General features: G+C 37.4%; 3 protein-coding genes across 3 annotated transcripts in view; 2 read left to right on the top strand and 1 right to left on the bottom strand.

Moving 5' to 3' along the window:
* edil3a (EGF like and discoidin domains 3a) overlaps positions 1-2,148 on the top strand; it is a 119,840-nt gene extending 117,692 nt beyond the window's left edge. The window contains exon 10 of the mRNA XM_086173687.1: positions 1-2,148. This exon is cut by the window's left edge and continues 753 nt beyond it. The gene's annotated coding sequence lies outside the window, so the exon portion shown is untranslated.
* A 48,454-nt stretch (positions 2,149-50,602) lies between these two features.
* LOC147218492 (hyaluronan and proteoglycan link protein 1-like) lies at positions 50,603-58,929 on the top strand. The gene is made up of 4 exons (XM_086174278.1): positions 50,603-50,903; positions 54,754-55,095; positions 55,992-56,294; positions 56,776-58,929. Exons 1-4 carry the CDS (start codon positions 50,813-50,815, stop codon positions 57,063-57,065), a joined length of 1,026 nt encoding a protein of 341 aa, XP_086030404.1. The 5' UTR covers positions 50,603-50,812; the 3' UTR covers positions 57,066-58,929.
* A 1,176-nt stretch (positions 58,930-60,105) lies between these two features.
* Positions 60,106-71,226, bottom strand: LOC147218491 (uncharacterized). Its single transcript, XM_086173612.1, has 8 exons — positions 67,710-71,226; positions 67,508-67,621; positions 66,300-66,413; positions 65,173-65,331; positions 64,873-64,955; positions 62,431-62,575; positions 62,130-62,312; positions 60,106-62,032 (listed from the first exon to the last, which is right to left on the bottom strand). Exons 1-8 carry the CDS (start codon positions 71,119-71,121, stop codon positions 61,875-61,877), a joined length of 4,368 nt encoding a protein of 1,455 aa, XP_086029738.1. The 5' UTR covers positions 71,122-71,226; the 3' UTR covers positions 60,106-61,874.
* Positions 71,227-72,089: the final 863 nt, after the last annotated feature.

The following is a 72,089-nucleotide window of genomic DNA, read 5'->3' as shown; positions in this document are numbered from 1 at the left end:
GAAATTGCATGGTGCGTGAATTATAACTGTATATTATGACAAATCATTTTAAGACCTCCAGCCCTGAAAGCAATGGCTTTGTTTTAGGGAGCTATTTTTACGTGCATTTTTAATAATTTTGAAACATTAAAATACACTGCAGAAGCTTGATGAAGATGACTGAAATGACGGTTAACAAACACTTCAAGTAAAGTGGTACCGCCACACTGACACTGAGGCTTATATAGGATGTCTCTAGTTGAAATGTCTTAACCCCCCCATTTTTCATTTACTGTACATCTCTTTTATATTTTGTTAATTTGTTTAGACATATGGTAGTGTTTTTTTTTTTTTATTTATTTGCATTTACATGTCTTAACTGTCACTTTTTTATTAAGCAAAATAATGCATTTGTGTTCTCTTGGAGAACGTAGTTGAATTAAATAAAAAGCTCAGGATAGATGTCATTCATAAACACAGAGTATAATTTGGGCAACCTATTTAAGATATGTTTAATTATTTAAATTAACTATCAAATGGATGAGAGCAGTTACTTCATTCGTTGTTGCATGTTCATGATTGAAATGTTAAAGAATTGCATTGCTTTTTAATCACTTTGATATAGGTGATTACTTCTGATGGATTTTATCATTTTCAAAAGAGGGCTGAAGTGCAGTATGAATTATATACCAATATATGTAATCATCTCAAAAGTGATGATTTCCCGGGGTTACAGTTTCTGGTTCATTCTGAATATAAGATGAAGAGAAGTCCAACCTTTAATACAAAATTAGACATTTTCAGGGGATGTGAAACAGAGCATAGAAATGGCTTGGAAGTGGTAAAATATTAAAAAAAAACAGGACTTTGAGAAAGATAAAGATTCAGATTTTTGTATGACTCAGATCAATGCCATCTCTAATACAACAGGGGTGGGTTCTGCTCTAGACTGCAGTCTGTAGTAAATGAGCAATGAAACCTGATTACATAAATAAATGGAAGTTCAGCCAAATATTGCCACCCTTCCTAATGGTTGATTGGATTGATATTGTGGTCTCAAGGTTTGGCTAGTTTTCACAAATCGAATGCACATTAGACTCAGCGACTTACGTTACTTAATTAAACAAGTATTCCGAATTGCAAATACAATGACGATGTTCTGAGATCGCATCAGAACTAAAAAAAAGAGAATTAAAAAAGGATGGAAAATGATGTGTTTCACTCTTCAACCATCTGAATTAATAGATCCACAATATGCCTGCCACTGCTTTATTCCCTTTATATTAAACACTATGCATTGAAAGGTTTTAAAAATTATTTTTTTGTCCAATTTCTCGTTATCTTTGCTCAAATAGTAGCAATAATCACATGGTATCCCAGAGCCCTTGTCATACAGAGATATTGTCATACTCAAAAAACAAAATATACAAAGTTTTAACAGAGCAGTTATCCAAATCTGAAACTTATTCAGTGGTTTTCTGGATTGTCAGGTTTCAGTACACATCGGTCTAAGAATAGAAATGCGTTGACTTTCGTGCAAGTTACACTAATTCCTTCACGTAACAGCGTAAAATTGTTCTAAGATTGAATCAGTGGCTGGTAATACTTTAATTTATCTGCACATGATAAAGAATTAATATAATTATTTCTCCCAGATTTTTTTTTTCTCAATAACAAACATGTTTACTTTGATTACTTATTGTGAAATGGTTTTTCAAGGTTGACAACTGCTGTTGCTGGTTTTACTGCCTGTGAGCACTTATCACACAGCAGGTTAGCTTCAAAACTTTGAGGGAATTTGCACGATATTATTTAGAATTGTATAGTATTACAATGTCCACAGGCACATTATGTTCATGCATATCATAATGATCAAATAGCGTCTATTTTGCACTCACCACTGAATTTATTGTGCATTGCAAAAGTTATTCTCACGGATTGAAATAGGGGAAGTGGAAATTCATCTTGTCTTTGTATATCTTGATCAGCTGTTAACATTGTACCTGCTCAGCCAGAGTGTCAAACACTATCTAGAAAAAGTACCTATTAATAATGCTGGTTAAGTTCAAGCAGAAGAAAGTGGAAATATATGTACAGACAAAAAAAAAAATATGATGCTTCAACACAAAATTCCTTTCAAGTTTGACGAATAAAACATATCTGTGAAAATGTTGTCAGTTTGCTTCATTCACCTGTCTCATCACCCAAAGCCCTTTTTTATTTGCAATATATATACTTGACTAAATAGGCACATGTCATTCATCCCAATGAGTTTAAAAGTCTACATGTATTTGTCCGAAGTGGTCACGTATCCTGATCAGACGTTGCTTGAGGATACACTGAATGTAAGAAGTGATCAGTATTACAGTTAATGGTGTTTACGTTTACAGTTTTAAAGTTAGTCATTTTTGTCTTGAATATCTGTCTACAGTAACAATAATTTCAGGTGCATCTATGTTAGCTACAATGCACACAATTATGCTTTGCGCCCTTATAATTGCTTAGAATTCAGATTTGCAGTCATTGTAGTGTTTAGACATCATGAGTATATTCAATACTAGCCGGGCTTTTTTACCGAAATTGTCATACCATTTAGACAATTTTGTAAAAGAAATACAGAAAGCTAAAACAGTAGCTCAGTTTCCACACCTGAAATTCTTTATTACCGACAGTGATCAGTAAGATGAGTGAACATTTTATGCCCATTCAATTTCATGACTATAGAGTGGTTCTCATCTCTTTTATGAAATGCCAATCAGAATGTCCACGGATTTCAATCTCTCACCCGCCGTTTAACTGTCATGTCATATTTTTGAAGGAGTGTACTACATTTTGTAGGAGGCCAGAAGCAATGTCTTCACGCAAAGGTTAGATCCAACCACCACTGGGAGGAACATGAAAAGCAAGAAATCAGCTCATTGAACAATATAATAAATTGAATGCATTGGATAAAAATATGCAAAAAATACCGACAAAGCAGCATATTTGAATGAAGTGTGATGTTACTGTACAATTTCAGCTCAAGAGTTGTGATGGCTCTCAAGTCACTCTAGACCCTTTGCTCAGCAGAAGCCCCTCAATTAGCTTTCTCTTCAAGAATGGTTAGAAACAACAATGGATTTAGAATAATGTTGCTATCAAAAAGGGTTGATAATTCTGTTTTGGCTGAGGTAAATTCACACATATTTTCTTGAACTTCTATAGAGTCTATAGAAATATTTCAGCAAATAAAAAGCACTGCTTCTTTACCACATGATCTCAACAATGTCTATGCATCTGATGTACAGTAAAATACTCAGACAATCATTTATGCACTAAAGCATTCATTGCCAAAACTAATATGAATAGAAATCCAAAGCACTATGTCAACTTGCAAGTGAGTGCCTGGTGTTTTGTCCAGCCTTCCTATCCAATTGTATCAACAAAAAATAAAATAATTGCATTGGCCAAGTGATCTATGTTTATGGCCACTGCAGCTAGTTTTATGAATGATTTGACCAATTTTAAGAAGCCAGTTGACATTTGTTCTGGGATTCATCAAAAACATTGCTGAAAATGAGTACACGGGTTGCAGAAATGAAATTGTCTGTTTGTCTTTTGCATTGAAGATTAAGATCCCGTTTAAATAGAGAGTATATAGTTTTGGGGTTGGTTTAAAGAGGAGTAATCAATCTTTCGGAGAAGTAGTTCATCCCCTCTGAGCTCTATTTTCTGACCACTTTCTCGCACAGTAAAACAATTCACATGGATGTTTAACATAGGAGGACTTAAGGCTGACAGTGAACATTATCTAGTCCCGGGTTTACAGTTATCGGAATGATCTTGCGATCGATCACAAGCAAATCATTATCACGCACTCACATGATTCTGATGAAATGTAGAAATTTACCTAAAGTTCTGAGCTGAAGGAACTTGTTTATTTTGAAGTTACAGTTCTTTCTCCCTTTTGCTTGCTTGACTAAGTTTTCCAATAACAGTGTTTTATCTACTCTTTTATAAGGAATCTAACTGTGTGATGGCAATCAAAAGGCATATTATATCTTTTTTTTTTGAGACTATAATCATAACGAGCTCTGCAAAATGACTCACTCACTGGATAAAAACTTCACCGATGTGTACAGCTCAGTGGGATGTATGAACAGAGAATCCCGTGTGAAACATTATCATCTTATAAAAGCTGTTTCCATCAGAGTTCACAGCATCATATGATTGCAATTGAAAGGGAATGTGGCAACATTCTTAGCCAAAGTGATCATCCATCACCGGGCATTCAAGTGGATAGAATCAGCACTGAGCATGAATGTGTGATTTTCACTGATACGTCTTCATGAATTTCACTCCAAAATGAAATTTTGTATTTTTTTGCCCTTGCTATGCTCATTTTTAACCATTATCCCTCTGTCTATTCACCAGAAAGGTTATTTTAAAAGACCAGGTGAAAGAATTTTTTTTTTTTTCTCTTTTTCTGAAAAATGTAATCGGGAGACTTCCCAACCCGCGCAAAGCTATTTGTAGAGGCATGTCGAGATTAGAGGTCTTGTTCTCATCAGGAATGTGTCCACACCTAAAACGTTTCATTATCAAGTGAATAGAAATTACAGGGCTTCTGTCCCATTAAATGTTCTCCTGCCGTTCTCATGTGGGACTGACAGGATTGGCAAAGGAGCACATAATTTATCTATATATTCTACTTTTCTACTACTTTTAATTTCTGTTTTCTCTATTTTTTTTCAAGCTTAATACACTGTACCCGCTTTTCTTCATCACTTTCCAGGAAAATGTGTGTCATCCATTGCTCCGACATTGTTGAAGGTACCATGGTTCATTTTTTCTCCTTACCTTTGTCATGAGTTCTTCAAGGTGAATCTCTACCAAATCTCCGTGGATACTGTACTAAGCTTACACACAATAGACAGGTTTCTGTCATCGGTATTAGTATGATGTGAAATAGTCGAGGATTATCGCTGCAAACGCCACCCAAAGAATGATGGATAACATTATGGATTTAGGGTGATGTTTATAATGGATGCTCCTGAGCTTGTATTAAAGGCTCTTCTTGGTAGCTCACATACTGCTATATTAATCATTATCTGTGTGGCTATTTTACCAAGATTTTCTGCATATCAACAGTTAGCAGTGTTAAAGCTTGAAAAGGCAGCGGGTGTTAAACATAAAATGATTTATGTCTTAGATGTGGATTTATCATTTCGACAGGAGCGTGGGGAGGAAATACACACAGTTTGAAAGTGTAAGGATAAATGGCTGTCTGAGCTGGAGATGGAGAAATTGTGATTATTTTCAAAAAAAAAAAAAGGAATAAATACATTTGAGTAAGGCGCTCCCTGTCACACAAACCTGAAAGTGTTGCTTCTTTACACTTTCTCATGCTGTCCTTAAATTGAATGATTATCTATGCAACATAAGTGATGTCTGGATTAATAAAGCATTTGGTTATGACCTATAAGCTTGATCGGGAGATTAATGTACCAACCAAAATAACTGCATAGTTTAAATTGATACTATGAAATGATCTAAATAACATGCCACAAAATTGAGAAAGATGTATTTTGATGCAGATAACACCAAAGAGACATGAAACACATACATTATTAATTCAAAAAAATGAAAATATCCACAACGGAGGCGAAATACATCAATGTTCTTCCTTTCTCACATTGCAATTGGCATTTATCATCTAAATATATGAGCAAGCTAAAAGAAAAAAAAAAAAAAATCACGTTTTGTGTCTAATAACCCTATAAAATCTGTTCTCAGTATTTGTAAGCAGGATTGTGGGTGCCAATCATCACATTGGGTCTAAGTTTTGTACCAGAGCCATTAAAACAATACTGACGGTGTAGTGGCAGCTCCTAAAAAATGATTTTCTGTATGTTCAGACAAAAGTTAAATGTATGTTACTAGATTGAGAATTTTAGTCAAACCATGTAGCTTACAAAGTACAGTTGTAATACTAAGGTGAAGGGAGAAGAACAAATAAAAAAATCTTATTAATCACCCATGCAACCAGTAATGCTTTCCCTGTAAAACATAGGGACACATTGTCTTATATGAATAAGTATCCTTCTGAGAAACAAGGGTAACCATACTATCTGTTTTAAGATGATATTATATGATTTTGACTTTTTACCCTATTAAATGAATAAGGTGACACTTTCCATTGTGCCTCAGGCTAAGCATTTTATATCTAGAACTTTGCTGTGGCACCAAATGTTTGAGCTATATTTAGTGCCACATATCATATGGGCTAAATTCATCTTCATGCCATGTTTGTCACAATGAATATTGAGGGCAACCGAGTTTCTAGCGCCTCGTGATATCTCTGGTTATATTGTTTGTGTGGTCTTCGGGATTCTTTTTTCTTCAGAATTGGGCCAAACACGTGAAGTCCACTGTTAACCTCACTAAAGAAAATGCTGTATATCTGTGATTCCATTTATAATATTTAAATGGAACACACAGTAACCCAAAAACTAAACATAACTTAAGAAACGATTCTCAGAGTGTCAAACTTCCTTCATTTTTTCACGATCGTGTCATCTTGAAAGCTTTTTAATTCTGCAATAAACAAAAGGTAATCAAATGAAGTGAACACAGTTCAACTGAGCATGTAAGGGTAACACTTGTCCTGCCAAAGTAGAAGTCAGCTTCAGTAATTATCAAGGGCATCTTGGGAAAAGACGGTACATTGAGGGTACTTATGTATCATTAAATATAACCTTTACATGATGATGAATGTCTGAGAGAAGACATGGTTCCCAAGATAAATAATAATTTACAGTCTGATTGTATTTGCATATCCTCCACAAATATTTTTATGGTCACAAATGCATAATTCAAAAGTATTAGCTGTCTTTGATAAATTATTTAAAATAATTATTTTGATCTAATAACCAAAATTCTCTATTGATTAATATTCATCTCATCAAAGTTATTTCTCACTTATTCTACATTTTTCATTTTCAGAGCTGTGGTATATTCACAACCAGCAATCGTGGTATATTTATCTGCTGAAGTGGCTTATATTTGATATTTGCAAAACCTGTTTATTTTCTTGTCTTGTCTTGAAAGAGAAAAAACTTTAAATTGGCTTATGGCAACATCTGACATTTCGGTGACAGTAAAGTTTCAGGTCCCTCTAGAGAAACACTAAATAAATAGACTAGAATCCCATGCTGCCTCTCAAATGATAATTTATATTTAAGTTATTCATAGTATGATATCAAAGAATTGTTCCCTGTGATCAAATTACATTTCACATACATTCTCCTCCCCATGGTGCAGTCAAGGTCAAGCATATTGGTCCCTATCCTATCCTATCCTTTGACACTACGAACATTCTCCATGACCAATTTTGGTCTCTTATCTTTTGTCGGTGCTGTGCGACTGTGAAAACTGACCACCATGTTTACAATTCATCCTTGGCCTGTAATGTAATTATGCATGTTTATTTATAATCTCTGTGGACTCTAATAAAATCAAATAACACAAATAAAGTCCCTCAGGGTAATGGCAGAGTGGCGTAGCTATTTGAATCTGCTGTGAATTGTAATTTGCTTTAAACATCTCACGGCAAAACAATCTGCAGAAACATTCTGGCTTTGCATCGTTTAGGTTTTGGACCTGACCTTCATTGGATTGTATTTAAAAAAATACAAAAAGAAAAAAGAAAATCACTTAGTAAAGCGTAAAACTGGTATTTGTTATACAAGCACTGTCCCAAAATTGACTAGCTACAAGAACATATTAAATAAAAGTCATTATAGGTGTGTCTAGCTACAGGTTTTGCAGGTTTTTGTAAAAGATAAAGTCATCATCGGACCAATAAGACATGAGTAGAGTTTAGTTAAGGTGATTCACTGTGAACAACCTACAACTGGCCTGTTATTACAAGCACCACAATTCAGACACAATGTGTTGGGGATTGTTTTTGTCAGTGTACACACAAATATCCTGTAAAATGATTATCAACAAATATCTTAAACCTCATATTAAAAAAAAACAAAAACATTTATTCCTGGTCCATTTATTGGCCCTCTGTATCATGATTGTGACACTTCAAATGCCCAAAAGGTAACAGTAAATATTATATATTGTTCCACTCTGCATTATACTGCAAAGTTCGCATCAGTTTATTTTCTAGCCAATGCAATAATTCAAGCTGTTGCAATGTACATTACAGTGAATTGGCCCCTAACAAACTGGGCTCTGAGCTAGCAGTGAAAATTTACAGAAGACGCTCTTGTCTTTAAATCTGTCATGTTTAGCTTGTCCTCTAACATCAGTGCTGAATAAATGCTATTTGGTAGGACATCTAAAGGGTTATATTGTTATCTGGAAGCTAAACATACTATCTCATTCATGATCAGAACCACAAGGACATTTGAACCAGACAAGAATAAAATCGGGAGGTCACAGTGATGAATGCAGGCTTATTTGGTGATAACACGGTTCCACAGTGAACTTCCAGTGTTTTTACAATTTTACTTTATGATGAATTTTTAAATCAAAAGATACTTACCTTTTTAATGGATGTTTTATCTTACCTGAACATGGTTGGATGGGAATTACATTATTTTATTTATCTGTTGGTGGGGGAAGTAATAAGGAAAATAAACATTACGTTGTATCCCATTTCATTTGCTTTCATTACAAATGCCTGTGTGCAGTCAAAAGTCTGTAAAGAAAAAATATAATATGTGATTCCTCTCAGTTGACTTCAGACTAGCTCTTGTTTGATGTCCAAACAGATAATCAAAACATGATATCAGATGCAAAAGTAAGCCAACCCTAATTGCATTTGTTTTACCAAGAGTTTCTTATAAATAACAAATATCCGAGTCCTATGAGTAAACAAACATTTAAATACTTGCAGAAATATAAATTCATTTTCATTTGCATAAGCTTTTTTATTTACATTTTAAGATGGTAGAGATCATACAAATTGGCATGAAAGCCCAATGAGCCATTTGGTGCAGCGTTACACTTCAGAGAGCCTTTCAAACCAGCCGCCCTCTCATCTCTGCCAATGAATGTTGCATCTCATTAAAAGTTAATGCAAAAACAGCAGGACGAACCCAGTAGTTTTACCAAGAGCAAAGAATTGTGAAGAGAAATTCTCATCCAAAAGGAGAAAAAGATATGGAGAGGAAGTGAATAAGAACCCTCCTTGATCTTTCTCTCCACTTATAGAAGTTTCATCACACAAAATATATTCCACACTGTAACTGAATGTAGAAATACCAAGTGGCGCTTCAGCATGCTTACAGGATATATTATCATCATTCTGTGAAATTTCAGGTTTACTCTTTCTTTATTTTAGTAGACATCAGGCAGATTACAAATATCAAAATATTAAAAGAGGCAGTGGTATTTACAGTTGTTTTACTTAAAATTGTGTAATTTCATAGACCAGCTGGGTTCGCAGTCTATTTTGCTCAGCATATACCAAATTTGTTTGTTAGGAAGAAATTCACCTATGTGTAAGATCTTATATTCATCAATCTTTCTTCAATCTTTAGTGAGAACGCCGGCTATACGTTTGAAAAAAAAAAAAAAAAAAAAGATTGTAAGAGCTTCTCATTGATGCTCATTCTCTGGGAGTCTGAAATCAATTGAGGGACACCTGATCAATATGCCATGACTTGGCATCTTCGGATAAAACTGCCAGCCTACTATATTGGAATATTCTGTGCTTAAACGGCTATAAAATGTGGTTATATAATACCAAACTCTTCAAATGCTAGGCTAATAGAAGTTTACTGTGACTAAATCCCCGAATGCTAGAATATTACAAAGTCACACATCTTTTCACAAATGCTACAATGGTTAATATTTGCCAACAACTAGGATATTTAGGTTGAAGATAAAGCAAAAACAGGTCATGTCTGAATCCATATTGTTTCTAATTATTACAACATAACATGACTAATGTTATGACTAACATGACTAACACAATTTGTTATTTTTTTTTTGTTTATACCAGATGCCACATTATCATAGACAACATAACTGAAAAATTGCACTGCTCCTCGTGCATACTGCTGGTATTTGTGAACGTAAGCCCCAAAAAATTGCAATATCAATTGGGTCTCAGTTTTTATATCGTCTAGCTGCCATAAATGGCCAGTTAAAAAAAAAAAAAAACAAAGGACCAAATTTTAATCCACAATCATTGTTGATCTGTGTTATTATTGACATTATTGCTCTCACATCCAACACATTAATGAAGAAAGCAGAGCAGAAAAAAGAGAAATCAGGTATGAGGTCAATCGCATCGACAAAACTCAAAGATAGGAAAGGATAATGAAAGAAATATAGAACAGGATGTGACTTGGAAGAGGAAATAGCTTTGATGCCTGCAATCTCAGTCTGGTCAATCAGCAATCAGAGCACAGTGAAACGCTAATGAGGGGTTTCAACACAGGATTCAGCATGGCTGCTACTGACGCAGATGTGATATGACACTTAAATCAACCACGGGATGAGGTTTCGTTTGGCCTGTGCAATGCTCTTGTGGGGTGCGCTGCAGAGTAACACTGAGTTCATGAGTTGTTGAAGAAAAAGAAAATGTCGCATTGCTCGAGGTATCTGAAAATCATCGAAAGGGAGTAGTCATACATTTCAGGGGATTGTACTGGGTTAGACATTCAAAGGCACTCTGCTAAAAGTGTCTCTGCAGAAAATGTAAAGAAAAAAAGCTATTTTGGACTCCTGTTGCTGGCCAGTTCACCAGTGAGAAATATTGCAATTTCATTTATAGTTTTTGGATATCTATTTGAGAGATGAGATGAGATGAGAACAACTTTATTAATCCCGAAGGAAATTGTTGTGCCAGAGTTTCAAGTAAAAACATAACAGTGATAGATAATAGTGGAAAGGAGGAATAATAAGAAATATAATGAAATATAAATTGTCTTAGCTGTTAGCAGTAACTACAAAGATTGAAAGATTTAAACAAGTATGTGTACCGCACATTCAACCCAAGCTGTGAGCTTTCATGTATGTGCATATTACTGTGCAGATATTATGGCTAAAACACCCATGCACATGCACACCCATACTCATCATAAGCACAAAAGTAACCAGCACAACAATAGTCTTCCTCTGCGTCAGTGCACAGAGGGCTTTTAATGACATTAGCCCATTGAGTTCACAACAAAGGAGTGTGAATTTGAAAACAGTGTATAGTTATTCCCTGAACAGGGTTTCCTGTCTCAGTGCTTCTGCAAACACCACCGCATAATAGCACACCCATTGGAAATACTCAATCACTGTTCAAATAATGGCACCTGTTCCATGCAGCTGTGCTCACTTGCTCTGTCATCTGCTCTGGTCAGGACACCTATCACGAGCCCTTTCGGTTGGCTTGGCTGATGCTCCGGGCTATGACAGGTGAATTGTCCGCATTCAGTCGAACCATAGCCCCTAACTGGTGTGCATTCAGGGTTCCTTGTCTAACAAAGCAAATTTGGCCGGCTCTGTTTAGGTGTGGGCCTCAGTTCAAGTATGAGCTGCCAAAAAATTACAGAGATTAAATGGAAGTGGGTGGGTGATATATCAAAGAAAAATACTTGCTTGTTTGCCTTTTTTTTTGTAAGCTTTAACCATCCCCAATTTATATGTTTGAATTTATACATGAAAAGAGCGGTATACATAACTATAGTTTAATATATGAATGTGACAGTGTCTATCACTTTATTTGTCAATATTGTGCATAAACATCAACTATTACCCTTGCGCTTACTCAGTTTGTGGTGTTACTCTATGCTTCATAAGTTTGCGAAGAGGTTTTGAGACTAATTTGAAATTTATGATGAAGTTTTACGAGGGATACATTCAATTGAGTGAGTAAGCGTCCTTTGAGTTTTGACAGTCAATGTTGGCTGATACAGAATCCCACATATCAGGTCTATGAGCATTTTGAAATTGCAAAGCCTAGAGGGGGAGTGATGTTAGAACATATCCATGTTTTTCTTGCACGGGTAAATAAACTGTTACATCCTTCAAAAAAAAAAAAAAAAGGCTGAAAAAATGCAAGGGTAACAGGTTTGGTTCAAATAATCTTCGACTCAAGAAATCAATAACTGGATGCAATGTCTCAAGATGCTGTGAAAATAAACAATTAGCATGCCCAAAAGGTCAGTTGTTTCAAAAATTGTAATGCATCCTATATTATGTATTCATAGATCTTCAGAGTATTTGAAGGTCAGCTATACATTATCAAAAATGTCAAAAGAAAAAAAATGGAGTGCCATTCGAGGGGGAATAATCTTGTCTTGGACTGAGTAAATTCTCTTGCTCACAACTGGGCTGAACCACAGTCAAATTTGAGAAAAATCTCATCTTGGAAGCTTGAGTTTAACTAAGCATGAGACTGAGGTTTAAAAGTAAGCATCGGATTTGGAAGACTTTGCTGTCACTGTCAAGCCCTGGCTTATCATAATATTGGTATTGAGTTAAAAGGACAAATGTAAATCTGCAAAGAAACAAAACCAGAGAGAAATCCAATGCTTTCTTTGACTGGAATTCTGAAAATATTGTAAAACTGAAGGGAAATTTACATATTAGGGAAATTGGACAACATGGTAAAAACCCACACTGCAACACATATACCTAAACAGCAGAGGGATGAAATTAGCCACCAAGGTGAAAAGAGGAAAATTAATTTGCTGAAGGAGACTTAATGGTGTACCAACTTCCTCCAGTGCCTAGTTATTGATAAAAATCTACATAGAACATGTTTCCTTACTGGACATATGACAGACGTTGTAAATATTTCACATCCCTCCCTTTGCATTTAACATAATATTGATCAATACAAGACATCTCTTTATTTAAATATCGATAAACTGGGCTTAACATTAATACCAGCAGAAAATATCAACTACAGTGCAATCCATTTTATGCCATGCCCCAATGTGAACTCTGACAAAGAATTCTGGTTTGTGAAAAGAATGCCTACTCTTCATACTTCAGGTGAGCTAGGAAGGTACTGATTGCTGTCCAGGGAATTCTTTACATTTTCAATCTCTTGCATGCTTTCCATGTCAGTTGACATGTCAGTCAAACATAATCATGGTAAGACATAAAAACCGTAGGTAATGGTTTGTATCAGATCAAAAAGAAAGGGAAATGAAAGGTGAGATGATAAAGAGAAGGGAGTGAATTGGTTGTCCAGATTAAATGTAAACCTGATTAGAGATTACAGGTTTGGTTGTGTAAAGGTCCTGCCATCAGTAATAACTTTGCTTGATTCAGCTTGCAAGGCCCACATAACAAAAATGTATAGTTTTAAAGTGCATTTGCCACGTCATGATATTTCATGTTGTCGAAAATTCAAAGGCATTATATTATACTTGAAGTCCAGTTCTATTCTCTCTGTCTGGCACTCAAATACAGCCTTTTTTGATTAATCACAGTGTGTTAGATATTTAGGGTTCTCCTTTGTTTGATATTGGGGTTATAGATCATTGAGATCAGTCAGCAAAAAAATACTTGTCAGACACTAGTGTTCTCATCCAGCGCTGAAGTTTTCACGGCACATTTCAGTCTGCACAGACGTTCCACCTTCTGATATTATGAGGGTGCAGAAGGTTACTTCCATGGGGCAGTTGGACCAAATTGGTAGTTTTTCTTCATTAATATGTCTTTTGTTTTTGTTTTTTAGACCAACAATGATAAACTACTTTTAAGGTAAAAACCTTAATATAATAACTAAATAATAATGATAGCTTTGAATTGCTTCTGGTTTTGAGTTTAAAATCAACCATTTAAAAGGAGCAAAATATAGAGATAATACAGAGATAAGAATATTGAAGAAAAGAAAGTGACCTACATGGATGAGATTTGAAACAGCCTTATGGTGTGTTTTCTTTTTTCCTTTTTTTCAAGAAAGCCAGACTAAGCTACAGATATTAGATGAAAGATGATGATGTTGGTGTATTGCTTGACATAATTTGGACAGAATAAGACTATTAACTGCACATGGAGAGTAATAATACCATCTTAACCTGATTAAGACCAAACTGAGATTAAGACTCTGCCATGTGCAAAAGCATGTCCATATTTATTTAAAGCAAATAAGAACTTGCTTAATTCTAATCAACAAGCAAATTAAGAAATGCGCATGATTCTACTCTCTGTCACATTGTTTTAGACAGCTCAATTCTCTATGACCCTCTATGAAGAATTCAAAGCAACCTATTTCAGTCAAAGTGCTTGACTGATGACCTTCAGCTTGTTTACAAACTGAATTACAATAAAAACAATGAGGGTTATTGTCAAAAATAAGTCTCAGCATTTTTGATTAGAGACAGAAACTCCCATCATGTGGTGTGGTTTGAGGCAATCAGCTGTCTAGCATCTTGTGGCATTCAAGACTGTCTCTGATTATTCTATGCAACAAGAAAATGCCACAATAAATTCTAAGAAAGTTTTCTTAGTCTGGGAGGTTGGTGGCTGTAAGTGGAATGCTCAGTATCTCTTGGCTGACTTATGTCAATGATTGATATAAGACGTTGCGCTAAATCTACTTAATTACTTCTCACAATCCTTGGCACATTGTTTAAGAGATGGGACAAGAGCAACGGAATGATGTAGCTGAGTGGTGGGACAGCGCTGCAATGGCAAGAGTGTAATTAGGAAGTCTGTTTTGAAAGAGAAAACAAATGTTGAGCAGAAAAGGGGAGTGAAGGAAAGGATAGAATCCTGTCCTGACTTTATATAACCTTTAATCCTGACCTTAGCACATTTCAATACACAAAGTATAACTACAGAAGCTGTCATTCAAGTTTGTGCTGGGTGCCTCTTTTTTAACTAAAGATGAGGCATTTTGTTTTGGAGCAATGGAAAAAGTAAATCAAATCAAATTAAATTGCACAAAGTTCATTGTTTGGATTTGATGCTGCAAAATGAATCCTTCATGATTTTTATCTGCTCATGATTCAATCTCTGACATCGGGTGAGAAACGACACAGACAGAGTCACCAATCAGTCACTAAGACTTGCACACTGAGATACATATCTACATTTACATGCAATTTTTCCAATTACCGTAATCTCCATGTTTGTGGTGTTTGGGAGGGAAAGCCAAAAGAATAACTCCTGGCCACAGGGAACACATGCAAACACTGAGCAGACCACCATGAAGAAGAGGCTTACACTGAACATTGTTGCAGTGAAGGGAAGCCACTGTACCGCTAAGCTACATACTTGTTCCTGTGATTCATCTTATTCATGCACATTGTGTATTCCGTTTGCGTTTTCCATGCCAATTTTATGCAATATTCCTTTGCAGCATGTAGAAAACTGGCAACCTGAGACCTTAGTAGGTTGTTGGGAATGACAATCTATAAATTTACCCAGAGAAATTAGCACCGCTGACCCAATTATTATGTCGGGATCTGATTGAGGAACTTTTACATGTCACTCTGACCTTCGTGATATGTATCTGATCGGCGATGCATGTGTATGTGATATGTAAACGTTGGTGTTCATGCGCGTTGTTCATGAGCGAGTGCACATCTGTGATGTGAAAGGAAATGGCTATGATGCATCAAAGCCAGAAATCATGAAACCTAATTTACTTTTTAATGAGATATTTCAGGCAGGCATTTCTGCAAACCAATCGCCGTATTACACAGACGAAATGTCACTGGCTAATTGTCAAAACAGGATGCAGTCTGTTGCAGCCACATATCCCATTATTGAAAAAGCCGATGTTGGAGTAGCAGCATGTGGTGCCATCCACAAGAGTCTGTCTTCCAAGCAGGCCCGCATTAAGAGCTGTCTGTGGGGTCTGATAAGACCTCACAAATTGATGACATTTTAATTACCAAGCCATTTGGATTTGCTGTCTTTCTTTCAAATAGAGGGCAGTAAAAACCCCATAAGATGCTTGCAATTCATCTAATGTTTGTACCCCCACTGTTCTGAAACAGAACAATGTTGGACACATTGTTGACATATCCTATTTTAATATAAATCAAAAGGTTAATGTTAAAATGAATATATGGCATTTTTATATTCACAGCCCTTGTTTGTGTGTCAATACTAGTATTGTCAGTAATCCACAATTGCCCTCCTTATTTTCCTGTAGACATTCCCAGGCTTCTGCTAACCAAATCCTATTCAAGTTTGTTCTGAGGCCTGCAGATCAAATTTAACCTGCAGTCCAAATTGAAGTTGAACCTTTCTTTATTTAAGGATAACCATATTTACTTTTTAAATGGAACACTTTTGAATTGTAGGGGTTTTATTTCCATGTTTTTGGCTTTTTTTCCATTATGAATGTGAGCATCATGATTTGTTCTTTTTTCACAAGCACGGATTACCCAGATGACTTTAATTCTACCCCTTAAATGAGTGTGTAAGTTCAAAATACCCCTCGTGTGGAGTGTATGAATGTGTTTTCTTGCTGTATTTATGTACAATCCTTGATGTTTGGCACCAAATGTGCTCTTAGCAGCACTATTCAGATTGCAGAGAGCATTGAAAATTGAGATCTTATTTACAAGCCATGTCATTTAGCTTTGTTTCGAAGGAGGCCCTTCATGGCATTGGATCAGTTTTCAATACAAAGTGAAATACTTAAATTTATTAAATATGAGTTAGCCCCCACATAGCTCCTTTAAAGAGAGCAATTTGTGGCTCATAATGTAAGTGCAATATCATTTCCAACTGAGCCCTTGAAATGAAATTGCTATCTGATTAATTTCTCTATCATGCCAATGTTGTAATGTCTGAATGTTAATATTTGCAAGTAGATGGGAAAATGCAACTGGTTCTTTTTCATTCTATTATGACAATTGTGTTATTCTGAAAATGTCTGGCTCATCTTCTCCGCGGCATCACAAGAAAAAAAGCAATGCTTTGTAGCGAAATGTATATATCAGGTGATGTGAAGCAAGGGAGGATAAGTCAGCAAAGAAGGCATTTCATTTGGACATGAAAAACAAATTGAGAGAAAAACACATTTGCATGAAAATAACATTAGTGAAATCACATTCAGATGTGCAGGACAATGCTGAATATGTCACCCCCCTGAGAGGTTATCAGACCTGGATTTTTAATAGAAAAGAGAAAAGGGAATTATACCTTTTACAGATAAGACACACAGTCACTTATATCATTGATCATTCACTTTTCAACATTGTCTTTCATACTTTGAGCCATTTTCCCTCTCTGCTTATTTCTTCATTACTTATTCATATCTTGTTTTTACCATACCTTGTTTTGGGATTTACAGTGTTTTTTGTGTATTGACAATGAGCTGCTATGTAACAGTCAGATTTTAATAAAAATGCTTCAGGCTAGTTTTGTGTGACATATGATATGTCACTGGAAAAGAAATACATCAACCTCTGCATGCTTGCAGAGGGATGGTATATATGGACTTTATCTGAATGTTTTTTTGGAAGTTCTCGATGTAAATTACAATGCGGAAGCTGACAGACAAACATAATTTTGAGTCATGTAAAAGTAAAAAAATGTCATTATTCAAACACGGATCCCTACGTTAGGTTTTTCGGGAGTGTGGACAAGAAAACAAGCCCCATGTTTATGTTTTTCACAATCCATGCACCTATGTTTGCATGCTTATATTTGCCCATTGTGTGCATTGTTCATGACCACTCGAAGTTAACAGTCAAGTGCTATTCAGCCGTGATTTAAAGGAATTTTTTGGAAAATCAATGTTCGCAGTATCTCAATGCCAAAGTCAGTCCTTTATCAGGCTAAGCAGGGCTAACAAACCAGTGGTCTTCTAGGGTGTCATGTGGGGCCATATGGCCCTCTGATGCCATAATGAGGAGAAATGGCAGAGACATGATGAGGAGCCAAGTGCTGGTATAGAGGTCTCTAATTCCCCTCATCTGGAACTATAGATAAGAACCAGATTAGGATTAACAATGCCCAGCCTGTTGAAAGACTAATTATTAGCATCTGCAGGTAGGAGCTCAGTGGCAGTCAAGAGCAAGTCCTCTTGTGTTTTCGATGTGTGTAAGTGTGCATGTGTTCATTTGTGCCCTCTGGTTCCGCTTTGCTCCTCTGTTCTGTTCAGCGTATTAGAAGTCTTTTTCTAAGCCTCTCTCTCTTCATAGGTTTCACATGTCAGCCATTTCTACTCTGCTTGGCTTCACACACTCAATTCCTCTCATGCCCTATTAGAGGCAATGTATGACTTTTCAGCTGACACCCTGCTATCATCATCATTTCATATCTCTCCTTATCTGATGGGGTTTCGGTTGAGTTTCGCTCGTCCATGTCCTATTTTGTGGTTCATAATTACTGAGAAAAAGCATGGTCTTCCTTTTACGTGTGCTTTATTGAAACCCACTTCAATCCAGATTGATTCATTGAAGGAATTAATGATATCATGATGAGATGTCTTATGCTTAAAGTTAAATGTTTAATTGTCTTCTTTATTTATGCCATGTTGCTGCTTTCACAGCCCTTTAAATGGCAGAAGCTCTTTTATTCAGATTTTGTGGGATCCCTGGACCCTGAGCTGACAAAATAATACATCAGATGCACTCAGTACAGAGAACCCTATACTGCATGCATTCTGCCAGCCATTTAATCTTCATCATTAATCTTCTATGCCTAATTGGATACATAATCAACACCTGTACCAAGTGATGACAATTAACGCTATGATTCTGCGGTATCCTTTGCAAAAACAAATGGGGACAAATGTGATCCGGCAAGTTCCTTGCAGGAGTCTGGGTGTTGAAGTCAACTGACTGTTGACTATATCGTGCTCCCGCTGACACCATGTTTTTTTTAGTTTTTGATCAGTGAAACTACTTTACTGTAGCTGGTTTTGCCTGGCCTAGAAAAGAACAGATAGAGGGACCAAGCTTTTTCTTTTAACGCTGTTCTAAGCCATTGCGTAGTAAAGTGCAGTCTCATCATCTGTTGTTGAATGTTGGCAATGGGCTTGTTTGCGGATTTTATGAACAAATATGTTCTCTTATGTAAATGTGTTTCAAATAATATTCACAGTGTTCCACTATTGTCCATGTTGATTTAATAAAGTTTCAAAAGAAGTGCAGTGTGCCTGTACTTACATGAATGTGTAATGGGGAATATTTTTCTGTGATAATATTTATCTGTTATAAGCCTTTCCTTCCCCTCTCATGCATGATTCATATCGATCACCTGTGCTCTGTCTGGGCTTCTGACTTCCTCAGTATCGAATATTTTTCTTACCTTCAGAGGACTTCCCTTCAAATGAATGACATAAACAAAAAAGTACAAAAGACATCTTATGATGCTGACACAACAGTGTGTTGTCACACTCTTCAGTTGTAATTATAATTATTTCTCATGTTTGTTTTCATTTTTTCCCTTCATTTCTATTTTCAGTTTAATTCTTCCAAGGGAGGTGCCTCCAGCTATTATTAATTTTTATTCAGGTTTATTTGACTGGTGGAAAAAGAGATATTCACATCTTTGGCTTTAATAAGCCTGCTAGTGTTCTTGCGAGCAGCACACTAACTGAAAACCATTGCTGTACAATGTGAGCAGTCCATATGTGTTGATTCTTCATTTCCCCTGAGCCTTTTGTAGTACAAGAAATGAGGGCATTACAATTACTGATCAATTTTGTAGTCAAGTAGAGTATTGTGTTCGTTCCATTTAGCAAAATGCTTTTGAAGCCTCAGTTCTACCTGGAAGACAATCGATACATAAGTGGTAATTTAACTAAGCCTGATGATTGCCCCATAAAATCATTCTGGAGAGATTCATCATAGAAAGATAATCCAAAGTTCTATTTCACATGGTGAAAAGAAACTGCCACGTCACATTAAATCCGAACTTACAAGTATCACTGTCACTAAAATTTAATATTAAACAATTCTTTTAACATTTAAAGAATGTGGATGATAATGGTTGGAGTAATAAAATGACCTCTTTTGACTGTTTGAATGCAAGTGATGCTTTAACAATGCATCATGAATGTCACAAGTATGTTAGCAGGCGTGATCCATCTAAATCCACATAAAGGTTGAGCTAAACAAGCTGACATTTTGCAGGGTTATTTCCATTTTCTTTTTTGACATGGTGTCATAGATCTGCCACGGAGACCAAGCACACCAACAGTTGTTCATGTATGTCACGTAGGGACCAACCAATTGAAGATAGGGTGACCACAGAATCTAAGTGATGGCTCATTGACTAGTGCATAACAGTTAAAGCACACTTAACACACTTAACCCTTGGAATGGAAGTCAAAGTACAAACTTGTTGACCATTTAAATGTTAATTAATAATTACTCTACCTCAGATCTTGAAAGACTTGGAAAAGCACGCATTAAGTCTGATCTGTGCTGATGAGCGACATTTTGCCTGTAAGAGATCTACATTCCTATCACAATTTTTGTAGGAATATGAAGCTGAGCAGCAACAAGAGTTATTGTACATATGTGTTGCTTTGGAGTCTCCAGTCCCCAGTCTTTTAGTCATTTTGACAGCTGTGCCTAGCAACAATTTTCAGTTTTGCTGATAAGAACCACTTTAAAAAATGACAAAATCTTCAAGAAAGGAATCATTCTAGTCACCTTCCACCTCATGTGGAAGTGACCTTTAACTGAGGGATTTTCAGAGTAAGGCCATCTATTTGTAGATGCTCTATGTTGTTGTAGTGCACAGGGGCCTGTTCCATAACTTAATCATAAGTATATGAAATTATTCATGTGCAATGTGGTATTTTATTTGAGGCAATTACATTCTCTTCCTTCAGTCCTCTGTAACAAACTCTGCCATGGCATCAGGCTGGAAAGTCTGTTCCTGTTTAGAATTATCAAAATGATTCATTTAGAGAGAAAATAGCATTTCATCTTACATAAATTCTTTAGGGAGAAACAATGGATCACAAAGTCTTTATTTGTAATCAATCATTTTTAGGGTTCCTTCTGTCATGCTGTACAGAATGAACAAAGAAAAGCATTAAGATCAGTGTACTCGTGTCTGCAATGGATTGCCAGTTTATCAGGTACATACTGATTTATATCATAGGGTCCCGCTGGCTATAACGCAGACTGAATTGTCTGTGTTCCCTTTGCAGTTGGTGCAGCTGAACCAAACATATGCATTATATCCAGTTCAGACAGTGCTACTCGATGCCACACACGGATAATTTATCAATTCGTACTGCCCCTGGCAATGATTCCGTGTGTCAACAAATGGAGACACTGTTTGATCAGGGGTCTCCGCATCTGTAACCAAAAAATTCAGTTTTGGTTTCAAATTGTTTCTCAAACTGCATTTGGAAATAACATGTTCAACCGTATCCTGGAGGTGATAATGCTATAAAAATACATCTGAAAACACACCTTAATGAAAACAATCTATTTAACCGTGATATTCACGGTTACTCGTGTCGCCATGTGCAGACACACCTGCTTACTTAACACAGTGCCTTTACAATTGAGCATCATCCAGTGCCTTCTACAAAAACCCTCACCTTCAAGGCATCTGTGTGTGGCAGTGATTGGATGATGGTTGATATGTACTAAATTCTTAAATATTTCAGCTAAAGATTTGAAAGATACCACACTGCCTTCCTTAAGATTTGAGTTTCCATTTATCATGTTTGCTATTGCTCTTGAACACAAGCCAGGGATCTGAGGTCTCTTGATGGTATATTTTTATTAAGTTCTTTGCAGGGTTGAAAGGAACAAACGATGGAGAGTAAACCAAAAATAGTTCAATCCTGTATTAAAAAAATACTAAGGTCTCTTTTGATCATTTAAGTAATGTTGCTGAAATTTGTGAGAAATCATCATGGAATTGTATTTTCAGTTTTAACAGCAATACAAATAATGATGACTATCAAATCATAGTCATTTCAAAACATAATTACATAATTTAATTCAACAATTCAATTTTTTCGTTTTGAACAGTTATGTTTTTCCTCTACAATTCAAATTATGAAATGCAAATAAGCCAACAACCAACAAATGATTGATTAATATATAACAAATGATTGGGTAATATATTAATGGTGTCTGATGTGTTTGTATGTGGGGGGGGGTGCTGAAGGCGTTCTGGGAATAATATTGAGAAAAGGTGGTTTATTCGGTGACAACAGTTTTAAACTCATGCCTTTGTTCACTGCTACCAGTCATGAAGCGAGCAGGCAAATTAACTGCAAAAAGGATCTTTTTTTAACTAAAAAATTAGTTTTGCACAAATAATCCAGGCCCCATCAACAATCTTAAGCTGTTTAGGCTATGTCCTTATTCACTTAAGTGTTGTCAGGTTTCATGCCTAAAGCTACAATAAAATCCGACGGATTAATTTGAGGTCAGATTCAATGTCATCATCCAACTAAACTAGATATGGTTCTGCTGATTTTAATAGTTTATTTATCCATTTTGTTATATCCGCTATTTAATCCACTTAACCATTCTAGATCTGTGGATTTCCATTCAACTTCATTCCAGCAGATTTATCTGGCTCCTTTCCCATTCAGTCTTACTAAAACTGGCTTCCCGCTGTTGAGCCAATCACAACTATTTATCTCATTTGAGAGTCGTTTGTAATGAGAACCATCCAGTAGCCACTCAGACACAAACGCAATCACCGTGAATGCTAAATGTAGCATCCTTGTGACCTCAGACACCATTTGATAGAAGTGTATTCCAGGTGACACCTGTTCCACCACACCTTTCATATATTCAGTTCCTCTGATTTGTTTTTGGGTCATGTTTTTCTGTACTTTTTGGTTTTTTGATTCTTGGTGTATCTTGTGAATTTAGTCATCATTAGTATTTGTTTACGGTCATCGTTAATGTCCTCGGGAAATCTCACCTAAATTAAAGGGGGCCCTCTCACCTGGACAATTTGGTCTGCAAATATCAAGTTATGTTTTGCACACTAAAGTGATGGAACACGAATTGTTTTGTCTTTTGTCTGTTTCACTGTTGGCAATAGCCTTCATGCAGTAGTTTTTCACCACACCAACAAAACATTTCAACAGACTGATTTTACTTATTGATGGAGAGGGTGCACATCCTTGAAAAAACAAACAAAAAGATTCTATAAGAAAGAAAGCAATTCTGCGATCATACAACTGTGCATTAATGTAGGTGCTCTTGAAAAAGAAACCGGTAGCGGCTGGCTTCTTTCTATTTTCCAAAAAAAGATGACTTAAAGACTTTTCATTGTTTTTTCTTTTCGTTCTTGTCTCTCGATGACCTCAGCAGGTCATGGGATTAATTGCCTTGGCATTCCCAGTGATCCTTTTTCCGCTCTTTAGGTTCTTTAAGTATGAGCATCACACACTCCACTTGACCAGTCATGGTCTGGAAAGACTGAAATCCTGAATAAAATAGTCAGATGGAAGAAAGAGCACAGAGAAATTAAACATCAGTAAAGCAACAGTATGACATTCGATGACCTGTGCAGCTCACATACTTCAGAATTCTGCCCTTTGCTGGATATTGGAGGTTTCGCCAACTCATGTGTGAAAGTATTAGGGAGCTCCAGGGGGGTTAGGAGGAAATGCTTGATGATCCCCATCATATGGCCCTATAGTTTAGCCAGGCACCAACACTGTTCAAATTGTCGGTGACCTCTACTTGAAGTCATATCTGACCCAAAATAGAAGATAAAAAGAAAAAAATCAATCGGCTAGTTTGAATTATGTATTTTGAAGAAGAGAACAAACTGCCCATAGAGTGATAGTACAGGTTCTCCAAAATCTTGTTTTTTTTTTAATTCCATGTTCATGATTTACGCAACTGTGAAAATAGAGTGAGATGTCTGGTTTGATTTTTTTTTAGAGTCATTAAGTCTTTTTCAAAGGAATTAAGGACAATTATTTCAACATCAATTACATTTAAAGTCCCAGATGATCCACTCAAAAAGTATTCGAATAGACAGATTCCTGATTTGAGAACTGTTCCGATCCTCGTTCAAAAATCGGTTGTCCACCATATCTGATGCTGATTCTGTCACTCTGACATGGCCTCTCGCCTTCTGGCCGTGCTGCAGAATGTTCAATAATGCAGGGATAGGTTACATCGAGGGGGTAAGTTATTACTTCACTGCCTACTCAGCAACTGGAGCAAGAGTTGAGGAGGTCGGGCCTCTAAAGGGATGTGTTAACAAACTACAAAGTAAACACAAAAGTAGGAGTTATAGTCTATAGAGGGTGTTAAAACTGTTTCCTTTAATCAACTAAACTTTCTTTCATATTTACCAAATATTGTACTAGAATCTGAAATGGTGCAACTAAAACAAAAATCAATATTTTAAATATGATGATCAAAATGGGATTTACTGAATACTTTTCAAGCTGACTAAAAGACCAGCTGGGCTCAATACCCAGGAGGCTGCATTTCCACAGTGAAAGATCACTTACATGTATCCATAATAACCTGGTTTGAATCCTACCACAGGAGAGGGCTGTTGTTTTGAATGCCTTCCAAGCTGATCGGTGAGAAGTTCTTTTCTCAGCAAGTCCTATTAACTTGAAGTTGTTTTTTTTCGAGACATTTGCATGGTTTTGGTTTTCCACTAATGAAGAGGCTTATTTGTTTGAAGCGTAGACACCCCTGCTCCTCTCATCCTCAACAAGCCCCCTTCTTCAATGAATCTATCTCCTGAGAAGAAAAAGTCTAGGCTATAAAAGTTTGAATTAAGTCATTGTACCTGTCTGAGACTTTAGAATCGCATTTCCCTTGGAAGAGGACTTTACTTTGAAGCACCCCGAATTTGTATCTAAAGCTACTGCATTCATGGCCATTTGCCCATTTATCCGATCACTATTATTAAGTCTGAAGTTGAATTTCCATTCAATTAACTTCCTTTTCATATAATCTCATTAACCGTATCTTTTGTCATGAGGGTCTCCTGAGAGAGAACATAAAAGCACGAATATGGTTCCAGATGGCACAGTAGCAATTTTAGGACTGCACAGTGAACAACACTTCACCATCAATCATGCATAGACTCCCCAAAGCATATCCAAATAATCAAAATGGAAGAACGTCTTCACTCTCATATTGACTGTATACAATATGAGGGTCCCCTCCTCCAAATGAAGTCAATTTAGGTTTTCTCAAGTGAGTTCACTTTTAGGAAAGACGAAATGGATTTAAAATATGATTTGGTTGTTAGTGTGTCTGGGTCTTGTCTTTGGCGATTCCATCTATCCAATGCTTGCAATTGAATCTGCCCTTTTATGTTGTAGAATCAAGTGCACAGTCTAGCAATTAAAAATTACTACTGTTTTTCTTTTAATAAAAGCATAATTTAACAAGCAAGATTTTATCACTGCAGATATTTAACAAGACAATTTTTGTTTTTAGTCTTTTTTCCAATACAGAAATGTTGAATTTGGAAATTTAAAAACTCAACATCACATACAATCCTGCATACATCCTGCATCCAGCTTCTCAACTCACGAACCATATTCTGGATATTATAGATGTAGCATTTGCCATTTTAAAGATCTATGAGGAATAAATATATTCATGTACTTTTGTATGAAAACAATTTCTCAGGTATTTCCAGTCCGTATCAAGTTAGACACAAAATTTCTTGTCTGCCGTAAAACATGTAGACTGGATTTCAAGTATTATAAGTAGTGTGATTGTAAAATTTTAAAGTAAAACTGTTCTTATTCCATGTCATACTAAGTACCATGTACTCTTTATATATGCTTATAAATTTTAATACTTTTACATTCCATCATTGCCTCATACATTATATCGTCACATTGACATTTTAGTAACTGTTCAGCGAAGTAAACTGATTTAGATCTTGCATCATGTTTAAGAGGTCACCAGAGTTACATCACTGCAAAAGTTCCCCCAGAATTTATCTATGAATTAAACGTGGTCTGAGATTAGATTAAAATGCTGTTTGGCAGCTCATTGTTGACTTTGTTACACTACATCGCTTCTCCCGACTGCCTTTATCTCTAAACAATATTTTTTTTTTTCTGGGAAAAAAAATAAAGAGTAAAATATTCATTCTTTTTCACAATTGAAAACACTGAGTCTGTTAAAAGAAGAATCTGTTTGGGTACATCTTCAATGTTTGCTGTCACACTTATACTTTCTTGCACCATTGTTACAACACATATTTATTTGTATTATGAGTCACCCCAGTGAAATATTATGCAATGTTTACATCCCATTCCCCATGCAACCCTCTTGTGTGTTCATGCTCCTTTTGATGTACTGTACACAGCAGTCCTGGGAGAGAAGGCATGAACTGTACGCATCACAAGAGCAAGTCACATGTTGTATTTAGAATCCTCAAACAAAACTCAATCTTTATACAACATATTTGGTGATGTGGAGTAAAATATCAAGGGGGAAATAAAGTAAATGATCACTCACAGAGGCATGACTTAATCCAACCATCCTACCTGGAACACCTCTTTCTCTGCGCTCATATTGGTCAAGTGAAGAATGACGTGTCCAATGCTGCCATCTGGTGTTCAAAAGTATGTCCTGCGTTTAAACTCACTTTGCATTTGGGTGCTATTAATGTATTCAATCATGCATATTCCAGCAATGTCTAGTTTTAAATTGGTATTCCATTCAATGTGAACTTATATTTTACACTGCAACAGCAGCATAACTAGCCTTTTCTGCTGTATTTTCATTTAAGTCTTAATCACTGACCATAACTTTTGTCTCCAGATTTGGATTTAATTTAATTTTACAAACAATCTTCCATTAATTAGAAACATGTATGTGTGTGATATTTTTTAGCATATAGAATTAATATATTTATTTTCCTAATGGAAAAGTAAGTTCGTGTAATCAGTTTAAGTTGTCATATGAACCTGAGAGTAAAAATACATGAGCCCTTTAGTTTTACTTACAGCCCCACCTGCTGTTTCCACATTTTTATTATCCACATCTCTGTTAAGCTGTGGATTGAGCTTGTAATACACCTGAATAGGTAGAACTTTCTTTTCCTTTAAAGGGGAATTCTTACCGCTGACAAAAAATGCTGAACACAATGTTCTTCAACACAGCAGTAGTTCAAAATGTTTAACTTCTCTCTTTTCCTTTCATGTTTTCAACATGTTTCTTATGTTCACTCTGTCTCCTCAGCTGTGTGCCTAAATGGTGCGGGTGGTCCCACACCATTACCAGCCCCCAGAGAGATAAATGATATCCTTATGGTGATATTCATCATTGTATTGGCCCTTCAGAGACTAATATGAGGAGAAAAAACTAGGGCACCTGGAGGCAACAGTGATGGATGATATGCCGAGGTTAGTGTGACCAGCCAATCACAGCTCAATAAAGCCCACACTACACAGAGACGCATCATAAATGTGTGTATATCAAACACACCAAGAGTTTACCATGGTGCAACAGATGAATTTGTCTCTTTTTAATTGTAATCGGAAAGGCGGTGGGAAAATTAGAAAAATGAAATGTGCTCATTCAGTAAATAGACTAATGGTCAATGTACCATTATGTATAAATATGCAAAAAAAATGTCCGTATCTTCTCTTGAGATTCTTTGAGAATGTGGTGCCATGAACAGATTGGAGGACAGGATGAAACACGGTTACTTGCATCTCCACAGCTGTATGATTACTGCGTTTCTCAAGCTTGAAGCCAACAGTATGTGTGATTTACTGTTGCTGTCATTTGCCTGTACAAACACAGCTATTTCACCAAATAAGAAAAGAACCTAGTATTTGGAGGACAAGTGTCTGCACTAATGAATTGCATCAACAGAAGTGACAGCTACCTTTTAAAAATGGAATTTAAGGAGCACCCACATGCCTTAAATCACTTACCTTTCATTTGCTTTTGTCAAAGCACTTATTTTTTTATATCATATTTCCCTTTTTTCATTCTATTATTTTTCATCTCTTTTCTCTCTTTGACAAGAACAATCCCCACTTTTAAATGTGAAAACACCAACTAATTCATTGCCTTTCCTTTGCTTTGCCACGCATCGTAACTACCTCACCCCAAAATAATTGTCAACACTCAAGACAGTCACACAGGCTACTTATCCTCTGAAAAAAAAAAATCTTGGGTGGTGGAATAAGTTGGTTTATGTTTTGCTTCAAAAGTCGACCACAGGCTTTTGTTCATACTGTTGGTAGTATGCTGGGAGACGAAAGGTCAAGAGAGATGTGCTGTCCTTGTATTGTCAGCATCCGGTCTCCCAGTAGGAGGAATGTAGGTACACAGCGAGAGTCAATATTGAGACAAGTCCCTCGCTTTGTCACGTATACTGAGAATCTTTGGCCTTTGACCTCACCCCTAGCTTGTTAGTATGGTCACAATCTCACACAGCTGTTGAATTCTAACATTTTCTCATTTTGTCCTGCAGACATAATAAACAAATTGAACAAATACTGGGCATCAAGGAGAGGAAAAAAAAGACCATGCAATTACTTTAATGTTTGTAAATAACGTGACAATTAAGCATAGTAAAATGATAAAACGTGTTGATTTATGAGACAAAGTGTTAATCTACAATGAGGAATTGTTGTCATGACTGACAAAAGTTCCTTGACAATGTCAGTTATGTCTGTTAACTTAGTTAACACTGTTAACTAAGTAAACTATCTGCATTGTCTGGTTAGAATATTGCAGCACTGTTAGTGAAGGTTTTTGTAATTCTGTATGATTTTCAGATTGTGTCACTACCCAAAACTATGACTAAATATATTTCCTTTCTTTTTTCAAAAAGCTATAACTTTTATCTAAATTAGCTTGTTAGAGTGATTTGATTGTCAACTAATTATTTCAAAAGTTAAACACATAAACAACATTAATTCATCCATTATCCATACTGTTTATTCTGCACTCAGGGTGTCAGAGTGTCTGGAGGCTATCCCAGCTGTTGTGAGAGGCATGGCTTGGGGTTTAAATCAATTCTTCCCTGGTCGTAAAAAAATGATTTGTAATTGTCATGAACGCTTGACCCTCACAAACAACTTAATGCGTGTACTCAATGCATATGAGCGAGAACATGTTGGTCCCATTGGGTCATTCAGTGACTGCTTCTTACATCATATGGCCGATATTTCTTATTTGCTTCATCACTTCACACACTGACAAATACGAATTAATGTTGGACCACATACACCAACTTGTAGACAGAAGGCAGTTTATAGGACTTCTTTCAGCACATTCTCTTCCATATAAGGGAGGCTGTGAATTGAGGGAATCTCCGAAGGGCTTTGTTACATTTTACAATCTGCAATTTTCTTTGATCAGAATAGACAGTGTTTTTCCTGTTGTGAAATCTATAGGGCTTTGATCATATTGTGACTTGTCACATATATGTGGTAAAAGTATATCTGCCAAAAGCATGGACAGCAAAGCACCAAATTTTGTCAACATTAACATTCTTTTTCTGTTGTGTTTTTCCCTTTGTATTCATCTCTTGTCCGCTGACTCTCGCTTTCATTTGATCGCAGTTGTATGTATTTCAGCACCAGGGATTATTGTGGCCTGTGATGATAGCAGGCAGAGTACTTTCAATTGCTCTGGGCCGTATCTTTGGAGGGAAAACAAACTGTTACTGTTCAATCGATCTGTCAAAAAACTGAAATGCAACCACAGATAATCCTTGTAAGAATTCACCCTCAGAAAATAAGGTTGGTGTTGTCCCTGTATCAGAGGCCCCTGTTGTGTATTCCACCATTACTCTTTGCTATTCCCAGCCACTCCCCCAGGGAAAAGCGGGAAGAGGAAAAAAAAAGGTGCAAAAACAATGGAAATGCTTTTGAGATTTCTTTTCGAAACCAACAGACCAGATGTACTTTAAGTCTGTCTTTACTCAAAGAAAAAGTACTTTTAACTTTGTGAAGCGGTTTTAGAATACTCCCAATTTTTACAATGCATGAAACTTTTTCAAAACTGGACCCATCATCAGTTGCACACAAGGGAAATGTACTGCTGCCACCTATTCAAGCTACTGCCATCCTGCATTTGGAAAATTTTGTTCAGGAGCTTCTCAAAAGTGTGAAATTACTCCCTGTGGTGGACAGAGAAAAGGCAGTCAGCCAAAGAACATCACCTGGATTCAACTCAATTCCCCTCATTTGTCATGACTGCTGCACAGCACAGGCACAAGTGCACAGGGATGTAATTTGATGTGGCGTCATATAAATGGTTGTTGTTAATTCTGTAATTCCCTGTCATACTGAGAACTTATTTTATAGCCTCTGAGATTTTTTTTGCCTTGTCTGAGTACACACTTTGAGTAATAACGAGTGGAAAATAACTCCTTTAAATCACTTATCTTTCAAGTGAATTTGAAACATTATTTAGAAGACTCTGTGTAACCAAATAGTAAAATGCAATCCAAAATAATAGCTCTGGGGCTTTTCCCTCTACCATGAAGGTTATATTTTTCCAGCCAACTGTCTGTCCTGCTCACTGTAATATCATGAAATTTGTGCCAGACAAGCTCTTGTGAAACGTGCTAGAAGGAAACATGCAAGGATGGGCTTGGAATGAATACTTATTCTATGCTGCAGATCTACACCTTTGCAAATTTAATTTCAGTAGATTTTTTCACAACAGGACATTTGCAAACAGAAATGCAAGACAGACGTGGGTGAAATTACTCACAGAGAAGAAGTTGTTGATGAGATGTTTGATATTTGTCCTTATGGCCAATATTTTGAACTATTAAGGTATTTTGATCAGAATACATGCAAACTTTTATTCAATACTTGCAAGCACAGAGCTACTTCAATTTCATAGCCACAAAATAACAGCAGAACCTGTTACACAGTAAAGCCAAATGATTTAAGACATTAAACACACAGAGTCTATAGTGTATAAACTTGAGATGTATGTATTCATGTGTGTGTGTGTGTGTGTGTGTGTGTGTGTGTGTGTGTGTGTGTGTGTGTGTGTGTGTGTGTGTGTGTGTGTGTGTGTATGTATACCAAAACCTTAATAAAAAGAAATGATAATAATTATACTGGCTTGATGCTAGCCTTTTAACTCAGTCAGCTGTCTTACTGTTTGTCTGAGTAACTTTGCTGGATTTTTTTCTCCCTTTTTTCTTCTTAGTGGAGAACAGTTGGTAACAACATTTCCTTATTCTGGGAGCCTCCTTCCTTTCGTGACCAGACAACAAGAGAAATAACATTTAACATGTCAAATAAAGCCTTTAAATAAAAAGTCTGGGTCACAAGTCTGTGCGCAGCCTCCAGAAAAGGCTGGGAGGCTTCAAAAGAGAAAGCAATTTAAAAGGGTGAAGGATGAAATGTTGAGAATATTCGCAAAGTCAGCTGATTTTGGCTTAGATTGGATCAGTGGCAATCGGGCGTTCCAAATATGGAGCGTTCAGCACCTTTTTGTCTCTCTCAGGTAAAGGAGAGAGGTGATAGTAATGTCAAAAACTATGTCAGTAGTAACGAGGCAGCTGGCAACAACCCCCCGACAACATTTAGGTGTAGTTGAGTTCTCCATGCCAATGTGGATACTTTTCTGATTTTTCAAATCTGTTTATTGAACCTGCGACTGTCTGTTACATTTCTGTGTTTTATCATCTAATGCCTTGAACAACCGCAGGAGAACTCTTGTTCATGTCATTCATGACCTAGTACACTTAAAACAAATGTCACAATAAAATAGTCTGTTATGATGTCTCTTGTCCCTGGACAGTTTCATTGATTTCTCTTGAAGTATTTGGAAGGTCACTGAAAGAAGTACACTCTTGAAGCATTGACTTTATATGCACACATCCTCAGTAATCACTTTTGAAAAATCTGAAATTCAATTTCAAAAAATGCTACGCAGCATTTGTTTTTGGGTCAGCCTGTTTTGAATTGGTATGAATGTCCCATTGTGCCTGGGAGTGTGAAGGAGGGTCATTACATCAACAGAGGAAGCAGGGGAGGGTCTGTTTGAACTCTATGTGTCTGTTTTGAAGTTTGCCTCCAATTATCATGACAAAGTCATTCCCTCGGGGTAACATTTGGCGTTTATTGTTAACATGTCACACACACACATTTAAAGGTGGTTCTCATTTGTTCCAGATTATATCTTGTCGCATTTTTGTATGTTTTTAATTAATCTGCTCCACCTTTTAATAAGAAGGATGACTTTACATGATGTTTTATCAACAACAAACAATGATATTCAGCGCATGATGAACAGGTATGTAACAACTGTATTTTAACGTGTGTTTTTTTGTTTTTTTTTTTTTCTCGAGGGAGGCATGTTTTGATAGTTTACCATATTAACTACAAGGACTGTACATGAACCACTTGCCCTCCATGGGGTAGCTACTGTGGTGTCATGCTCTTTCACCTCCAACAAAACTGTCTGTTCATTTGATTTTGAACACAACTGGAAATAGAAAATATGAATATATGAGTATATGAAAATACTGCTTTTCAGTCAAAAAAGAATTACTTTTTCCCCTCATTCTTCTTCCTCTGAACTGTTGAATTTCTTTTTGGCATAAGGATAGAAGTTTAAAAGGAATAAACAAAATGTGTATTACTGAGTTTATGATTGCAGCTTTGATTTCAGCACCTAGGGACGTCATTGTGTTGTTTCTTCAACTGATCTCATCGTTAGTATTATATTTTGATTTGGTCAAGGCTAAAGCGTTCAGGTGCAATATGTGACCTAAACAAGCCAGCATTGTAATGATATGATCAGTACTGTGAAGAGAGAGAGAAACTAAGACGAGACATGAATAAGATGTAGTTTTGCAGTTTGAAAATAGATAGATGGTATCCATCCATCCAGCCATTAATTCATCCATCACAAAGCCAAACTGCTCTGCTTATAATACAAAAAAATCCATTCATAAAGTTATCAAGTTATGTTTTCATTTTTCTTTAAAGATCAGGTTAAGGTAAGAACATTTGGATACACAATGAAATATGTCAACAGCTGTGCGGAAAAAGTGAGCATGTATTTGTTGGACATTGTTTTCTGTCTCAAGTACACATGCTTCACATCTGCGCTATAGGTTTTGGTCTGCCGCCAGTCCTGCAAAAGCCCTCGCTGAGAAAGTCTTTGGCTGTTTTACTGCAGCAATCCATCAGCTCTCCTTAGCCGGTTAGATTGCTGTAAGTCAACAATAAGTTTCAAACAAGAACTTTAATATAAGCACTGAATGTTTTTGCCTTTAAAATACATGTTAAATGACACTGTGTTTAAGATCCTCATGTAAACTCTGAAATGTGTTGTTCTGGACAAAAGAAAGCTGGCACTTAGTTTGACAAGCTGTATTGCACTTTAACAGAAGATGACAATTCTCAAAGTACCCCGTCCCCCCATCCCCCCAAAAAAAACAAAACAAAACCATAATGCAGATTAAAAATCCAGGCCAAATAGCAGCTGCAGAGAAGTGTCAGTGTTCCCAAATTTCATTGTTGAATGGCAGTATTGCTCTCACAACATTGTATCTGATGCATTTTCCAAACTACAGGAACACTAAAATGCCCGGCACAGTTTTAGCAACAGTTAAAACAATATTATTGACTTTAATCTGCCACTTTATACATCGTTTTTTATTAATATTCTATTATCTGTTTGTTCAAAATCAGGGCACGGAAAAGGTGTGATCTTCTACTCTAAAGCACAACATAAAAGCTACATTGATAATGCACCACCACTGTTAATGATATCCTTCTTATTAACTGACGAAATGCATCAGATAAAACAAACTTACTCAGTGATATTATGGTCTGAGTACAAAATGGTCTGTATATTTTGCATTCTGTCTTTTTTCCCTTTTCCAATCCTAAGGACATTGAGTTTCATTGTGGCCACAAACTGGAATCACATGGCTTCTAATACTAAGTTAAGTCATTCTGCTTTCAAGTAACATAGAGAGATAAAATGACATCAGCTATTTCACAGAGTTGCACCATCTGCATTGTGTTTTTTATATAAATGTGTGCAGTTCTTTATCAGCATGATATAGAAGTTGTTCAGCTCATAGTGTTTGTTTAATGACATCAGCCATTACAACACTATTAAGTCATTAACTAGGGTTAGAAGCCACTGGAGCAGAGAACTAAGAAGGAAGTTGGAAATGGGTTTATTTACCTTGTCAACTTGTCAACATAATACCAATACAAAGTCTAGTTTCAGCTCAGTAACAAATAAACAGTCCACTAAACTGTTAAAAAACTATTTCATAATTAAAAACACTAGTTTTAGTGTTGAAATTTTTTCTGAGCGTCCTGCCATAGATCCGGTGGACCATTTGGAGAAATATAATAAACACTGTAGTAATATGACATTATTACCCCTCATTCAAATTGCAAACCGGATCACTACCAACAGAATACTGGGAGGCTGACTAAATAAATGTGTTGTGGCAGGAAATGATGTTTGAAGATAGAAAGAAATGATTCCATAAGGTAATGAAATAAGGCACATTCTCTTAAACAAATTACATGTATTATATAATTCTAAATATATTATCCAGCTCTGTCGAATTCTGCTGATCACTCTGAATGGACTGTAAAAAGCAAGCAAACCTGTCTGTCCTGGACAGTTTCTCGGACCATCTAGCATTTTCATATGGGTTGTTTTCAATCAAACTGCTGTTATTGGTGTATGATTAATAATATATAATAATGACTATTTGTTAGTGAAACCATTCATATATTATGCATGGATGGCACAACAATGGTAATTATATTGTGCAGCCTGTGGATTAAACTGGAAGTCCCTTGGTTAATTGAGTGTGGTGCAGCAACTGAGCCAGCAAACTCCATGGCATTTTGGCTGAATTGAGAAGAAGCACTCTGGCAGATCTAATTGTGTTTATGATGGATTAACCTGTTATTGCAGTTTTTGTTGGTGCCTTTTGGAATGAAGTGTTCTTCTATACCTTTGTATCACATGCACTTCAGCTTTTCTGTCTCGCAATTAACTTTTAATTAATATTTATTACGGTGTTGTGGACTGATAATTGCTGTAACCTAACAAGAAAATGTCCTATACCTGAACCGTTTAAAAGAAACATTGCGTCCTCTCACAGTAATACAGGAAAGCGTAGTATGTCAATTAATGGTAAATCAACAGGGAATCACCTTGCGTCCTTATCAAATGATTTGATTTTAATCGGCCTAGACAACTGAACAACAGATGCAATGTCACAATATATCTAGTAAAACTATCTACCAATGCTTCTGTTTGACATTAGAGAAAGATGTATATAATTTTCAAGCCTCCTGCATGGAGCTGCAGCAAAAGCGGATTGTAATATCCTGCAGAGTCAGTACTAAGCGGGGTTTGAGTTTCCAGTGTGTCTTCCATGCTGTGTCATCACAGCACGAAAGTGTGTATGAGATGTTCGGAATGAATGCAAGAAAAATTGAATAAATGGAAGCCAGATCAGAAAGCCAAACCTAGTTATAATTTCCATAGTACTGGTTATTCAAGCATGTATGTTGCAATATACTGTCACCGCTAAAGAAAGATGCCAAATACAAATACAAACAAACAATGGGCAGCGTTCCTACAACCAGTTGCATTACATATGAGGAGGGGCCATTACTCTTGTGAAAACAGAGGCCTGACCTAAGAAAAGATGCAATGAGCCAGGAAGTGGTGTTCCACTTGGATTGCAAGGTCCATTCACCATGTCAGCCTACGAATGTGTCAGACCTAAGAAAATGAAAGTTTACTACCATTTTCCTGTTCTAAAAAGCTAAATATTCCCACAGAACATGATTAGATAAAGACAAATCTAAGCTCCCCTGATCTTACAGTCCTTAAATCTTGAGGCAACATATGGAACCCCTCAGAAATAAGTAGTGCCAAATGTTTTTTCTTTTTTAAAACAATTGGTCAGTGTTGGCAGTAGAGTTGCAGTTTTGTCTGAGGCAGTAAATCTTAAAGCACTTGTATAATTTGAGTTCTTTAGGATCCATTTCCTCTTTTGAGTTAAACGGTTCCTTCCTACGAAGGGTCGAAAAATTTGCATCTGGGGTTTATTTTCATACATATATATTGGTACCTCAGAAAATGCAGATGTGCATGGTAGCTCACATGTTTTAATATATGGTGAGACCACAATTTCATCTACTCCATAAACTCACTGAGCCCTACTTGTAACCCATTATTTCTGGAAGCACATGAGGGCGTCTCCCAAAACTTGGGCTCGCAATTATGGGAATACTCCATCGTGATAACGGTTTATCAAATTGCTCACTGCTGATTGAGCACTAAATCCAATATATGATAGCATGATCAAGATCCTGCTGCCAAATGCTGGGACGCCACCCTTACTGCGCAAGATACATAAATTTAACGCATGTGGTCCAAGCAGAGCTCATCTGTTTGACTTGTAGAATGAAAATATTACAAAAGATTGAAGATGATAAAGAAGTTAATGACATTAGGATGAAACTGGGGGTGAACATGTGTAATGTTATAATGGTTTTCACAAGGGAAATATTTACTGAACACAGATGCTAAGTTTACAGTAGGCTTCTTTGCATTTGCAAGAGGAACATAGATGCAGAGGGAAAAATTTATGACCAAAGAAGAAACATGACTGTTTCCCATGGCAAGTTTTCTATGGAGAGAGATACATCAGGCTCCTGCTGTTTGAGTGATGGGAACCTGATGAGAAATGGAAGCTTATGTGGACACATACATGATTATTAAAAGCAGGCATGAGATCAATTGAAAGCAGGTTGGCTGAAAAGATAATACTGATGACTTTATATAAAAAATATCTCCGCTTTCACAGGCAACTTCACATTCGCTATCATGCTGCCGTTAGGGAATTGCTAACCGTGAAAACGGAAATATTACCTTACATTTACAGTATTGTATTTTTTCACTGGGGTTAAAATTGGATAATTGTGCAAGATTGATAGCTATACTAAAGAAACATAATACCATACTACTACACTCAATTCGTCCACATTCTAAAAAATACATTTTAAGTTGTGAATATAACCAACATAACTTCTTGTGTGGAGTTTAGCACCACATCTTCCTCATTTTGGCCTTGTGCAGTTCTCTTGTGCATTATTTATAAGTTAAAGGCCCATCATGACTTGTCAGCAAGAGCCTTAATTTAAAGTAGAAGTGCCCTACTATTTCATATTAAACAATGTATATTTAAATGGGCCGTGCTGCCCCCAGTCATACTTATTATTACCCGAAAAGGGACAAATGCCATTAGCCTGACCAAAAAAGAGTGCCGGTCACCTCATGTTTCCTTTCGAGACAATGATTCCTTTCTTTCCCAAATTGAATTTTACATTTTCACGTTTGATCTGGCTTTCACTCAATAACAATGACCATTTCAAGCTTGCAAAGCTAACCACAAAGAAAACCAAAACAACTGCAGTGTTTCATTGTGAAATATTGTCACTTTTTAAGATTAGTTTGTGTTTTATAGGCAGTGTACTAATTCGCCAGAAGTGATTTGCTGTTAGAGCTGTGATAATGAGCCTCTACCCTGTTGCCATGTTAGTAAATAAAAGGAAATCGGGTATAAATCATGTGAGAAGAGAGTCGTAGCAAGATGTATATTATCACATTATAGCACTGTTTTTTGTAAACACATGGTAAATGATCTCCACTTTTATTGTGTTTCACACCTTACTGTTTCAATTTGCTTTACACTAGATTGCATTCACTCTGCAAGGCGCGGACCAAGTCTTTGGGTTAACGCAACTTGAGGTTCTGTATCTTGAATAAGGACACTTTGACATACAGAGCTGGGGATCAAACTGCTAACCCTCTGATTAGAGGGAAGTCTGTTCTAACAACTGAGCCACAGCCTCTCTCATTATTCTCAGCATCTCAGCTTGTAAGTCCTCTGTAGCATTACTCAAATTAACGAATTAAAAAAAAATGGAACATATACCCATTAATAACTTAAGGTGTTAAATGAATAATGGCCAGATTTTATAGACGGACTGTTGAAGGTTTGGGCTTGGAGCAGAGGAACATACTAAGATATATTCTTTATGTGCATCTTGTTGTAGTTCGCTTGTGTAAGTCAAGAATACAGAGCTTTTGAATATGGAATATGCATAATTTAAATGCTGACATAAGTATGGTAGTGGGAGGAAAGAAAATAATTTGTTTAGCCAAATCCAAGCGATGGAGAAGACTGCAGGCACTATGGTGTCAGCTTTTAACCCAGTATATGAAGATACTAGTGTGGAAAAAGTGCTGAACAACAATGGCGCATAATACCTTCCTTTCCTATGTTCCTTCACTGTGCCTTGCACCTATGCAAATTAATCATTAAAATGATCGTAAGAATATATGGTGTTGTCAAAATTGCTTGCTTCTGAGGGAGGCAGATTGAAAACAGTTATATGCTTATTTTTTCAAAGAATTTGCCTTGTGTGGGAGTCATAATCCTGTGATGGCAAACTTTAAGTATGATTTACACCAAGGGCATTTTGAAAAAAGTTTTTAGATAAACTTTTCCCATAGCCACCACTGCTATAAAAAATCCCCAATATTTCACGAAACTGTATTGTGTTTTGAAGAGCCATAATTGTGGTCTACTGATGTAAGCTTTAACAGCATTTATCACATGCAGCCAACTGAAGCTGCCAATAAAAGCACTTCTTTTTCCCTTATTTGGAGAAACTTGCGGTGGCCTGAATGAACTGATCATAGCTGAAAGAGGACAGAAAAGTGGATTATAGTGCAATAAAAGAAGAAGGTTATAATGCATGCCTAATTCATTCCAAAATATAAAACCCTAACCGGCATATTAGTAACTGACAGAAATGTACTCATCCCAGTTATTGTTCCTTATGAAGGTACTATTCAGTTTGGCTGCCTTTTTGATGAAAACTAAGGAAAAATAAATGTGGGATAAGTCAAAGGTTGACATAACATACAAAATCAACAAATTCAGTTAAGTCACATTTCAGATCTCTATTTATTGACACTACAACATTGTTTGTCCACATTCAACCAAGAACAGATTTTCAATGACATAGAATATTAGCAAGTGGCCTGTCTAACTTGTCGTACTATATTTTTTTTTCCCGAAACTTTTGAATGCAACCAAAATCTTCAGCGCTATTTTGTATGATACGAGACTCTCAGTTTTGTTGTTAGTTCCCCCTCCTCTCTTCTAAATTGTTTGCAGTGCCATCATTGGCAAAGAACACGTGGAAACCATTCAAATGATGTAGTATAGACCCCAGGACAGGGAAACAGCTACAGGGAGCTGCACATCACAATTAAAATGGCAGTGTTGTTACCGTGTGGATTTCGAACAGACATCCAACAGAGGAAGTTATCAAGATAGATGATAAAACAAATTTTCAGGCATTTCAAGACATTTCCAGCTTAATTTGCATCGTTTTTCCTGTCAGTAGTATTCTTCAACATGTAAAAAGTAGGTGGGCCAAGATGAGGGAGGGGTGTTGCTTATTGTGTGTCAACAAATGAAGTGTAAGGGAAAAATGCATTAAATGAACAGCAGTAGGTATGAGGGGTGCAGTACTTACTACGGTGTAGCCTACCCCAAAATATGTCTTTGATCGCAGTTGCGGGAATTCAAACCGACCTCGATCTGACCGCATAGTGCATGTTTTGCAGATCCTCGTCATTACTAATCTTTAGAAAAAATCATTTTCATCGGAGTTCCACGAGAGGGATCAATCTGTCATTTATTATCCACAAAACAATAGTCTTATGTAAAATTATATAATTTGGATTTGTTGCGGAAACAAATGACCCCTTTGCGGGACAGTATGAAAAGTCCCTGTTATAAAACGGCAGGCGGACACGGTTCTTCAATTGCTACAACATTAGGGAATATGAACAGCTGGGCACTGTTCTATAACACTGTCCCTGAAGTCATGGGTCTTGTCTGTAGTGGTGTTTTAGAACCATAGGGTGGTCTCTCGACCCTCAGAGCTCTTGCCCTGCTGACAGGCATTGCTATTGAAACTTTGTTTACATAGCAGCATGGAGAGAAAGCAAAGGGAATATATGTCTTGTCCTGTAAATGTGCAGATAGATGGTTTATGGTTTACACCCAAACACAAAGTCTGAAATGTAGGGGTTGATGAGTACAGTTACTCAGTTCCCAAGTCTGTTTATTTGGCCGGTGGGTGGGGTGGGATGAGCCAGTCTTATAAAAGTTGAATCATTTTGTTCTTGTTCAGAATGCTGTGTAATTTTAATATATAAGTGACCTAAGACTTTTTTACTTAAACAGCAAATGCGATCACTGCCACCTCTCCTTTGGAGGTAATGTGTGACTCTTTTGATGGTAGAATCCAACATTCCTAAAAAAATGAAAAGAAAAATGTTGGTTTGAACTAAATTATCAGCACCTATGAGTATTATCCGTTTTGACAGTTACATATTGTGTGCGTGCGCATGCATGTGTGTGGGTGTGGTTGTGGCTTTGTGTGTCTGCACCTTTCTACACCATGTTTCTTCCTTTTTTTTTCCCAGCAGAAAAGAAGCAGAGTTTGCAAGTGATTTCAACTCAGAAGGGCAAAGTAATCCTGGTTGCCTTGTGGGCTTTTGCACAAGAATGTAAATCACCATCAAGTTGAAGTCAGAGTAAAAACAAGAGACCATGAGAGATGAAAAAAGAATATAACATTTCTCCATCTACATTTTATTTTCTGTCAAACAGGGGTCTTTTTAGCAGAGAGAAGGATGTAAAAAATCATTTCCTTTCCCTTTTCGTCTCCCTTTTCACACTGCTTCCTCTTACACAAAGAACCCTTTGTGAAAGAAGATGGTGTGAGGTAGGGGAGGGGTGTGGGTTCGATGAGTTATGGGGGAAATACCCTGGATTTTGTTGTGGGTTCCGTTCCAGGTATGTAAAAGTTAGAAAATTCATTTTCTCAATAAAACTGTGATTTTTAAAATCTGCATGTTCCTGCATTATTATTATGATATTACACTGTCCTTGTTTAAAAAGGTCTGAGGCTGCTGTGTGTCATTGTCAATTACATAGGAGGAGATATGAAAAGTAATGTAATATCTCATGATGACAGACCATAAAAGCAAAGATTTCACACAATCACAAACATATATTCTTTAGGGAAACTGTCAAAATGTGTTTTTTAAGCCTCTCTCAAGGTATGTATATATTGTTCATATTTTATATGACAAACTAATGTGATCACAACTTGAACATTGGAGTGAGTTGCTGGGCTTAAGTTTTAAACACATTTCAGCACACATCACATCTGCCTGAATATTTAATTTGCCAGTGTTTTCACTCAACAGAAATATTTTATGCCTAGAAATGCAGAAAACTGTGCATATGTGTTTTCTGGATTGTGAGGAATGGCATACGATTGATGTGAATCTCTGCTTTTTGTGCTAAATGTGGAGACATGTTTCCATCTGCAGACATCTGCATCTGTTTTCCTTTGTCTCTGGTTCATTAGATTAGTTTATATGCTCTCGATTATGAATCTGGGAACGGCTCTGGGATAATCGTTCCTCTCTGTTAAACAATAGCCTTCAAACAAATCATCCAGATTTTCTTCAAACTTCTTTTCATTTTGTAACATGTGTGACTGATTTCTCTTTGACTTGTCACTAATGGAAATCTTAACTTCTTTCCCACAATTCCTCAGCTTAAGCCTCCTACAACATATGATATCTTTGTGTTATCGTATTACAGGCTTGGGTGTGACCAACAGACATTCATCGGATGCTTAAATTGCCTGCCAGCAGCTGTGACTCAGAATTCTAAAACTATAAATCGTCTTGGTCACCGTCGGTGTCATATATGACTATCATGCCAGCACAGTTTCTAGCATTTGTTTTACATTATCAAATCACGATACTTTAAATTATTATTAAGCCTCAGAATTTGATTTTCTCTTAATCTTAGTCATTCATTCAGTCCATTATTATAAGTGCTCTGGTTAAAAATTTCTCTATGTCCGCAAACTGTGTTTTTGCTGGCCTTCAAAGAGTTTTTCGCTTGTGGTTGTGTCCTCTATTTTTCTATCCTACCCCCTTGTATTAATATTAATTGTACCCACTGTTTGTTAATTATGATCAGCCCTCATGTTCTGTATTTTATCCATGTTTTATTATTATATCAGATTGTAGTTGACTTCAGCCTGTAACTTCTGTCTAAGTCTCATCTTCTGTGTAGCCCCATCTTTGTTTAATTGGACTTGACGTTTTTTTTTTATTTCCCGATGTTTGTTATTTGGTTTCGCAATACTGATTTAGTTAAACTTTTTAAACGGCTTCAGAGTTCTGCTTTTGCTTTTAGTTTTGGTGAATTTTAATCATCACCGTGTCTGTAGTTTCCTACAATGTGGGCACCTCCATCCATAACAATAGTTATGATTGCACCGTATTTGAAGTTTGAAGTCCATCTGTTTCCCATCCCTCAATGTCTGCTAAGAGCCCGGTTTATTGTTTGTTTAATCGGTAACAGGCAGTTCGAAATGATTCAGTGATTTGCAAGGTTATTTCCTTTCAATATTATGTGTGATAGTGTTTCTTATTTTTAAATGCAACGTAAATACCATTCTGGAGAAATAATTGAAGATGGTTTCTTATTCACAATGCAAGGTGGTTTGGTGGCCTTACCCATGCCCTTGGCTAGAGCTTTTGTTAAAACCTTAGATTTCAAGGGGTTTCTGGGTGCTTAAATCAATTCCAGATAAAAAAAAAAAACATGTGGCACTATAACTGAGTTTTTCTTTATATTGGACGTAATGGAATAAGTTGCTATGAATCAAGACAGACAACCTCCCAACACTTTGCCCTTAATATCTCATTTTAATTTGAGCTCTTTTTTTCTTTTTACATTGACTGCATACTGCTCTTAATTGCACGACACCAGATTTTAGAAAAAAAAAAAAAAGCTCTTTCTTTTGTCACATTCAGTGATACATACAGCACAACATCAGCGAAATTTGACCACTGCATTTAACTCATCATGAATGAACCATGAGCAGTAGGAAGCCGCTCTGCAGTGCCAGAGGAGCAGCTTGGGCTTCGGTGTCTTGCTCAACAACACTTCGATAGGCCAGGAGGAGTGTGGGAAACAAACCAGGAATGTTCAGTTCCAAGACAACCACTCCAACCCCCGGGCCACCCCGCTCCCCGGCAGCCACGCCACCCTTTTCACTTTTCTGTTTCATTCCAATGTAAATGTAAGATTCATTAGTACTGTACCTCCATTATAAAGTGATCTTCACTACTTACAGTCATTCAGCAGACCTACCTAAGGAGAGACAGAGGGAATACGAAAGAGTTTGCAGAAACTACTGCTGGTAATGAGTTGGGAATATTCTACAGGTCACACTGTTATTTTTTTTAAAGTTTTTACTATTTTTTGAGGAGAAAATTAAGCACGGAGTGATTTCTCATAAATGTTTTCTCATTACTTGGCACAACAGTAAACTCTTTAACTGTCTGTTTTTGTGGTCTGTTAAACTATCCAAGGAAAAGTAAAGGAAAATGTGTGGTCTTTGACAGCATACTGCAATTACATCGAAGTTTCCATAGCCCCCTCCTGCTACCTTTTACACAGCCCCAACAGAATAGAATTTATAGCTTTATTCTGAAAAGACTCAAAAAGGGGCTACTGCTTCAAGAGTCAATTGTGGTCGACCTTCTATACACAATATCTTGTCCCTGCTGGTCCCTGAATTTTATTGGTAGGGGGCAAAAAAAGAACAGACATGCATATTTCATCGTAAAAGCTGTTTGTGGGGAAAGTGCACACTTAATTTGTTGCTGAGTTGTTAAATTATATGCATGTATGATGATGTGGTCATTACTCTTTTGCATGCCTACTAGAAACACTGGCAGCTCATGACATACAGCAGCAGGCGTCTTGAATCCCAGTACTTCAGGGATTCGTTACGCTGGAAGCCTGACAGAATCCTTCATTCATTGAATACTGAAAGGAATCCCTCCGGCAGTATTGGTCTTTGCCTAGTGATGGACGGCACAGTATGTTTGCATTTGGGAAAGTTGAAGATAAGAAAGAACCTTTGGAAAACTTTGGTTACATACTGTAGTTAGATGGCTTTTTCCTTCATCCTATAGACTATACTACAGAGGTGCATGAGAAATTTTTGCTCCTCTCCATTTTACAGATGTAAAGGAAAACATTTATGTTAGTTTTTCTATTCATTATTTAACGTTATACAAAGACGAAAGAAATACCAATAACAATACAATTGTAATAATTAATGTGAAAAAACTTCAAAGAGCAGCTCACATTCAAAGGATGAGAAAAAAGACTTTCAACCGCTACAATTGTGCCAAAAATGTCTATTTAATAAGTTGTGAATGTGACATTGAATGTAATAATAATCAGTTTAAAGGCTTGCGTAATGTTCTTTGGCCTCAGGGTGGAACGCTGGTCATGGTAGAGAGGGAAAACAAGACGGGAAAAGGATTTTCTCGCAATGAACTGAATCTTAATCAACATTTACAACTAAAGCTTGCCTTTTTATTTTCGCCTCTGAGCTTCGTTGAATCTCAAAACAGGTTCTTATTCTTTTTACCCATTTTCTCAAACCTTAGGACTCAAATGAGTACCTTAAACCTCCTTTAAGATTTTGAATTTCAAAATAAGTCTGAATTTTAAAGTATGTCTGCACACTTCACGTGTTTCACAGCCACTCACTTTGGTAATTTCCCAAACTTCCCAAGAAAAGCGGTCTCAAAATTCATCCGACAAACATCTTGTGCCTGTGACTAACAGATTAATTGCACCTGCAACACAGTGAAATGCTTTATCTTGGCGAAGTTTCAATGGTTGGGTTCGACAGAAGTCTCTATGTTCATACCATCCATTAAGACTTTTCCTGTTTCAAAGTTGATGATTCAGACTACTGGTATATATGTATGAGTCATATGTCTATGAGTAATGTTCAATATGACTGTAACATGACCATAACCATGTGTTTTTAACTCTGTTGTAGCTACAGACACTTCATTAGATCTCCTTGAATGCCTGTCTGAGGAATCCAGGCACAGATTTCAGCTATACCCTCGTACACATTTAGACTGTGGGTCTTTGTTTTGCATGACTCAGAAACAAGTTTGTCATAGTAAGGACCTTGGTAAAGACTTATAAAGACCTCTTCATTATGTGTCCTTCACAGTTCTTTAGTATGTTCCTAGCTTGTGTAAGAGGCAACAAAAAAAAAAATCAACATTTTACAAAGTACATTTTAAAAGCACAATAATCGCAATAACAACAGTGGTTGTGGCTTAGTTGGTAGACCAGGCGTTCCACCGATCAGTGGTTGGTGTTTAGATTACTGGATCCTCTCTGCATGTTAGGATGTCCTTTGGCAACACACTTAACCCCGAGTAGCTCCGGATGGCCTGGTTACCACTTTGCATGGCATCTCTACAACTCTCTGTGTGTAAATGGTTGAATGCAATTTAGCTCAAACTTTGCTTTTAAAACCGCAAAGTGTGAAAGCACTGTTTAAGTGGAAAGTGGAGAGCATATTACATGATAGGTCGTACGCATTCACAGCATAATTTTAGCTTTAACAAGCAGAAAAAAATGAAGGGATACTGAATAAATGCTGATCATACCGAATAAATGATCAAATGTCCATGGATTATCTGTTATTCATTTACAGAAAACACTGCATACAATGTAGTCACTCAATGAACAAATTGTTAAGTAAAGCTAGAGCCCCTCTTCCAAGGTCCCAGGATCAGTTATTTAAAAAAAAAAGATTCCCTTGACCTCATGATTTAGTACCATAGTGGTGTCTTTCCTCTGCAGATGTGCAGCCACACAACAAGCCAAACGTTCATTTGGTTATCCCTGGTGAAAAAAATGTTTGCCAGGTTCAGGAAAAGAGGCCAACAAACAGATGATGACTGCAAAGACAGATAATATGGCAAGACTTATTTGAAATTAAATGAAAAAGAATAAGGATAAGTCTAAGATTTAACTGGAAAGAATTGAGGCAGTTCTTCACAGTATCACAGTATCATAGAATCTGACTGAAATCATTTTAAAGGTGACATTGTTTTATGTGAAATATATATAAATACATATATATATGTGTGTGTGTGTGTGTGTGTGTGTGTGTGTGTGTGTGTGTGTGTGTGTGTGTGTGTATGAAAGTACTGAAATGAAGTTCTATGATAATTCAATGAGATCCTTCAGCAGATTATTTTTCTATTCTATTTGCAAAAATCCAACACTGTAATGCTGAATTTCGGAGATTCGACAACTTTCACAAAAAATAAAATTGATATTGTATTTCGCCTTTGTATATGGGAGTAAAATCTCAAGAGAACCCTGTGCTGGAGCACTCCTCAGAACAATCTTTTATATTTTGTAACATTGAAATGCATTACTCACATACAGTCTGATATGCATACTCATTCACATGAGCATTTTTAGTTTGGCTGTTGGGAGTTGCTGTAGGTTAGAACAGAAAATAGTAACTAAAGGAGAATCTGAAGATTGTGGAAGATACAATTATTTGCTTATTCCGAGTATAAGGTTAAATTAACTTGATTTTGGTTTCACAACCTCACCCTTAATCCAAAAGTGTTTTGTATATTTTAGAGGGAAAATTGGACTGAATTAGAGACCTGTTTAAAGTTCAGTTTTTGTTTTTGTTTTTTTGACAGAGTTACACTATGATCAGTCAATGTGATTTGAAATAACGTATAATCATTTTTGACCTCAGTTTGAGCAGCTCCTTAAAAGGGGGAAAGTAAAACTGATAGAAGATGATTGACAGTACCTCTGGAGAAAATCAGATGTACACAGCAGGAGAGGAAAATGAATCTCAGAAAGCAGAGACGGAGTTGGATCAGTCTCCAGTTGGCTATAAAGATACAATTGAATCTTTTATGTTTTTAATCTTTTTATATGGTTTATATTTGTCCAAGTCAAAACCCCAAGACGGATCAAATGTTCATGCTGTCAAGAATAATGCATCTTTGCTTCTGTCTTTCCCACCCTGGTCATCATTCAGCCACTGCATGCAGATTACATATAAAATGACCAGAGAACAAGGAGAACATCAGGATCTCTGGAAATATGTTCCTTTCACTCCCCCGTGATCTAAGAAGGATTGGATGAGATTATAGCAGACCAGCTGGGTGGTGTTGTGGCCGCTCTGTTCAGGTATGAACACATTTAGCACATTTTACTTTCTCATCCCACCCAGATTTTTAAGACTTGAGCCTATTAGATTATTGTTCTAACCAGAAGTGGACACTATATGATCCTCATGTCATATTCAGAAATGGGTCCAAGACAAATCACATGTGCGAAAAAAAAAAAAAAAAAAATTAGAAACACATGTTTGGCAGTGGCTGATGAGACTTTAGTGAAAATGAGGTAACTTGTGCATCTACAGCATCGACATTTTGCTTTCCTCTCTCGAGGGGAATTTTACTGAAACGGTCGCCAAAGATCAGACAGCGATTTTTGCGATGCTGCATATTGTTGTGCCCTTATGTTTCTTCTCTGTTACGTGTGATGGTCCCACCCAGCCAAGAGCTGGAAGCTCAATCTGCAGAGAGCCAGCTGTGAATGTGCTCATGGCCCTGAGACTTGGCTCTGACACAGCAGACCCGTGAAAGAGCCTTTGGGTGGAACCCCAAATCCTCTCAGCCTCTAGACACTCAATACACATCCATACGGGCCAGTACATTCTGTACTGTCAGTCGTGCACATTGCACGAAATCGCCATAAGCAAAAAAGCAAAAATCACACACACCCATATGCTTATAGTGTAGTTGTAGCATAAATGCTAAATTTATTATTTACATTACCAGTTCTGGAAAAGTGGTAATTCTGGAGATGTAACTAATCCCCCGGTATGCACTTTCCACTCACTTCTTTTCCGACCAACCACACATTGATAATTGCCCAAACACAAACTTGTTAAACTGAATATCCATCATACTTTTTAATTGTTCTGCATCATCCACCAGATATATTTTAGAATACTTAATCAGAAATGATCCAGAAAACAAAACGACTTCTGTCATAACATTTTGCATGACAAGTGATGGATGACACAATGAAATATCTTTTTTCTTGGATCGTGTGAATGGGAGTGACATGCAGATGGAAGTTCTTATCCTCAGACAGGACACAGAAAATATTAGGAACGAGGGGATTATTGAGTAAATATCCACTGTCAATATCTCAGTAGTAAGGCTAAGTAACAGCAATTATGCAACACTTAATGACACCCTATAGTCACTGAACAAAAGTTCCACACTGAGTCATGCAGTTTCCCCAAATCTAGTTATACTATATTTCCACATGAACACCAAGACTCGAAAGAACAATTATGATGACCACACAAATATTTACGGTTCCATACTGTGGCTTTGACTTATGTTGTTAGATTGGCAGCATATGTCAAGCCAAATAACAGGTTTTGCTGAACTGGTTTCCTTTACACCTCAAACATACATACCCCTTTGCCTACACTGCAAAATCTATGCCAATACTGAAGTAATATATTCTCCATTGTCAAGCAGTATTGCAAAAACACAGAGCTGAACAAAAGGCAGTTCTTTAAAACATGTGTTTCCAGACCAATTGTGTTCTTAGAAGTGATCGGTTTCAAAAAACTGAGGAAATATTATATATTTATGTAGAGCATTCTACATTTTAGTCGCACAGCTTAACATGAAATCATATTCTCTGATATAGCACATTGAAAAAATAGATAAACAAATAAGTGTGGTCCAAAGTTCTATACAACCAAAACAATATCAGTAAGTTACACTGTAAGATCAAAATGGCCAGTTGGATTTACAGAAAAGTGAAAAAGGAAATGCAAATTCCATACTAAGTTAAAAACTTAAGTTAAAGTCCAAAAGTATGATCTCCCTGTGCTGCGTGTGTCTTAAGAAAAACCTTTGATTTAATACCTGTGGGACATCTGAAAGATACATCAGTGGGCCACATTGTAAACGCTGTGGTTTCAAGCAATTACATCTATTCACTCAAATGAAGATATTCTAAAGTATATTTCTGATATTGCACGTTAAATTCAACAATGTCAAATTACATGTTGGTGAGAAAGCGGAGCTTGCTGCAAAGACAATAACAAACAGCTTTTAAATCATTAATACTTGAAAAATAAAACTATCTGCAAATAGGCTGAGCAAATTTAATTTGAAATCAGTTTATCATGTATTATCTTAAAACTCTTTCTTTTCATCTCAATTCAATGTTTCTTTCGAAATCAATTTAATCCTTAGCATCCATTTTTCTTTTTTTCTTTTTTTTTGCTTGAATGTAGCGCTGAGTGTAAGTCAATGACTTGTGTCAAGAGCAAAACTTGCCTTCACATGGGCCATGAATGATTTCACCCCATTCCCCAACTACCTCATGCAAACTTCCCTCAGATCTCTTAAAAGAAGAGAGAGATTCAAAACTGAATCAAGCGATGCCTTTAGGACATACATCAGAGGCTCACCATGCCCTAAGGTTTGAAGAAATGACAGACAGGAAAAAGATGGCACACCGATAGGAAAATGTTTTGGTTATCACAGCTGTAACAACTCCGCAGATCGAGTCCCGAAGCACAGCATCTGCAGCATGTTACTCTGTTTCCAGCTCTGCTGTCTTTCACAGACAAACTGGGGGGTAGAGAAAACATTTAGAACAGACCACACAGACACCTAAATTGCTTGTGTTTGCAAATCTATGTCTTGCTTTGTTGCCTGCTCTGTAGCCCCTGTTCTGCCACATCACTAAAAAAGACCAAAAGAATCAGACTCACACAATCTTGTTATTAAAGTGTCCAGCAGGGTGGGTACATAAGGGAACTTGGTTTCTTGCCATTTCTATTACAAATGTTTATAAAGGAACTTCAAAAAGATGTCAAATAAGAAGTGTGAAATAAATTTGTGTGGTTAATATATGCACAGAGGAAACTACAAGGGGAGAGAGAGAGAATATGGGAAACAGAGGCAAAGGAGAACATGACAGAGTATGACTTACGGGCAGAATTACCATAGCCCTTATTTGTAACCTTTTAATATTCATTGGTCTTACATCAGACACATAAGCAAGCAGGCAGAAAAGTGATGACCCTTCAAGCCTATAAATGCCACCTAGTCTGTCCTAAGTGGTGGATGGCAAAGAATCCTCTAGGCTATTTTCATCTCCAAACAACTTGTAGTATAGGTATCAGTTTAAAAAACAGCTCTAAACTCCTTTTTATGTTGCTGACTTCTAACAATTTATTCGTTTTCGGCAGAAGTAAGATCTATACACCTTTATACAAGGTGATAAAGTATTAAAACAGAAACTGTCACAGTTAAAAGAAATACCAGAGTGGATTTACCACTTATTGTGAAGCACTGCTTCAGCATGTGCACGTTCTCAGATCAGGTTACATTTACGTCTCTGCTTCTTCTGTTGCCAATGGAAAGGAAGTGTATGTCCTACGCATTTCAGTCATGTTTCCTGAACATTTGTCTACTATACAAATGTCTCATCTTTTCCAGGACTTCAAAACGTAGGACAATTTCCCAAAAGAGAGGATCTCTTCTTTTTTTTTTTTTTTTTTTTTTCAATAATGTGGCAAATGGAAATCACTATGGAGCCGTGCAGGGTGATGGGCTGAGGATAGGGGGAGTGGTCTTAACCATGTAAGGCTTCAATAAAAGGCACTTGTCTGGACCTCTCAGGAGCCCCAACTTTCCAGTAGCACCACGGGCAGCTGCTGTACAGAAAGAAAGTGGCTACATTAATTAAAAAAAATTCAAGAAAATTGAACAAGAACCTTAGCATTTAAATTTTGCTCTCCTAAAACACAAATTACCAAGAAAACAAATCAAATTTTTTTCAACTTTTTATTCCATTGAAGAGCTCCCTTTGTGTTTGAAAAATAGAAATGGCAAGTCTTCTGTTCATCACCATAATGTCCCTGACCCTGGCTGGCAGTGTGTATAGTGGGGTGATGATGACACCCCCACCAAATACAGGTAAGGTAATTATGTTCAAAATTATATCATATTTAAATATGTGGGTGATAGTCTATTGTTTTAAGAAGAAGGAATGGGAGATGACCTGTCAGACAAACATTTGCAAAGTGGTACCACGGCTTAATCTTTTGTAGCCAAACGATAATTGAAGCAGTAGGTAACAGAGTCCTCTCTGGGGTAACACACTTACAGACACAGCATGACTCAACACTGACTCATTGACTTCCTGAATACAGATCACCAGAGCTTGGAGCAGCTAGTGAACACATCATCCTGCCAAAGGGGCTCGCTCCCGGCTCTACCTAATAACGACTGAATCAATGAGTCTATACGTTGCACTCAAAAATTAGTCATACGAGTGTCGTTTCTGAGCCTAGATTGGTGGGAATTTTCACTTTTTGCATGCAAATTCTCAATTTATTGCAGAAGTTGTGAGGATGTTGAAGTTGTGGGTCATTTCATCATTTTTCAATGACTTGTTCTGGAGAGAAGTCTGATGTTAAAGCAAATCCGCTGAATTACAAGGCTGTTATAATACAGTTTCACACCTGGTTGCTGTGACTATAAACTACAAAATACAACAGATCTGCCCCTGACTGACTGAAACTGCATGAGACAGATTTATTGTGCCTTTAGCAGCTCAGTATATGTCATGTTAGGGATATTTTGTTATATTTTTGTGATATTCCTTATTTTTCATCTGTGCGAAAAAAAAATTCAGTTAGTTTTTGTCATAACTTTTATCATTGAAAAGACACATTGATGATGTGTGTGTCTGTGTGTGCATGCGCATGTGTGTGTGTGTGTGCATGCACGTGCATAAGTGTGTGTGGGTGTGTCTGTGTGTGTGGGTGTATAGCAAGTTTTTATGGACCTCAGTTTTATAGTATGTAAATGATTTATTCAGCTTAAACCACCTCAAAAATGTTTCCTTTATTCATTACCGCATTTTCTTCCATCTGCTGTCTGAGCAGTATATCCTCTGTCTGGGGTGGTGTCTCTACTTATTCCTACTGACTCAGTCTATGGTTGGGAGCTTTTTGGAAATCTGCCACCGTAACGGGCAGCCTGACAGGAGCAAAGTTAAGATTAATGACCCGCAGCCAAACGTATAGAGCGCCTTGCTGAACAGCAGCCAAATGACTCTGTCTTTCCCTGTGAGGTAATAGTCAGTTAAAGCTAATGCTTACTTTGGTTGATGGCAACTGAGGCTTGGTCTGGTTGCTAGGGCTGGGTGGGAAAAAGGGGGCTTGCCTTGAAATGGGCTGAAACAGGAGATTGAATTTCATGTGCTTTAAGCCTAATGATGACATTTTTATGAATCCATGTCTAGTGAAATTGCATATAGCATATGTTTATCAAATGTGATGATCTACTAGAACTGTGCTGAGGAATTGAACATGTGGAAAACCATACTGAGTGTATATATTTGCTTGTTATGCATCACGCAGAGCAGGCAAGACTATTGGAATCAATGTGTAGGACTTGGCCCCTTGTGTTTATCCCAGCTGTGCTTGTTAATTATTTCCCCAAATTGACACAAGCAGGCCAGCAGCAGTACAGACCAGAGCTGTGGGATGTTGTAAAGCATCTCACATTGTTTAGTTGCTCTTTCCAAGGGTGTGACTGCACACACAGACACAAAAGCAGCTCTCTGTAGGGTTTTATTCTGTCAAAGAAGAGAGATTTGTGCCAATTAAACATGTGCATACATTATCCAAGTTTAAAAATAACATAATCACAAGATATGTCGAGGAGTTCTCAGAATACAAATGCCACATGCATACATCTGGACCACTGTAATGTTAGTAATTTACAACTTGGTGCAACAAAGGCACAGATGGTTCTATTCTCATGCTTATATGACTTTGAATAGAAGGAAAAAGAATAGATATTGGCTGTAAATGAAGAATTTGGGGCGTTTTTTTCTAATTGCCATGCATGAATATGTATTAGTATGTTTAACTTTTTGGTGCCATTTTGCTGATTACTTCGATCATTCGTTTGTTTGTATAATGGAATTTCTCAAAAACTACTTTGAAATCAGACAGTTTTAAAAGACAAATACTATGTGGCCAACCAAGACTGAAAAGACTTAATTCACTTCACAAGAGGCTATTTACACAAAGCAGACATGGTTTACGAGTCTAATGTGCCCCATATGGTTGGCAACACATTCTCTCACGGGTATGTGACTGCCGGTAACTGCGGGAAAAGGAAAGAGGATGGAATTAATTGAACCATTCTTTTTGCACTGACTCTCACAGAAAATTCACATCTTTACGAATCAGACTGTGCCATTGTATTGTGAGGAATGTTGAATGAATAATTGATGTGCATTCCAAGATAGCATATGCATTCCAAGCTCTCTTCTCTCTAAGTCATATCTGGATGGGACATCACAAAATAAGTTTGGCATATTTGGAATTTTTTTGTACCAACCTTTGTATGGCATAGCACCTGGTGAGTTCGTGATGATATCACCTTAGCGCCATCTGTGCCAGGACCTCTGATTAGGTGTGAAGCAATTCTGAAACCCAAAGGATCAAATAGGTTTCATACAACAACAACCCATAATGCGAATTTATGGGGCACAGTAAAACATTAAGTCTTTGCCAAAAGAAAAGTCAAACAGAGAAGCTGCTGTGCCTTCAAAGAAGTAATGGGGAGCTAAAGGGTGTTTTGTTGCTCTTATAATATTTGGCATCATGTTGACCAGTGAGGAAGTTAGACTACTATGTAATACCAGTAGTCAGATTCATGAGGCCTTATGAAAAATTGGGTGGGGAATACTGTCATGAAGTGACACTGAGGGGTAGATTAGGTCAGCCAGCCATGCCTCTGCTAATTAAATCCCTGTGAGGGAAAGCTCAATACTAATGATCTGACAACCAATGAACTAAGTCCAGGCACATCTACGCTGCGGTTAGAATTTAAGATCCACCCATTTGTTTGATTAGAAGTTGTTATATTGTCACTCTTCTGGGTGTTGATAGTTGTTAGAGCAAGTTATGGATACGTCCGAGTGAAGGGCAGACTGCCAGTGGCTCCAATTATTTCTAGTATTGATGTAGGAAAAGTGGAACAAACTGGCGCAGTCACAGGTCATCATATTGATTAAGTGAAAAGATTATACACAAAAAAAAAAACTGTTCATTGCTCACATTGACTGAATGACAACAAAAAGTGTATGTAGCTATTCAGTAGTGAAGCACGGGGACAGGATTCGAAAAACCTCATATGGTCACATAAGATTTGTATTTGTTATGAGGAGATTTTATGATATAAACAACAAAAAGCTTTACTCAATTAGGTTATCAAAATTCTTTTTTTTTTCTATCATGAGGTTCTTGACTCCACTTATGGCTGATTGCTCAAGGTTCTACTTACGTTGAACCAAATGTTGGGTCAAAGGTTGTGAAAGTTTCGAACAATCCATCTGGTGACCATTACCGCTGTCCCATCCCCCACTAATACAGGTCCACTAAACTAAGCAAACCATGTGAGGTCTAAATATTTCAGTCAAAGAGATTGACTGACCCACGGTGAGACCTAAACAACCTGTCATTTTGGGTTGAAGGGTGGCCTTCTTCAAAAAAAACAAATACGTATTGTGATATATCGCAAAGAAATAGAAATGGGTTGTTCTGTTGGAGTTTCTCTGAGAGACAAACTTTTCCCACAGGTGAAAATGTTTATTTAAATACAAAATTAATTGCCTATTTTTGTTATATATGTGTTTTGTATAACGCTACACTAGTTGCACAAGAACAACAACAACAGCAAATGAAAACAGGTAATGATTGTGGCCAACATTAGAAAGGTTTAATCATTTTCTCCTCTTTTTCAGCTAAGCTTACCGTCAAACTCGGGTCCAACGTCACTTTGCCCTGCGGACTGTCACTCCAAGACAGCAACACCTTTAGCATTGGCGTGAGAGTCAAATGGACCAAGGTTGCAGAGGATGAAGCCCTAAATGAGGATGTCCTGCTTTCGATGGGATTCCACAAGAAAACCTATGGAAACTACGACGGGCGTGTCTTTCTGCAAGAAAGGAGCAGTGAGGATGCTTCCCTTGTTATAACTGATATCTCAATGGATGACAGTGGAAAGTATCGGTGTGAGATCATCAGTGGGATGGACGACATTGTTCAGGAGGTTTTCTTGGATGTTCAAGGTGACCTCACAGATGGTAGGTTCCACACAATAGATGATTGAATTCAAGCTCCAGTTGTAATGGCATTATTGTATCGTTAATTATTGCCAGCAGGCCATTTTTAAGTTATTGGTTATACATTTGTTTGTTTGTTTGTTTTAGGGTGTTTTTGATGTGTATATATTTTTGCTATTTTCATTCAAGAAGCCAAAATGATTGGTAAAGGTTTAATTTGAATAATCTTCAAAAATCAATCAAAGAATTTTCAGTTTTTGTGGTCTACACATCAGATAAATTATTAAAATGTTTTCCTTCCTTCTTGTAAAATAAATTATTCATATGGATGTGAAAGTCTGCATGGTGACACCTTAGATCAGGGCTGCGTGTTAGTGTTCAATGCTTTTTTTAAAAAGATCAGCCTGGGTAAACACCAAGCTGGAAGACGTAACTCAAGATAAAAAAATCCTGTAATCAAGATTATTACCTTTTTATGATACATTTGAGGTGATAGATTAAAAGCTGAATACACAGTAATGGCAAAACGACCAGTGCATGATTATTATCAGTTTAATTACCTGCTCATACTCTCTTTTAGTTATGCCAGTCAAATAAATTATAGAATTCTAATCCTACTGTATCTTCCATACAGACAGGGTGGGCGAGCGCTAGATTTTCATGAAATAAAAGAAAGAATAGCATGTGTTATCTGTACCACTTTTCATAACACACACTATTCAAACAGGTTGGAAATGATTTAACCAATACCTCTAAAAAACAATGAGAGATAAGTAATAAGTATTGTATTGGTTTAGAAGGTGATGGCGAATTGGTCCTGTCATTTAATTTTGATTCATATTTAAATGGCAACATTATTATGGACATATTTCAAATCTATTTCACTTAAATGCAAATCTCTCCTGTGCATAATTTAGGTGTTGTATTCCCATATTTTCTCAAGAATGGGCGCTACAACTTCAACTACAAACAGGCTGTGCAAGCCTGTGTCAGCCAGGATGCTGTAGTTGCGTCTTTCGACCAGCTGTTGGAGGCCTGGAATGATGGCCTGGACTGGTGCAATGCTGGCTGGCTTGATGATGGCTCAGTGCACTATCCAATCGTTACACCCAGAGAGCCTTGTGGTGGCACAAAGAACGGTCCTGGCATCAGATCCTACGGAAAGCGTGACAAGGACACAAGTTACTTTGATGTGTTCTGCTACGCTTCTGCACTTAAGGGTAAGTATTTAGTTGTATTTAGTTTTCATTACCATACTAATGCTGGCTGTTTTGGTCAGTTCTGGCATAGATCAATCTGTCAACAGATAGCCAGGCATGTTTGCCTCTATCTCAACCATGCTTGTAAATAAATACAAATGAAAACTTCCAAAAAGTTTACTTTGTGTTTTGAGATTGTGTCTATAAAAGGATTGATGGCGAATATAATAAATATATGTACATCATCACTGATGTAAAGGCATGTCCAGCCATCATATTTGTGTTACATCCACACACAGTGCTGCCCGTTTGGCCAGGCAGCCCATCACTGGTCACATAATTTTTCTTTGTGAATTGCAGAAGAATTGCACTGTAGAATAATCAATCTTTGATTTATTTTTAATCGTACAATTTGGAGAATTTTAATTAGTAAGAATATGATTATCGAATCTTTAAATCTAGATTCTTATCCTGATCACCTGTTCTCTTTCTGTGCTTTTAGGACGTTTCTATTGGCTCATCCAGCCTGAGAGGCTGACTTTTGATGAGGCTGTGCAAGCATGCATCAATGATGGCGCAGAGATCGCCAAGGTGGGACACATTTTTGCTGCCTGGAAGCTGGAAGGCTATGATCGCTGTGATGCTGGTTGGTTGGCTGACGGCAGTGTCCGCTACCCAATCTCCAGGCCTCGCAAGAATTGTAGCCCCACAGAGGCTGCAGTGCGTTTTGTCGGATTCCCAGATAAGCAGCAAAAGCTCTATGGTGTCTATTGTTTTAAGGCTGACCAATAAGGGGTTATTAAGATTAAGCCATGACCACCAAAGAGCAGCAACAACCTCAGCCAGTTAATAACAATAAAGCAAATAAGCTTGGATTGTAGCTAGCTTGAACTCAATATCATTCAGAAACTTACAAAGATCTTACATTCTTTTGCAATAATTGACGAAACGTTGTGTAGCAGTGAAGATTTTATCTAACTGTACATCAACAATTAACACAGATTTTTGGGCAAAAGAGAATTTTGATAAAATATGAGGGATCTAACAGAGACAGAAATGAAAAGAAAAGAAAAGAAGAGGAATGCTTTATTTGGTGCATTTATCCTTCGTCACATACAAATAACATTTGGTATTTCATAACCATAACTTGGCTACCACTCTGGATTTTTGAAGCAATACAAATTCATCTATCTACAGTATGCAGGTCTTCTTCTTCTTTCACATCTTAATGGTAAAAACAACTTTTGGATATCAGTCATGGAATCTGTGATTAAACCTTCTGTCTGACAGAATCAATGAATGTAAACGTTTTAGACTGTGACCTACTCTTCATCAGTAACTCTCATTTTATGAAATCCGTATTACAATTTGAAATACTTCTGTGAACACTCAGTTTGTTAATTCTAATAAAACATTTGACATTTTGATCATTTGTCATGGTTTTTATATAAACTTCTTTTCTTTAGAAAATACAGAACTTTTTGGCCGTCAAGTTTTTCTTTGCATATTTTTTTGGAAAATTCACATATACACAATAGTAACAATTCCCTTGAATTTAGAGAAACAGATTTTTCCTCTTTTGCCCAGAAACTGCATCTTTACTTGAGTTGTGAGGTACAGATGGATTGGTTTTGCAGATGAACTCTGTCTGATGAAATGATTACAGAAACGGACCTTCACAAACCTAGCTTGTTTTAAATGGTATTAAAAAATTCCCTATAATGTATTACCTCAAACACTCTCTATGTAAAACACATTAACATATTTTGGGCTTATAGTGTTGTTTGAAGAAACTCAAACAGAAGATAGTATGTTTTTTATTTGAATTTTTTGTGATTAACTTTATTTTTTACTTTTAGTATTATTTCTTTTATTTTTTAATCCTGAGCACTAACAACTAGCATTGTGTAAAATGTTAATGGGTGATGCATTGTGTGTAAGAAAAAGATATACAAGCCTGTGCAAACAAAAAGGTATTTTTGTATCATATGACCATGTCAATTTCCAACAAAACACATTCAAATAAAGACTACAGTCATTCCATTAATTTTTTTCATTGATTTAAACGCAATCAAAGTTTTGTGTGGCCTTGGTTTTATGATGTAAAATAGTATTTAATTGAAGATCCAAATAGTTGACTGCCAAATTGGCTGCTCTGCATCTGGCACGGACCCATGTCATTGAGGGGATTTAACACTACACTCTCTTTGCGTTTATTTATTCTTCAGTGCTGAGCTGGCTCCTCATCTTGGTGGCTGAGTTCACCACCAAGCCAGACAATGGGAATAGTATCCCAGTCTTAGGGAATGGCTACGTGTGGGAATGCATGGGAATAATGTCAGACTGGCGTTGATAGAGCAGTAAAATGCTTGGCAAAAACAAATATGAGGTTTTAAACTGGCATATGCATGCCCTGCTGCTAATGGTACTACTACTACTTCTAATCTACTACTACTACTACTACTAATAATAATAATAATAATAATAATAACAACAATAATAATAATGCTAATAATAAATAGTCAAGTTTATAATCGTAATTTCTTTACAACAAGTTTACGATTAAGTATGAAAACTGAAACTTGAGGATTGAGGTGTTGTGTTAAAAGCAGTGGAGCATCTATTCCATTTCTGTAAGGTAAATGTTTATATTATTGTGTTAGGTGTTATGTTTCAAAATAAATATTGGACTGTGTTTCAGAAATGACCAATAGTGGAAATGTTGATATGCTCAGAAATACATGGATTGTGTTACACACTTAAGGTAAAAAGCAGGAAGCGAATGAATCAGACATAGAGTCTGTGGTGCCTGTCAGGTTATCAGCACTAGTCGCAGAGTATTTCCTTTGCAAAACAAACAAAGACAGCCTTTAAAACCCAAAAGAGACCAGGATACAGAGGTCTAGGTTTTTCCGCTGATCACCCATGAAACATCTGTATTTCATGAGGAAAGATTGCTGGGGCTTCCGGGTGCAGCCTTTAATCAAAAGTCTAATGACAGGCCAGGTGGTTTTGAAAACCACAACAAACTTAGCTTAAACAAAGATTACATTGATCAGTAAATTTGTTAAATGATGCTTTTTGCTATTTGCCATGCTTCATCATTGTGAAGTTCAGCTGCATAGGGAGGCACTCTGGGAAAACTTGAGAGCGAGACGCACAATAAATTGTCCCCCTGTTATTCCGAGGGGAATCTGCTACCTTGAAAATTTAAGGAGACGGAATTTCTGTTTGGTATTCTAAGCCTGTCTGGGCACTGGCTATGTGAACACAAAGCATCCTTAACTATTTCCATGGTCCTTACATATCTGGGAAAAGGGGGAAGACCTCAACACTATGCATCTGCGGTCCTGCCCTCCTTCTCCTTGGCGGCCTGTTCAAAAGGCCGCAGTACCCTGATCCAGAACCTCCAGTGTTTTATGGCGACATCTTCACGGCTGCAGTTTCTGCCGCAGCAACATTTTTCTTCAATGCACTTAATAGCCTGGTCGCCCAGCCCCCACTCCCGCCCCAAACACCGGGGGTGCAGTCTGTCTCCCCCAGACTGCACATAGAGCACATTATTAGTACAATGCAGACGGTTGACACAGAAGCCATTCAAATGAAACATTAAAGCTTTTGATGAAGAATTCATGTGTATCACAGACACCTTTCTAAATGCGACACATTGGGACATGTATTTTTTAAGACAGAGAAATGAGAAATGTTGGCCCTGAAAACAATAATATGAATAAAATCATTCCTCCTCCATATCATCGAGTGGGTAAAACAGCTTTATGGATTGGTCTAATAGCACTGCCTGCCGGTGAAATGGATGCAGTGAGCTTTTCTTTTTACTAATCCCTCCTCTTTAACTGCAGAAACCTGCAGGCATTTACAGAAACTACATCAAATTTTCTCATGTACTTTAAAGACTTTATACAGAAAACCCTTTGGAATTCATACATGTATTTTATTTCTTTATTGTTTTTCAAAGCAGTGCCAGTCTCTCTCTACTTCCTTCTCTCTTCCACTCTCTTTGGGTTTGATGTCTTAAAAAAAACACAAAAATTCCAGACATTCACATTGTAAAGTAATGAAAAAAAATGTTATAAATATTTAGACATAAAACTGGGGTAATGATACTATGTGCATATTAAGGCTGTAACAAACATACAGACATTCAGAGGCAGATGAAATCCAAAACATGATTTCTAAAAAGTAGAATAAAATTTGAAGTATTGCATTCACATGTACAATATTTTGCTAATGTCACAAAAACAAAATTATTGCAGTTAAATGGGCCCTTTTTATATTTTGGTCCTGTGTTTTGCTTACATCAGAAAATGAGAAGCATCATCGTTGGTCATTCGTGCATCCTATAGAGTCTGTGACTGGCAACATGAACGTACAAGAGTAACATACATGAAGAGCCCTGCTAGTCCATCAGACATTATGTTGCCTTGGATTATAAAACACTTAAACAGTAGAAGAGTAGCTTGAAAATATATAATCTGTTTCTCTGCTTTGGTTGAAAAGATTTTTTAAAAATTCTGTCACCATCAAAAAGAGAAAAGGTACATTTTCTACAGCTCAGCAGCAGGAGATAAGATCAAGGCTGGCATAGAATCATGGCAGCATTACATTTATTTTAAACTCACTGTAACAATTAACAATATATTATAGTAATATACAATATATTATTTGTATTGAAGATAGGAGCCGTTGTTGTTCAGCACTTAATACTATATATAAATTAAAAAAATCTTAAAATAAATGTAACATTCTGAAAAGGCTGAAATTTACGTTCAGTCAAAAGTTCAAGAAATAGTATAACTTATTGTTCTAAAATCTGAACGACAACTAACAGAAGAGCCATGGTATACTATGTGATGTTTGCCTCGGCTGATAAAAAATTGAAGGTGACGAGCCAAAGTTTACATGTTTATAGTTATGTGATATTGTGAAATTACATTGTAAAAATGGAAGTTGCATGATCAGTGATGCCTTTATCTCTGTACTGAAGAAAGACTTGGATCTTTTGTCATAGAATATAAATGAGGAATTCACTTGACATCCTGCTCATTAGAATGAAATCCAGCTTTAAAAACTGTGCCGTATGATGAATTCCTTTCTTTAACACCTTTTTTGTCTTTCTGTGAATAAGGAGCACTTGCTGCCATTTTTAAGAGCACTGTTGGTATAGTTTGTTTAAGAAAACTCTTAAAATGCGTTATTTATGATAGATAAACTCACTTGGCCACAGTTATTGATGAGTTTATGCACACACACACACACACACACACACACACACACACACACACACACACACACACACATATATATATATTTTCTGTGTGTGTATATATGCATTTCCAGTAGCCAGCTGAAAGTCTTTTTTTCCTCAGTAGCAGTGTTATGAAATTCTGTCAACAGCTTCTTCAGGCACCTCTTTAGATTCCATCCTCATCCAGAATGTGAGTAAAAGCTACAGTTTATACTCTCGCTTTGAAGCATTTTCTCTCGTGCTTCTCCTTTGAGAATTTCTTTCCTCTTTTCACATGAGTGCTTGACATGTGTTGTTGCTTAAGGAAAGCTGTTACATGTTTCAGTACATGGCAATCATGACCTCTTCCTCCTGTAGTAAGTCCTTTCTTGCCTTCCCCTGTAGCGCTGAGGGTAAAAGCGGTAGGCCTCATCTGGCCATCGTTTGAAGTTGTTGATACTGTAGACACCACTGTGTTGGTGTTTTCTGATGAAGGTCCTTTGATAGCTTGATGCTACAAGAGAATGTGACACATTACACTGAAGCCCTGTCAAAATAAACACCCAAATACAACAATCCCAGCATTTCTATGACATTCTTGCTGTACTTACGGGTCATGCAGGTGACTTTCGGGATATCCCATCGTCCATTTCCACGACAACGGATAGTGGGGAAGTGCCTCTGTATGAAACCAGTGCGGCACTGGTATCTTACCACTGAGTTGATCTCATAACGTTCACGAATTATCCCGAACGTACGTGCATTGTCCACCATAGGGGGTTGGCTACAAGCCACTGAGAAAGAGAAGTGACAGGAAATTACACATTTGAAACAAACTACACAAAAAAAAAAAAAAAAAAAACCCAGAAAGTATTTCCCAAGAATTTAAATTCCAGAAAAAAATTCTTGTACCTGTTCCCTTTTTGCAAGTGAAGGTGAGATGATAGTTGCAAGGTACATCATTCCACTGGCCGTCCTCATGCCAGATCATCACCACACAATCTTCACCCGAGGAGAAGAAACTGTCGGGCTGGTTGGGCCTCCAGTTTTCATATTGCTGAAAAGAAGAAAAAGAAACCATTAAGAACATGTCATCATGCTTTTTTTCTCCCCTCAATGGAGTGTGCAACTGTGATATTTTCTCAATGACCACCAGAGGGAGATACTATTTGACCAACATAGGTGGCTTGTGATTCATCACTGAGGGTCCTTGACAGGCGTCTGTAGACAACAGAAGTTTCTGACAGCAGTTTCTTCAAAGACCCAAGCTCTTGTTGGGTATATGTTTCTAATTTCTCTTAGCTATTCCTGCTGATTGGGACCTGATAAGTATGAAAAACCAAGCATCATCTTTGGACATGATGTATTACTGAAGAAAATGATGTCCTCTAATGGGAACAAATTGTCTAAACTTCCATGTGACACAATAAAGTCAGCCCAAAATGTGATATCCACACATGTGGATAACAAGTCTTAGATGGCTAAACATGCAAAGTTATGAAATAGCAATATCCTGGGAATATGGCACTAAGTAATGACATTTAGTCCAGTGCTTGAATACAAAACTAAATGACTGACTGAAAGAATATTATTAGAATTCACATGACGTCACATGAAGTTGCAATAAATCTGAGACAATTTTGATCCAAATACAAGACCAAGTAGAATAAAATAAAATAAAATAAAATAAAATAAAATAAAATAAAATAAAATAAAATAAAATAAAATAAAATGCAGCATATAAAAAAGGAATGAATGAAGGTTGAGATAAAAAATGATGAGGAAAATCTTTTTGTTAAAAAAAAAAAAAAGACGTTTTCTTTGTTTTTATAATGTTAAGTTCTTGCTACTTCATTAATATCATTGTGTTCAGCATTATTGGTGAAAGGACTGCCTCTTGTTGGCAGTGGCTTCAACATGGACGGGTGCATCCTGGTGGCTGATAAAGATCCAAGGTGACTCTGACTGTTGTTTTCAAGAATGACACTTAAAATATTTAAAAACTAAAAACCTTGTTGAAAAAAGCTGTGTATAGTGAAATGGCTGAACAGTCTTGCTTATCAGTTTTAAAGGAGATAAAAGGACTCCTGAGAAAGTCCACAGATCGTCAGGCTACCTCATTATATCACAATGTAGATGCAAAGCACTACATGAGTAACTCTTGAGGTGCAAAATTCCTCAAATGTACATACTGTTTATTTACACATTAATACATTATACACACAGCTGAGGTGCTTAGGGGCATGTTGCATACATTTGATGCTACCTGTTGTCTTTCAGCACCTTCTAGGTTCAAACAGCCCTTTCAAAGAGTTGACCCCCAGTCACATCCCAGAGCTCTGCTACTCTGTCATTATGGTTTACAAACACAATAACATCCTGTTCAGGTCACTGTAGGTTAACAAATAGGTAACCCCTCAGCAACACAGCAAGTCTGCCTCCTCCACAATATAATCAAACAAATGTTGATCCTCTGCACAAAATCCACACACATTTCAAAGATACTCCTACTCGTTTTGCCATTGGATTGACTTATTTAATTTTTCACATTTTTTTTTTTATTTTCCTTTTTAAATTGAACTATTTCTGAATTACTTGTCATTGTTATATTCTAATTTTTTTATTGTATTTAAATGCACTGGCATGACCACCCACCCAGTACCTCCTGGAAACCTTTTATCATTTTTTGTGTCTCTCAGCAGCTGGGCACAGGTGCTGTCCATGTGTGTGTCTGCTTGTTTAGTGCCCCATCCCCCATGCAGCTGACACTTGGGCAAGCCTCCTGATCCAAGGAGGGGATGAATAGGAACCATACCTGTCTACGCTTTACAGAACCCTCCATACACTATGTCAATCACACCCTCTGAGTCTTAGCTGAGCGAAGGTCTAAATAGGTGGTCTGTCCTTATCTTTTCACCCCCAGGGTGTCCCAGTGCTTCCACTATCTCTTGTCCTGGAGGATAATCTTTGAAGTGAGGACATCAGACTCTACAACATGGATGCACATAGCAATTAGCCACTTTCCTGTGTGGTGATGGGGATCTCCAACAGCTTCAACCACTACAGCAAACATGCACCCACTTGTGTCCCTCTACAGTGTACATTATTTACATTGTGTCAGCTTCTTGCAATATTCAAATCTTAGGATAGTGAAGCACACAATCTACTTTTCAATTTGTTGAACAAATGAAGTTGTAATTCACCAGGCTCTAGCTTAATGGAGCAGAGAGATTGTGAGAATATTATCACAGGACTGGATGACTGCATGCATCACCACCATCAAATTCCAAATATTTATCCTGTCTCTCTGCCATGTTTACTGCCAAAAAAAAACTAAAATGCAATCCCTCTTACCATGGAGCTGCCATCAGTCCAGCGGAAGTCATTGTCAAACATTCTATCATTCAGGCCAATCCACTGGTAGTCCTGTCCAAGACCTGCCATACAGAATAGCAAGGCAGATTATGTTTCCCTCTTTATACTTGTTGTGTCCTTATTAGGACTTTTCACTTACAGAAATCTAAGAGGACATGATTTTTATGACCTGGGAATGTAACATTAACTAAGAAGTACATCCATCTTATGTCAGGTTTAAAGATTTGGAGCATTTCTGTGGTGATTGTTCAACATTATCAACTGGAATTTTTAACTTACGGTTGACAAATTGTTGTTCCTCATGGGAGAAAATACTTATGAGATGGGCTCCATGAATACGGCACTCTCTCTCTGCTGCGTCCCAGCTTTTTCTGCTGGGGAAATACTTGTAGCAGTGACCCTGAAACTTATGCCATCCATAGTCACAAGTTTCTGTATCTACATAAGAGGAAAAGTAAAAAGGAGATGAAGAATTAAAAAATGACAGTAACAGGTTATGAGTTGTGCCGTTGGCAAAGTCATTTGTTAACAGTTTTGAAAAGGGTTTGAATTTCATGTTGATAAATGTACTGCATATCCTTAAACTCTGGATATTTTCCTAGTCAGAAAATTCACCCTATTGATGGTGTGCCTCCAATCATAATGGAAAAATTCTGCTTTATGTTGTTTTTCTCTGCTTTTATCTCAAGGATTTGAGCAGAGTATCCGTTTGGGTTATTCCTTGAGTATCCAGTCGATATTCTGGAAGAGCTTTCTAAAGGAGCAGTTGTCTCTGAATACACAACTTGAAAGTGATTCACTGGCAAGCACTTTTTTACAATTAACAGTGTGGACATCTGTCACAAGGAATCAACTAAGTGATTATTCCTGGAAGTTAAGACAAAAGAAATTAAAAAAATAATTGAAAAAAGCTAAGTTGAAGTGAAATGAGCCTTATATATCCATTATCCATATTACAAATAGTTTGTGTTTATTTGCCAGTTACCTCTTAAAATCTGTACTGTATTGTCTACCTGTCTTGCAATACATGAAAATTAAATTTCTGGAAATCATTCCTATGGTGAGGAACATGAAGATCAGAAGTCTATTTTAAACATGTAATTTATTTCAATTGGCTGCAAATCTAATTCTCAAAACTTGAGTGTCTATTGAATGTCTAAAACCTGGATGCCTGAAATTCCTGTTTCCTTTTTATTTGTTTGCTTTTGTTGTTAGTAGTTTTGTTTCCCAGTGATTGGTTATTTGGAATCATGTTGAGCATATCAAATGAAAATCTTCATATATTGAAATGTCATACTATGCAAAAAAGATCAGCAAATGCAAGACACTTGAGAGATGTTTGAAAAGAGATATTGAACTAGAACGATTTCTATAATAAAACTGAATACTTAAAGTAACTATCTTACCCTCTTCACAAAGTGTTCCAGTGTAGCTTGGCAGGCACATGCAAATAAACGATGCCTGCCCATTAACACATGTGCCTCCATTGCGGCAAGGGTTTGACTGGCATTCATCAGTATCTGCAAATGAAGAGATAAATCAGTGACCCACTACAGCAAAATATTATTCCCAATGGAGTTTCAACTCGCACTTTCAGCAGAGCTACAACCATGTCCATTCCATTGTCGAGGCAGACCAGGGTGGTGATCCCCCATTTTATTAAGTGTAAGTCGGACCCATTTCCGGTGACAGTTGAACTCTGCCTGGGCTTCCCTTTGTGCCTGATTCTGTTCATAACTTTTATGGACAGAATTTCTAGGCACAGCCAGGGTGTCAAGCAGATCCAGTTTTGGTGTCAGCAGGATTGAGTCTCTGCTTTTTGTTGATGATCAGGTTCTGTTGGCTTCGTCAGGCCATGATCTCCAGCTCTCACTGCTGTGGTTCGCAGCCGAGTGTGAAGTGGCCTAGATGATGATGAGCACCATGGTGCTCAACTAGAAACGGGTGGAATGCCAACTCCAGGCCGGGGAAGTGGTCCTGCTCCAAGTGGAGGAGTTCAAGTATCTTGGGGTCTTGTTCATGAGTGAGGGGAGGATGGAGCGGGATGTCAACAGGTGGATCAGTGCGGTGTCTGCAGCGGACTCTGTACCATTTTGTCGTGGTGAAGAGGGAGCTGAGCCAGAAGGTGAAGCTCTCAATTTACCGGTCAATCTACATTCCCACTCTCACCTATGGTCACACTTTTTGGGTAGTGACTGAAAGAACAAGATCGCTGATACAAGCAGCTTAAATGAGATTTCTTCACAGGGTGGCCGACTCTCTCTTAAAGATAGGGTGAGAAGTTCGGTCATACAGGTGAAACTTGGAATAGAGCCGCTGCTCCTCCGCATAGAGGGGTCAAACGAGGTGGCTCGGGCATCTGGTCAGGATGCCTCCTGGACATCTCCCAGGGGAGGTATTCCGGGCATGTCCATCTGGGAGGAGACCAATTGGCAGACCCGGGACACACTTGAGAGACTATGTCTCCAGGCTGGCCTGGGAACACCTTGGGGTCCCCCCAGAGGAGCTGGACCATGTAGCGGGGGAGAGGTCTTGGCCTCACTGCTCTGGCTACTGCTCCCGCGACCCGATTCCGGATAAACAGGGGAAGATGGATGGATGGATAATATTGTACCTGTTTCACAGAGATCACCACTGTAGCCAGGAGGACAGCTGCAGGCAAGAGTGTTGCCTCTACTGTGGCAAGATCCTCCATTCAGACATATATTCTCGGTACACGTGCTAACTCCTGTTGAAAAAAAAAAAAAAAAATCAAATGAAATCTGGCTAACACATGTTGTTAAATCATAATGCAAGGAAATAAAAAAAAAACATACCTGGAATATCAACAGTCTCACCCACGACAGCATGCCCCACATCAAGGCTTGTATCAGGTTTGTAAGTCGTGTCCTCTTGTCCTCTCGATATCTCTTCTTTAGAAAAACTTGGGGTTGCAGTTATTTTGCTCTCCAGTTTCTCATTCTCATCAGAAACAGATGACTGATTGAGAACTGTTGATGTTGTTAGCAATTGCTTGCCTTGTGGCTCTGGTGATACCTGTGTTTTTAATACTTCTGAGGATGTTTTAGTGTGATGAGAAAGGGTATATCGATCCATGTTGTTCTCAGTAACACCCATAGACTTCAACTTTGAAGCTATGGTAGTACTGACCTTGAATAGAGTCTGTATTTCACCCTTGGACACAGTGGATTGCTCCACACTATCAGTTTTCGGCTTCTTTGTAGTCATCAGGTCTTCAGATGAAGTTTCAGAAATTACTGATCCACCACCAAGATCAGATGGTGAATGAGTGGTAGCAGATTGAAATTTAGTAGTCACTTTCTCAATTGCATTAGCACTCAGCTTAAGAGTGCTTGGTGTGGTAACACTTTCCACTAAACCACTTCCAAAATGTTCAGAATTAGTGGAGGACATCAAACTGGTCGGGGCAAATGTGGTGGCTATTACAGTCTTGTCTGGTGCTGGTGTGGTAATGTGGATTGATGCATGTATCTGTGTTGTACTTCCATTGAATTCTAATGTGCTGGGCTCTGATACCGCAATATATGGAGTTGCGTTGAACACATTCTCATAACGATTTCCATCTGGAGAAGTTAGTTTATCCTCTGTCTCCAGTGGGTCAGTCTTTGCATCCCTTGAAACCTGATTAGTGGGTTCAACCGACCAGTGTTCCCCAGAGGAGGATGCACCTTCTGCAGTTGAAGAAGTGGTAATATGTCCAGGTGTTGATTTTGTTATTTCATCTACAAACATGGGGCTGGTAGCATCTGGTGCTATATCCTGAGTGGAGTGATCAACATGAGTACGGTGGGTTAGTGTGATCTCTGACTTAGCTTGTAGCAATGATTCTTCTGTAGACTTTAGGTCTTCCATATCTGAAAATGTTGAGACAAACTGAATTAAAATATCCGGCTGTGACGCTGTCGATGTTACGTCAGAGGATATTTGTTCAGTTGCAGTTGTTTGGATCACTTCCTTTGCGATGGTAGTGGGTTCATATTGTCTCTCCTTGATAGCTTCAACGCTTTCTAATTCTGGAGAAGGTGATGTATTGGATAATCCCACATAGCTAGTCTCAACAGTTGATTGTATAGAATAAGGTATTAGGCTGTCATTTGACTGTTGACCTGAGGTTTGCTCATATGGAGATGTTTTCAGTATTTCTCTATCTTCCATCTGAGTCGATGCATGATGTGTAGATGATACAATTGTAATAGCCGTAGCGGTCTCAATAGTTTTAGCTGTAGTTTCAGTCACCGATTCCAAAGTTGTAGATCCAACTCCAGCCTGTTCTGTCCCTTTAGAGCCTATCATGTCCCGAGAACCAGATGAAGTGGGTGAAACATATTTGGACGATACCTCAGTAGGCATTGTATCAGGTTCTGGAACAAAAGTTGATGTGAGCTGGGCAACCACATCCGGCTTTGGAGTGATTTGTAGTGAAGGCACTGTTGATACAGAAACAGTTTTCTCCTTTGCTTGGGCCATGGTGGTGGATTTCTCTGTGCTGAACTGAGGAAATACTGAAGTGGTTTTCATCTTTTCACTGTCATACGTGATTGTCTTTTGTGATGCAACAGCATTACCTGAGATCTCATCTCCAGAGCCTTCCACATCTGTCAGATCCGTGATACTTGCTCCTGACGGTTGCTCAGTGCTGCTGGCAGCACCTCTCTGTGTAACAAGCTCTGATGCAAAAGAAGGACTTTGTGATTTGTCCCAAGTAACATCACGGATGGCTGTGACAGTAGGCTTTTCAGTCCTGTAATAAGGGGAGGTAGCACTAAATACTGCCATTTCTGGCTCAAAGCTGCCAGTTTCTTGTGTGGTGACTAAAAATGATAGTGGTTCAGCCTTTGCTGTTGAAGAGGGAAGCTCTGGGGTATTTGAACTGTCCTTTTCAGTTGCCTTCGGAACAAAATCGATGAATGGTTCAGTTGTGCTATAGACAGCTGAGGATGGACTTGTCGCTGATGTTAAACCTTCTCCTGTGATTGCAGTGGTTGGGAAGGAATTAATATCTATATTTTCTGTTTCAGGAGCAGTAGTTGTTTTCATTGTTTTGAGTAGTAAATAGGATGTAGATGGCAATGTTTTTTCAGATGCTGTCCATTCATTCAGGGTTGAAGCAATTGCTTTAGTTTCAGTGCTCAACATTAATGTTGAGTCTCCATCTGATTTGGCAGTATTTGATGATTCATCTAAAGCCGCATGAGTTGAATGTGTGACTTTACTTGGTTTAGTTGTCACTGGTGAATGTAACCTGACAGTATGGGAAGGTGCAGAGGTTTGCGTGGATGAAACAAATGTTTCATCTGTCATCTCATGTTTGACAGTTGTAATTGTTTCAAATGAAACCATAGATTCCTTAGCATCAACTGATACCGTGGATTCATCAATAGATGGAATGAGTTCAGTTCTGTCTGTTGCTTGCGTCAAAGTTTGAGAGGGTGACGTGTCAGGCATAAATACAGTGGCATTATCAGCAGTGCTCAAAACAGGGAAATCTGGTGGTGCAGTTATATCAGTATTATCACTGAATGCGTCCACACTGGAATCAATTCCGTCCGGTAAAGGTTTTGAAGTGGACTCTAAATATGATGATGATGATGATCCTGAATCTATTGAGAAATCAGACACTGACGATGCATGTAAATTGTTGGGTGTAGGAGTTAAGAAATTAGTACTGGCTTCCCCAGAGCCATCTGATTCTTCTGTCACACCCAAATTCTGTTGAATTGTAAACGTAATTACACCTCCAGCTTCCTCTGTTTGAATTGTTTGATATAATGGAGAAGAGATTTTGGAATTATTATCAGCATCAATTATAACATTATTTTGGGTGATAATGTCCTGAGTTGGGCTACTTTCCTGTAAACTGTCTGTAACTGCAGTGAAGAGCTCATCTTCATTCTTTGTACCATCTATAAATACAATACTTTGGCTGGTTGATGGTTTTGACACATGCAGGACCATGGTGGGAGTTTGCTCTGTTAGGTCAGTCTTGGCTTGGCTGCTGGGAGTAATGATCACAACTTCTTGGTCTGTTATATTATGATATACAATGGTGGGAATAGGAGTTGATGTAGATGTGGATTCATCTTGCATAGATTTAGCACTTGGTTGGACTGTGATGAAATCTTCACCACTGTAATTAACCGAGCCTCCAACTGTATGGGTGTGCAGGGTTGAATCAGAGAATTGTGTTTTGCTCTCAGCTACATTCATTTCATCTTTATCTTTGCTAGAAATTACAGAATGTGTGAAATCTGAAATGGTAGACAATTCTGTTTCCAAAGTAATTTCAACTTCCTCTGAGGATGTCTGCTCATTAGTGGTAGATGTGACTGAAATAAATGTTTTGGTTTCCCCCGTTGCTTCTACAAATGTGAAGCTCTCTGCTGATGATGCCTTTGATGAAAAGGCATTCGTGGCATAAGTATCTGTGCTTTTTCTCTCCGTCAAGGCAGACCCTTGTTTTGTTGTTGCTTCATTAGTTACAGATATAGATGTGTGAAGTGACTTTGTCAATGTCACATCATATGGTTTTGTTGTGCTTGGCTTTGTTGTGCTGTAGAGAGAAGCAGCTTCAATCCCGTAGGGGTTTTGAATATCCAGTGTTGTATACGCAGGCATTGCAGATGTGCTTTTGGTTTTCTCTACAAAGTAGAGGGGGGTAGTCTTTATACTATCACCAGATGCAGTTTCATGAAATGCCATTGTTTTTGATGACAATACAGTAGAACTTTCATCAATGTGCATTTCCATAGTATGGCCACTGGAAACAACTTCTTCATCGAGTGAGCTGACATCCTTTGGGGCTTTAGTTTTGGGGTTCTGAGAGTATACATGAGATGCATGACGATCAGCCGTTGAGCTATGCATTCCGGGAAACAGTGTTGATTTTTCACTGATATCAAGGAAGGGAGTTGCAGTGCTTATAGGCTCTTGTGTCGTAACATTGTCTGTATGATTGTCTGTCGTCTGGTAATTTGAGCTCTCAGTGGAAACAGCTGTGATTGAAAATATGAGATCATTTGTGGCTGCTCCAGTCATGGAACTAACAGAAGATGTTTGACTTGGTATGGGTTTTGTGGGCATGACATAAAAGTCATTGCCTGAACTCTCATCTTCATCAGTCAAATCGTCCCCACTTCCATTCTCAGTGATATCAGTGCTGGTACTGTATGGAGAGT

The sequence above is a fragment of the Fistularia commersonii genome, chromosome 26, assembly GCF_037954325.1.
Source record: "Fistularia commersonii isolate RoL2024-O1a breed Wild chromosome 26, RoL_Fcom_v1.0, whole genome shotgun sequence".
In the NCBI taxonomy this organism is placed as follows: domain Eukaryota; kingdom Metazoa; phylum Chordata; class Actinopteri; order Syngnathiformes; family Fistulariidae; genus Fistularia; species Fistularia commersonii.
The sequence above is the reverse complement of the archived record's forward strand: the minus strand, read 5'-3'. Positions and strand labels throughout refer to the sequence as shown.

Coding starts and splice junctions, on each gene's coding strand:
- LOC147218492 (XM_086174278.1), top strand. CDS start 50,813: ATGGCAAGTCTTCTGTTCATCACCATAATGTCCCTGACCCTGGCTGGC. Junction 55,096..55,991: donor TCAAGGTGACCTCACAGATG/GTAGGTTCCACA, acceptor TGCATAATTTAG/GTGTTGTATTCCCATATTTT. Junction 56,295..56,775: donor CTACGCTTCTGCACTTAAGG/GTAAGTATTTAG, acceptor CTGTGCTTTTAG/GACGTTTCTATTGGCTCATC.
- LOC147218491 (XM_086173612.1), bottom strand. CDS start 71,121: ATGAATGTAGCTGAGAGCAAAACACAATTCTCTGATTCAACCCTGCAC. Junction 65,332..66,299: donor TGGAACACTTTGTGAAGAGG/GTAAGATAGTTA, acceptor CCTCTTATGTAG/ATACAGAAACTTGTGACTAT. Junction 62,033..62,129: donor GAAAGTCACCTGCATGACCC/GTAAGTACAGCA, acceptor ATTCTCTTGTAG/CATCAAGCTATCAAAGGACC.